This window comes from Balaenoptera ricei, chromosome 4 (assembly GCF_028023285.1).
Source record: "Balaenoptera ricei isolate mBalRic1 chromosome 4, mBalRic1.hap2, whole genome shotgun sequence".
Lineage (NCBI taxonomy): Eukaryota > Metazoa > Chordata > Mammalia > Artiodactyla > Balaenopteridae > Balaenoptera > Balaenoptera ricei.
Window position 1 is genome coordinate 11844701 of NC_082642.1, and position 62520 is coordinate 11907220.

At 37.4% G+C, this 62520-nt stretch overlaps 1 protein-coding gene across 2 annotated transcripts; it reads left to right on the top strand.

The window, feature by feature from the left end:
• The first annotated feature begins 365 nt into the window (after positions 1–365).
• On the top strand, positions 366–37869 carry PLSCR4 (phospholipid scramblase 4). Of its 2 annotated transcripts, XM_059920140.1 has the most exons (9): positions 366–465; positions 18981–19007; positions 20207–20311; positions 26913–27148; positions 30237–30279; positions 31207–31433; positions 33007–33168; positions 34868–35026; positions 35905–37869. In XM_059920140.1, the coding sequence occupies exons 2-9, from the start codon at positions 19001–19003 to the stop codon at positions 35956–35958; spliced, it is 993 nt and encodes a 330-aa protein (XP_059776123.1). In that variant the 5' UTR covers positions 366–465; positions 18981–19000; the 3' UTR covers positions 35959–37869. The 2 variants fall into 2 exon arrangements, with proteins under 2 accessions (XP_059776123.1, XP_059776125.1); XM_059920142.1 differs by lacking the exon at positions 18981–19007 and having other exon boundaries at positions 378–465.
• The last annotated feature ends 24651 nt before the right edge of the window (positions 37870–62520 follow it).

A 62520-nucleotide genomic window follows, 5' to 3' on the forward strand; every position in this document is an offset into this window, starting at 1 on the left:
CTTTATGGGCTCTTTAATCTCTGCCACGAAGCCCTGCCTCACAGCTCTAGAAAGTGCCTTTAGGATTAGAGGCAACCGTCGACTTGCTTTTATCTTTTTCTTCACCTCACATGTGAGCGGTGACAACTAGTTTTCCCTCTTTTCCTGTCTCCTGTGCATTTTTACTGGAAAGCGGGCTTCAGCGGCGGCCCGAGCCTCCAGGGGCAGCGGACCCTCGGCGGAGGAGCTCCCAGCGCGGGGGCGGGGCGGGGCGGGGCGGGGCGGGGAGACGGCGCCCCGGGGAGGGTCCCCGCCCGCGGGACCACGCCCCCGACCCCTCCCCCGCGGGGCTCTGTGTGGTTTTTCATTTCAAAATCCTCCTCTTCCTTCTCCATTTCCCCGCCCCGCCCCTTTCTCTGTCCTCCCTGGATAAACTCAGACCCCAGGCCTGGCGTCGCGGGTGCCGAGCGGACGGCGGGCCGGAAGGTGAGTGGGGCCGGGCGGGCGGAGAGCCGGGTCGCGGGCGCCTCGAGGAGAGGCCCGAGGCCGGCGGACGCGGGGGCACGCGGTGTCCTGGGCTGGCTGTCCCCCGGCCCGCCGCGCCCCGCGCCGCATCCCCAGGTGGTTTCCGACGTTTCGGGGCGCTCGGCGCATGTCTGCCAGGTGGACGCGTGGGCCTGGCTGGCAGCGAGCCGTCTCCGGCGCTGGGTGAGGGGTCGGGGCGCCCTGGATCAGAAGTCGGCGGTCGTGGCCCGGGGACGGAGGCTGTGTAGGGGAGAGCGTTCCGGCCGCGGAGAAGCGCGCCCCGGAGAGCGGGCTGCGCTGCCCGGCCGCGCTGCGCCCCTTTCCCGCGTCTCCTGCCCTGGACGCGGCTCCGCTGGCGTCTCTGGCGGGCGCTCGCTCCGCGCAGCTTTGCGGACCCGGGCCTGGCCGACTCGCAGGTAAAAGGATTTGCAGCCACTTCTTGACGTGCTTTGCTGGCAGAGAGACGGGGGTTACAGGAGAGAACCCAACTCTCGCTTTGGCAGTCAGGCAGACTTGGGGGGCGGGTGGTAATTTATTTCGGCGTACAGTTGCTTTGTTTCTATAAAATAAAACGTTTATGTTTCAAGACTTAGAATTTTCTTTCATTTGTTTTCCGGTCTTAGGACCTACAATTTAGTTGAGTTTTTACTTTGTTGCGTATCTAGTGTGTTATCTACCTAAACTAGTACGGAGATGAAGATATTATGCACTAAGGTCGATTCCCACCTACTTAAAAGGGTAAAGCTTTAATATTTTATATTGGGTGTTACTACGTTACGAGTAGGATACCCTCCATCTATCTCGCTATCACGGTAAATCTTGGAACGCTAGCATCACTTCCAGGAAATTTGGAAAAGCCAAGAATGCTCATTATCATACTTTATTACGTTGTTGAATTGTGTAGGCCAGTGAGGTAGGCAGGAGGACACGTTAACGGTTATCAATAGATGTTATATGTCTAAACTGGAAAATAGAACAAAATAAACAGTTCCGTTTGGCATGAAATAACTTGAAAAACGTACTTTAAGAAAGACATAAAGCTCTAGGGACATAGATGAAAATATACTATATATGAGAATGTATAGATAAAAATACAATGAAATACATAGCATTCTTCTAGACAAAGGTATCATTTCTCTAAAAGAACATATAAATTAAACAGAATCCTAACCGAATTTTTTTGGTTTGTTTTTAAAGCAACTGTTTAGCTCAAGTGGTAAAACAACTACTTGCCAGGAAGATTTCAATTCAAAGAAAAATGTACATATGTATACATATATACGGGGATTTTGCTATATAATAAAAGGTCTTATAAAGCTGTAGTGATTAAAAGGCCACTAGGGAATAGATCTACTACCAGACAAATCAAAGAAACTGAAGAGACATTTAAGAATAAAAGGAAAGCTGACATTTGATAAGCATACATTTAAAATAGGGAATGGAGAATAAATAACATTTAATCCATCATGTATGGACAATCAGGTGTTTATTTGGGAAACCTAATAATAAAACTTGAAATTTCCCTCACTCTTAACATACAAATGAAATCTAGATGATTTACTAATGTAAGTCGAAATATATGAAACCTAAAAAAGAAGAAAAGCTGAATGAATGTTTGTGAGTGTAGCATGTGGGAAAGCATTTTTGAGGTTGATAGAAAAACCTAAAGCCCATGTAGGGACATGATTCTTAACATTTGCATGCAAGAAAAACAAAACAAAACAGATACAAATGGAAATTGTTAACAGAAAAAGAGCTAATTTTCTAATATGCCTAGAACTCTCATTAAGGACTTTTAAGATCAACAATCCAATTTGAGAATAAAAAGTGTCAATTCAAAGTAAGAGAAACACAAATGATAAGGGGAATGAAGACTCTCAGCCACATTATCAGAAAAATGCAATTAAAGTAAGACCATTTTTGCCTGTTTTACTGATTTTGAAAATGTGATAATGCTCAGTTTTGTTGATAGTGTGGCGAGAGAAATATACTATTAACAAACTCTTAGTGGAAATGTATTGGTAAAACTTTTTTATGGTGATAACTTAAAAATTTTAATATTCATTCACTGATTGGAATTCATTGTGCTCCTAAGTGTGCAAATAAAAATCTGTGTCAAAGATGGTCACAGTAGGATTGTTTGTAATAGAAAACTTGGGAATAGTTTTGTAACCAATGATTGGAATTTGGTTACATAATTAATTGTACATCTACAGTGGAATAATAATAGTTTAAAACATTTGATAGTCCTAAATGTTCTGAAGTGGAAATATGTCCAAAGTGTATTATAAATTGAAATGAAAACAAACAAACGAAAAACAAGTTGAACCACAGTATGTATAAATGTTTATGTATGTGGGTGTGTATATATACATATATTTATATGTATATATGTGTATTTGCTTTATTGTGGTCTGGAACTGAACATGCAATAGCTCTGAGGTATGCATATATTATTATGTATATTCATGTTTTGTTCTATAAATATATACATGTTTGTAAGTAAAAAGTGATATTTTTATAATAGGAAAAATAAATAAATAGTAAAGATCTTGAGATTGTAATTAGTAATTTAGGTATATAATTCCTTTCTGGATATATTAGTTATCATTCGGTGTAGAAGAAATATATTTTCTTTCACAGAGCTTTTCATATTGTTCACTTCATTTACTTTCTCTTTGAATGTTCTCTTTCAGGTTCTTTCTCTGAAAATCCCTTCCTTTATCTACTTCCTTAATATTGATTACTATGATGTTTCCTGTAGGCACACAATTGAAAAGTTTTGCTTGAGGGATTTCACAGCCTGTTAACTTTTTTAAAAACGAAATACAGTAGTTTTTATACTCTATATATTTCAGTAACATTGTCCTAAAATCACTTTTATAGTACTCATTCTTCAGGATGAGAGAGATGCTGTCCTTCAAAAAGTTTGTAAGAGTATATTTCTCTCATCACATTATCAACAATACTGAGTATTATCACATTTTCAAAATCAGTAAAACAGGCAAAAATTAGACTACAAAAAAAAATCAAAAAGAATGTATGGCAAAAATGTAAACATTAATGACAAATTTGAGAAAAAATTCTTAGCATAAAATAAAGTTGTAATACTATTCATATAAACAACATGAAATTTTTTTTTTATACAGCAGGTTCTTATTAGTCATCCATTTTATACACATCAGTGTATACATGTCAATCCCAATCTCCCAATTCATCACACCACCATCCCCCTCCCCCACGCCGCTTTACCCCCTTGGTGTCCATACGTTTGTTCTCTACATCTGTGTCTCAACTTCTGCCCTGCAAACCGGTTCATCTGTACCATTTTTCTAGGTTCCACATATATGCATCAATATACGATTTTCTTTTTCTCTTTCTGACTTACTTCACTCTGTATGACAGTCTCTAGATCCAGCCATGTCTCTACAAATGACCCAGTTTTGTTCCTTTTTATGGCTGAGTAATATTCCATTGTATATATGTACCATATCTTCTTTATCCATTCGTCTGTCGATGGGCATTTCGGTTGCTTCCATGACCTGGCTATTGTAAATAGTGCTGCATTGAACATTGGGGTGCATGTGTCATTTTGAATTATGGTTTTCTCCGGGTATATGCCCAGTAGTGGGATTGCTGGATCATATGGTAATTCTATTTTTAGTTTTTTAAGGAACCTCCATACTGTTCTCCATAGTGGCTGTATCGATTTACATTCCCACCAACAGTGCAAGAGGGTTCCCTTTTCTCCACACCCTCTCCAGCATTTGTTGTTTGTAGATTTTCTGATGATGCCCATTCTAACTGGTGTGAGGTGATACCTCATTGTAGTTTTGATTTGCATTTCTCTAATAATTAGTGATGTTGAGCAGCTTGAAAAGAAACTTTTTAAAAAACCTAGCAAACAGAAAAATGGGCACATGACAAACAGGCAGTTCACAGAAATGGAGCTGACAATGACTTTTAAGCAAAGACTAAAAACTGCTCAAGATATGGAAAATAAAACTGAAATGTTTTCACCTTTCAGATTGACAATGACAAAATTTTGATAAAACATAGTGTTAGGAATGTAACACGTTTTTGTCTGGTATGTGAGTTGATTCATATTCTTGGCAAAGAGTTTGACAATACATGTCAAAATAAAAATGTTCAAAACTTTTATCCAGCAATTCTACTTCCGGGGATTCAATACACTGGTGCACAAAATATGTAAATTTGTTTCAGCATTGTTTGTAATGGCATACATTTGGGAACAATTTAAATTTTCATCAAGCAGCCAGTTTGAACTGTGGTGCAGCCTTTAAAAATAATAAGGTTATCTGAACTGAAATGTAATCAACATCAAAGAATTTCAATAAATGAAAAAACAAGATATGAAACAGTATATAGGAAACTGCCGTTTGTATTAAAAGGCATATATATTAGTTTGTGTTTGCTTAGAAAACCTCTTGGAGGACACAAAAAATCTAGTATCTGTGGCTGCCTTTTGAGAAGGGAAATGGGGTTCTAGGTAGGAAGGATCCTTTTTGTGATATAAATATATGTACTTTTGCAGATAACACATTTTAAAATGGCTGTTTTTATACATGTAAGGTTTATCAAAATGATTTAATTGTAGGTCACCTGACATCCTGTTTTGTTACAGTTTTTAATGCTAGAAGACTAGCCAGAAAATGACACAATAAGGCATTATCTGGCAATCTTTTAGATATCATGATTGTCATGGTAATGTTTCCTAAAATGTATTATATAAACATCATGATTATATTATTCTTCTGGAATTTTTTGTACTCCAGGTAACAAAAACATGCCTCCTCTGAAAGCTAAAATGGAGAGACCTGATTTTCTCTTTAAAAAAATTAAGCTAATACGTTTAATAAAAGTTATCTATCAACTGTGACTATCAGTTTGCTCCCATTTAATCTAATTCTTTTGTTTTTCAATAAAGCTGAATAACCAACCTCCTGCTAAAAAGAAGGAAATGTCCTACCATAGACCTTTTGTTTGGAAGGAACCATGGTGTGACTAAAATAAGAAAAATGTTTGTATAAATTATAAAAACAGAATATAAATTGATTAGATTTTGCCAACATTTTCATTTGTTCATAGTGAAAATTAGTCACCATTTCTCTCAAGTTTCTTGTAGGATTAATTTCATGCAAATATATATATATATAATATATAATTAAATATATAGTCCATGTATTGTTCTAATGAAAGATTCCATGTGTCTCTGGGTTACTTCTACTGCATGTTTTATTCCAAAGTAACAGAGCTAAATTTATCTTGTTAGTGCAGGCCTCTGTAATTGCTTTTTGAGTAGGATAGTTTCTTAATTCCAGCCCATGTAACAGCAACCTATTAAGTTGCCAAGGTGTGGAACAGGAATGACAGAGTCCTTCACAATCATCAGACTTTAATCCATTCATACTGAGCCCACTCAACTATCTAGTTCCCTGGTGACTAGGAAACCCATAAAACTAACACAATACACCACAGGAGCCAAGATTTTGGCTTCAAGTCTGTAAAGAGAATTGTGCTTGGAAGGGTGTGTAAAGTTTTCATCTTTTATGAACCTCAGGTCTTTTTAGTTAAATTCACTATAAGAGTCTAGATTGTCAGTTCTATTTCTATTATTTTTTTCATTTCAGATTATAAAATCTATTATACATTTCTTATAGAAAACTTGAAAAGGAAATATTATTTATACTTTAGCATATTCTCTAGATTTTAAATACTTTTAAAAACAAAACTTTCCATATTATAATTATGCAGATTATTGTAAGCATTTTAATTATTTTTACAAAATTATTGTGACCATATTTTTAAAGGAATATGATTTTATAACGTTTCACTATAATGTGTTTTCTTAACTACTGAGCTAGATATTTATGTAGTTTACAGTTACTACTGTTTCATTCTGTACTCCTACGAGAATGAGAATGTATCACTTAAAACAAAAATCTTACAACATATTTTGGATTTCTCTTGAACTTTAGAGGAGGTTTACCTTGGTTTACAAATAAGGTTTGAGGAAAAAATTTAGGTAGGTATTATATTAGTAAATTGAAGGTTTAATTGAATTTATTAAGATAAGTTTCTTTTATAAGTCAGAAGGAGAAAAACAAATACCGTATGCTAACGCATATATATGGAATCTATAAAAATGGTACCAATGGACCTAGTGGCAGGGCAGGAATAAAGACGCAGATGTAGAGAACAGACTTGAGGACACAGCAGAGGAGGGGAAGCTGGGACGAAGTGAGAGAGTAGCACTGACATATATACACTACCAAATGTAAAATACATAGCTAGCTAGTGGGAAGCTGCTGCATAGCACAGGAAGATCAGCTCAGTGCTTTGTGACGACCTAGAGGGGTGGGATAGGGAGGGTGGGAGGGAGGGGATATGGGGATATATGTATACATAGAGCTGATTCACTGTGTTATACAGCAGAAACTAACACAACACTGTAAAGCAATTATACTCCAATAAAGATGCAAAAAAAAAAAAAGATGTGATTCTTTTAGAAGATGGCTTTTTTTTGAGTGAGGAATGGATGTTATCCGAAGTTGGGCGTGTGTTGGGGGGTGAGGGGTATGTCAGCATTGCTTGGAAAATGGTTTCGAACCTCATAAACTTTGTGAAGGAAGTTCTCTAGCCTAGTGGTTCTCAGAGTGCACTAGCAGCGTGAGCCTCACCTGGTCTGCTGTGCACTAAGTCCTATTTGGAGTAGCTCTAGATTTCTTTTATACAGCTACCCGCCTCCTCCTTGAGAATCATCATATTTGCTTGCTGAGCTGTAGGATCTTTGTGCAGGAAGGAACTTTGGAAATCAATTTGTTCAAACTTTTATACAGGTATACTTAACCTATACGTGTCTGGGTGTGTTCTGTGTGTGACTGAAGGTCTCTGTGAAACATATGCGTAGTTTTTCTTCAGTGTCAACGTGATGAAAATTTCACAATTTTTACACTCATGAGAACAAACTGAGCCATATTATTTAGTAATATATGTAGCAAATTGACTTTCTTAAATATTCTTGGTAAGAGTGGAGTGTTGAAGACATAGCTGCACTCATTTTGGAGGTGGTAACATCAAATGATGAGCTAATATTTGGAAAATCCTTGTAGGAACGTTGCATATCCTATTACTCATCCTTTTGCAAATTTCTGCTATGCTAAGTACCCTTGAATAGTACTGTAACAGAAAATTTTTAAAAGACACCTGATTTAGTGTCATAATCTAAAAACTATTTATTTATTAAAAAAAAAATCTTTAGCAACTTGATCCAATTTAAAAATCTATATGAAATACCCCCTTTAGATTTGGCTACAGAAGGTGTTAATTTTTATTTTAAATTTATTGTCTCAGTTGTTTTTGAATTGTTTTAATGTTGGACATTTATGTACTTATAAAAGTTTTCAAAGAAGTTTTCTCAATAGAAAAGAAGTAAAACATCTGAAAATTTGATCATGTTCCTGATTTTTGGAATCATTTTCTTAGTTCTTTATAATAGGTACATAAATGTATGTTTCGGTACTTGAATAATTAAATATGCACAGTAGAAAAAATATTTAATTCCTTTACTTAAAAACTGTATTTTCTTCCCCAACATGAGGGAATGGAGAAAATGAGAAAATATTGGGGAATTCTGCAACTCTTTCTGAGCTGCAGGGATTCCCCTTTCCCTCTGCTTAAGCCAGGACCAGAGGGCTTCTCCTGATCTCTCTGCATCTGGCACTTGCTACTGTGTGTCAGGCTGCCTTGAAATAGTATCATGCTAGAGATACCAGAGAAAAATTAGGAAACTGATTCTGGTTTGATAGTGTTTCCCATTCTGGACTTCTTCTCCCGTGCTCTTGCTACTGTTTAATTTTCAGGACCTTCAAATGCCCAATCATTTTTTCTACATTAGTTGCATTCAGTTGTGTAGATTTACTGAATCTGACTCAGAACTGGAACATGTGACCTCTTATGAATTTTTTTCCTCCTGGTTCATGGATAATTTCTCTCCCAATTATACATATATTTCAAAAATCTTACAAAAGGGAAGTTGAAAGGGAGTTCAGTAGAAAAGCCTATTTTCATTTTAGAGGGTAGAGTACAGCAATAGTAGTGGGGAGAGCTGGAGAGGGCAGCAAGGTGCAGAAAGTAATTTTCAGTGGCATTTAGAATACTAACCTGGCCTCTGATGATGGTGTTTTGAACTACTCTTTCCCCAGTTTATAGAACTGTGACCTTGAACGGATTATTTAAACTCTGTGGGCTTCTGTTTCCTTACCTGTGTAATGAAAATTGTAATATCCACCTCAATCAACATATACAAAGTTCCTGGAACCTCACAGATAATTAATAATTGATATCTAAAACTGAAATCCAATGACACTGAGTGTTTTATGTATATTATATCAGTTCATTTGAAGAATTAATTCTTTTTTTTTTTTTTTTTTTTTTTTTCACACACACACACACTGTATTTTATTTTTACAAGAGATAAATCGACTGACACCAAGCATTGTACATGGATGACCACAACAAAAGCAACAATGATTGCAATTACCAAACATGAAACACACTCATACTATGTCATAGTATTGACATTCAGTCCAGTAATCCTCCACTGTAACAGCTCCTTTACTTTGCAGTGAAAATTGATTTGTATAGAAGAATTAATTCTTTAATTAATCAGTAGGTAACTCCTCAGCTCTTTATAGCTAACTGCTCCTTTAAAAAATACTTTAAATCTTTTCTAAAAAAATATTTAAAATTTTCACTTAAAAAAATCCCATTTTCGGGACTTGCCTGGTGACGCAGTGGTTAAGAATCTGCCTGCCAGTGCAGGGGACACAGGTTCGAGCCCTGGTCTGGGAAGATCCCACATTGCCGCGGAGCAACTAAGCCCGTGTGCCACAACTACTGAGCCTGTGCTCTAGAGCCTGCAAGCCACAGCTACTGAGCCTGCGTGCCACTACTACTGAAGCCTGTGCGCCACAACTACTGAAGCCCGTGAGCCTAGAGCCCGTGCTCCGCAACAAGAGAAGCCACCGCAATGTGAAGCCCGTGCACCACAACGAAGAGCAGCCCCTGCTCGCCACAACTAGAGAAAGCCTGTGTGCAGCAACAAAGACCCAACACAGCCAAAAACAAATTAAAAAATAAATTTATTTAAAAAAAAATCTTCTATTTGGCCTCATCCAAGGTAGTTTTAAATTGAAGTGTAACAACAGTTATCTGCTTGAGAAGTTAGAAATATGACCGGTTTACCTATGCTTTCCAGCCCTGTGGTTTAGTATTATGTATTATATAATTATATGTATAAATAAAAGTGTATAATATGTAAACAGTATTATATGTAATGTATGTGTGTGTGATATTTACATATTTAGTAAATATAAATAATTTTTAACATAGTAATCTCTACATATGAGGTTGTAGAGATAGTATGTGGTCAAGAGAATTACATCTGCAATTTATATTATGAGCACAATAATGTAATACTATAGACAATGCAAAAGGGACAAAAATATACAAATTCAGGGCAACTATCTCCATGTGAATCAACTAACAGTCAGAAAGCTTTTAAATAAAGGAAATTTACACAGAGAAACTGATGTGTAAAGTGCATAAATCCTGTAGTCCATCATGATCCAGAATCTGTAGGGAATTGTATTCAGAGAAAACAAAAATATACCCAGAGAGGTGGAAGAATAATTCAAGCTTTTAGTGTAGATTTTCTTAAAGGGTGTAGCATAGGATTTTACACAGCAAAAAACTTCATTTAAAAAATATTTTTCGGATACCTACCATGTGCAGGCACTCTTCTATGTACTAGGAGTACAGGAGTAAAAAAATAAAAATCTTTCCTTCGGAAACTTACCTTCTAGTTGGGGGTTCCATAAAACTTAATCCTTGTTAAGGCTCTTACTTCAAGACCGTTTACTTTTTATTGTACCTGCTGCTAATTCTCTCTCTCTTCCTACTCTTGAAGTTTCTTTATGAAGAGGCTCACTCTCCGCTGCCCTCCTTCCTCTTCTCCACTCTCTCTCCACCGTATGGCACCCCCTGCAAGCCAGAAAGGGGTTTTCTTTTTGCCCCAGTGGCTTTGTTGGGCCATAGTAGGATGGCAGAGACCCCAGCCCTCCCTTTCATAAACGTGGTCTCCTTTTGGGCCAGTTTCTCAGGGACAAGGGTTGGGGAAACCCATGAAAAACATCATCTTCCTGAGCACTGTTTGTATCATAAGAAATCTTGCTGCAGAATTTTTTGTGAAATGAATTTTTCACCTACCTCATTACGCTTGCTGAAATACATAAACTGATTCAGTTTAAAATTTACAGCTAACGTTTTTATTATCCATGGTAATGTCACATATGAATTAGTCTATAATCCACAAAACTTTTGTTGAGCCACAGTAGAGAGATTAATATAAATGTATCACCATTACTGTAAAACCATTTCAAAAACCAGACCCACCCAATTATAAAATGAATTTCATATTCAAAGAGTAGCATATTTGAACTAGTTGTTTTTGCTTTTTGATTTTACCAAGTCTATCACCAGAATTGCTGTGCCTTACAAAGACAAAAAGTAGCTCATTAAATTGTACATACAGTTGACCCTTGAACAACACAGGTTTGAACAGCGGATCCACTTATAATCAGATTTTTTTTTACTAAATAGGAACTGTAGTACCACATGATCTGAAGTTAGTTGAATCCGCGGATGTGAACCAGGGATGAGAGGACCAACTGAAAAGTTATAGATGGATCTTAGACTGCTGAGGGTCAGCACCCTTAACCCCCGTTGTTCAGGGTCAACTGTATTTTTCTATTTTCAACTCTCCCCTACCTCAAAGGCAACTATTGAAGAGTTCTGGTTTGGCCAAAAGGTAGGCAGCTGCACTGGGTAAAAGGAAGGCAGGGAAACTGGGTCACCAGTCAGTGCTGCCAGAACTTCTTGCTAACTGTACAGCCTTGGAGAAGAGCCTTTTAATAACTTCTCTGTGCCTCAGTTTCCACCTCTATTATAGTATCTCTTCTATAAAGCTTTCTATGAAGTTAATATTTGTAAACTGCCTGTGAAGATGTTTTAAAGTATTTTTGTTGAATACAAGTTAAAGATAGAAAGGGATCATCAATAATGGGAGATCTGATTTGATATATTGGCCACAAAAATAATAATCAGTTTTTGGACATCCAGTCTTTTTCATCCATCAATATAAAGCTAAGAAATGTAAAAAGAAAAGTGAGCAAAAGAACACGTAATACCTCTAGTGAATTTACTGCAAAAATCTAGTTAAACCCTAAACGCATAAGATTTGGGTGGGATCAGAGGCCATATTTCTGGATACCCCTGTCAAATCTGATTTGAACTAGTTTGTTCTTCAGCAGTGATTTCAAGGAGCCTACCCCTAAACGTGTGTTAATTTAGAATTTCTTTCTTTCAAAAAATTAGTTACCTAGCTATTGTAATATTCAATCCAGAATCCACAGGCAAGCTAAATTAGAAACACAATGTATCTGTTGCTTTTAAACCTCCAATTTGGGGGGCTGTTTCCCTAGGCAGCCATTAAATTTCCATTTGTCTTTATCTTGCTTCATTCGAAGAAATGAATAGAAGTTTTATATGTTTGAATTAGCAATAGGTATTTAAAGGGTCACTTATAAAAGGAAGAATCAACAATCCTTTTGAATATAAGTAAAAGTTCCTGAGTACCTACTATTCTGTAATACTTTTGCATTAGTGATTCTTTAAAATCTATTAAGCCATCGTATCAGTTAAACTTTCTCTTTCAAAAAACACATTATTATTCTTAATATTTAAGGAATTAAGAATTATATTTAATGGCATGGTAATACAAAAGGAAATTTTCCTTAGCATATGGGAAAAGTTTAAAGGAAGATAATATTTAATATTGAGATGGTCACTCAGATATGATTTAGGTTTAAACTGAAGAAGTCTTGCTATAAAGAAAATGGCAAAATGTTCCCTAAATTATAAGAAACATCCACCTATAGAACATGAATCCTTCTTAAATTGTTTTATCATAAGAGAATGGCAGAGGTATGTGCAAATATTTATGTAAATGGAAATTATATAGCATTGTTCATAATACCAAAAAGGTGTAAACAGTAAAAATGGAATAGTTTGAATAAGTTAGGGTATAGTCATTGGTACCTTACATTTAAACAAATATATTTATTAGTTTCACAGTATATTTGAAATAAGTGGCAAAGAGATGATATCTTTAAATTTTCTGCTCATTTTAAAGTCTATTACTAAATAAATCCATTCATCTTAAAAATATAAGTAGACACTTAAGCTATGCTTTACTCATTTGTCTTTCATTTAGCTACAAATACAGAAAGCCCTCCAGCAGTGTCTCCATTTTATTTTTCCTAGTTTTTCCAATTTGAAACTCCTTACAGACAATGCTCATAAAATCATATCTGCTAGAATTGTTACCAACCCAAGTCCTTGGACTCTTTAATCAGTAGAAATTGATAAGAGGCCAGACAAGAAATTCAGGCAAGGCTTTACTGGGGCTCGTGCTGCAGCAGGAGGGTGTGAGAACAAGAAGCAGGTGGCCTTGCTCACTCCCTGAGGCAGGGGGTGAGCTGGTTCCTTAAATGGGGTGAGGGTAGGGACAGATCAGTTGGGCAGGAGGCATAGCTTAGGTGGTCTTCCCACCCCCTTGGTGGTGCTGTGTGCAGGGACCATGCACAGACAGCACTCTGCTTTTACTCTCGGCACCTCAGAAATAGCAGTTGCTTTGTGGCCTTTTTGTATCTTATTGCTCATAATTGCCCCACTGTGCATGCGTGTAGTTATTTTCAGTCTCTTATAGTTTCTTTGTATTATGTTGCTTGAGGAGACGAGGGTCCCAGGTCCCAGCCCATCTCTTGGTGTCAGCTTGGAACCCAGCATAAAGTCTTACACATAGATGCTCAGTAATACATGTTAAATGACTGGCAGCATTTTTTCTAATACTACATTTGAATACCCAAATAGGGGACTGTGGTAGATGCACTGGGGCTTTGCAAGAACTAGCTGTGTTTCCCGCCCCTGCTCAGGAGCTGAAGGAATTATATGGACAGGGACCTCTTGCTTTCTTTTCTCTCCTCACAGCTGAAGGCACTGGAAACAGGCAGAGCCCAAGGTTTGAGATTTCATATGCAGGTTTGCAAGCCTTGTGCCTAAAGAACGGCAAGATTCTCATGTGCCCAGAGTCTCTCTTGCCAAGAGACCAGGACAGATTCTAGTAAATACTCAACTGCAAAGAGCTGATCGTCATTTTCAGTTTTGTGATCGAATATCCATGGTATGGTTCAAGGACTTGCGGTTTTATTGAACTTTGCTAGTGTGTCACTATTTACAAAGGTGAAATTGAAGCATGAGCATAGAACACAGCTGCAATGTTTGTTGCAGCAAGTGGTATCCGGGTAAATGCTCTCTTGCTGTGGGATGCCATTTAAGATACCAGGGCTGCCTTGCACAGCTGCAAACCACAGCTTCCCCAGCCTCGTGCCACCTCACCCATGTCTCCTTTCCCTCTTAATTACACTTCAGTTGGCTTAGATTCCCCTGTATGTAGCCTAAGCCTTGAAAATGCGAAGTCCTCTGCAATTGAGTTCTCTAGAGCATGTGACGCTAACCTATTATGGAGACACAGCTCAGTTTTCTATCTGATTTCCCTTTGATAGAAAGCCAAAGTCAGTCTTTCTTCAACGTATGGCACTTTCTGGCCTTGCTGAGTGAATGAGAAATCTGAAACAATCCACTGAATGTTAAGGGAAGATTAAGTTAGAACATTCTCGATTGTACCAACTGGACATTATCCTGCCTTATGTAACATTTGTTGATAAAAGTATATTGTAAAATTTTTAAGAACGGGGAGAGAATTTAGAGTGGTGAAAAAAAAAGAAACTAGTGGCTCAAAGGAGGGAGGACTAAACAAATTCCATGAGCACCTGCAGCTTGTTAGGCAATGTGTAGGTGTATTTTACTTTAAATTCATTGATATTAGTTACTTTAAAAAATTCTTAAAGATTTAAAATTTTTTCAAAATTGGTTTATTTTTTCAAGGTGTTTTTCAATCGCTTGAATCACATTTGAATGCTAATTTCTGCCTGGCATGGTTGAGAACTGTTATTTTTCTTTATACTATATCGGTCCAAACATGCCTGATCAAAAGGATCACCTGGGACTGTGTTAAAAGTACAGATTTCCAGGCCTGGACCCCAGAGGTATTATTTCACTTTTGGGGTCCAGAATTATGTATTTGTTTTCCTTCAAGTTTTTTTTTTTTGTAATAAAAATATTCAAATCTCTGTCTTCACTTAGCTTCAGCAATTGTTAACATTTGCCACTTTTGTACTATGCTATACCATTTGCCACTCTAGATAGTTGGATGGACATATGGATGGATGGATGAATAGATGGATGGATAGATGGATAATTTGGCCCGTTTTTACTAAGGAACTCAATAATCTGTTCTAATTACTTTCCATCACAGTTATTTGACAGTTTGCAATCCCCAGGCTTGATGTAGAAAGGAACAACAGATGTTTAGTTAGAAAGTTACACTAAACATATAACTGTCAGATGGTTCTTTTTTATTGTGAAACAATGTCATACATATAAATATGCAGATGTAAACATATATGTGCTCTTTAAAAACTAGTAACAACCCATCGCCCCTGTTTCACAACCCTATTAGAACTAGAACATTAACAGGAACTTCAAGCCCCTTGAGGGCCAGAGCTAAACACTTTACCCACATCACTTCTTTTCCACAGGTAACCATTTTCCTAAATTTTGTTATTAATTCCCTAATTTTATTCTTTAAAGTTTTCCCCATACATGTATCAGAAAAAAAAGTGTTTTGTCTCATTTCCTGCTTTTGAACATTCTTAAATGGACTCATAGGTGTTCTCCTATGACTGCTTTTTTTTTGTACAGTGTTGTGATTTCGAGATTCATCTCTGTTGATGGGTATGGCTGTACTTTGTTTTCACTACAGTATACTATTATATCATATAGATATACCAGAATATATTTATCCAGTGTACCATTGATGGGCACTGGAAATGTTTTTAGTTTCTTTTAGTATGAACAGTGTGTCAAGAACATTCTCGTATATAACCTGTGTGTACACATGCAGTCACTTGAGGGTACATTCCTAGGAATGTTCAGAATTTAAGGTTCTAGAAAGGTAGGGGCATTTTCCTAAACACCAGATATTACCATCATTAAAGGAATAGGACCAGTTCCTGGAACTCTTGGTTGGCCTGCAGTTGGGTCTGGATTTGTGGTGTGCTCCAGGGAACTGTTTTTACTTTTAAGACACGTAGGACGTTGTACAACTAACTCCAGCTCCAGAGAGGGAGAGGAAATGGTCCAAGACTGACGCAGGCTTGTCAGGAGGCTAGAATCTACATACTGCCTTATGCCATGTTGACATTCGCTGGGTCAACTCAGTCTGTATTGACTACTCACTCATATAGTGTTCTAGTGCTTCTTTGGCATACCTACCCTGTATCGGTGATTTCTACCCTACTGGAGCAACACAAATGACCACATTCTGTACTCTGATAAGCAGGACGACTCATTGGAAAGAACATGGACTGGGAATTTAGAAGTACTTGAGTTTAGCAGCGTTGGCCATTTACGTATTAGATGTTTTCGTTTGCTTTTTTCACTATTACATTGTTTTGTTTATTTACTTTTTTTCAGTTTATTTATTTATTTATGGCTGCGTTGGGTCTTTGTTGCTGTGCACGGGCTTTCTCTAGTTGCAGCGAGTGGGGGCTACTCTTCATTGCGGTGCGCAGGCTTCTCATTGCGGTGGCTTCTCTTGTTGTGGAGCACGGGCTCTAGGAGCGCAGGCTCAGTAGTTGTGGCACACGGGCCCAGTTGCCCCGCGGCATGTGGGATCTTCCCGGACCAGGGATCGAACCCGCGTCCCCCACCCTGGCAGGCGGATTCTTAACCACTGCACCACCAGGGAAGTCCCTGTTGATTTATTTATTTTTTTGGTTTGTTTTTAATTTTTATTTTATATTGGAGTATAGGTGATTAACAATGTTGTGTTAGTTTCAGGTGTACAGCAGAGTGATTCAGTTATACATATACATGTGTCTATTCTTTTTCAAATTCTTTTCTCATTTAGGTTATTACAGAGTATTAAGCAGAGGTCCCTGTGCTATACAGTAGGTCCTTGTTGGTTGTCTATTTTAAATATAGCACTGTGTGTACATGTCAGTCCCAAACTTGCAATCTATCCCTTCCCCCACCCTTCCCCCCCGGTAGCCATAAGTTTGTTCTCTATGTCTGTGAGTCTGTTTCTGTTTTGTAAATAAGTTCATTTGTGTCATTTTTTTTCAGATTCCACATATAAGCGATATCATATGATATTTGTCTTTCTCTGTCTGACCTACTTCACTTAGTATGATAATCTCCAGGTCCATCCATGTTGCTGCAAATGACATTATTTCATTTTTTTTAATAGTTGAATAATATTCCATTGTATATATGTACCACATCTTTATCCATTCATCTGTCGATGGACATTTAGACTGCTTCCATGTCTTGGCTATTGTAAACAGTGCTGCAGTGAACATTGGGGTGCATGTATCCTTTCAAACCATGTTTTTCTCCAGATATGTGCCCAGGAGTGGGATTGCTGGATCATATGGTAGTCATATGGTAGCTCTGTTTTTAGTTTTTTAAGGAACCTCCATACTGTTCTCCATAGTGGCTACACCAATTTACATTCCTACCAACAGTGTAGGAGGGTTCCCTTTTCTCCACACCCTTTTCAGCATTTATTGTTTGTAGACTTTTTGATGATGGCCATTCTGACGGGTGTGAGGTGATATCTCATTGTAGTTTTGATTTGCATTTCTCTAATAATTAGTGATGTTAAGCATCTTTTCATGTGCCACTTGGCCATCTGTATGTCTTCTTTGGATAAATGTCTATTTAGATCTTTTGCCCATTTTTTGACTGGGTTGTTTGTTTTTTTGATATTGAGCTGCATGAGCTGTTTGTAAATTTTAGAGGTTAATCCCTCATTGGTCGTATCATTTGCAAATATTTTCTCCCATTCTGTGGATCGTCTTTTCATTTTGTTATGGTTTCTTTGCTGTGCAAATTGGAGATAATATATGAAAAGTGCTCTGCCTTTGCCTGACATTTGATAAGCATTCAGTATATTATAGCTTTTGCTGATGTTTTCTCCTTGTTATTTGTCATCGCCCAGGACTCAGAAACCTGAAATACTGAAATTCCTTTCTCTAATAATCTTTTCCCCTTGATTGAATTAATGAAATCAATGAACTCTCTCCCCAACCTCCACCTCTTGTTTCAAATATCATCCCAACTTCTAGATTACTTCTCTAAGTTATTCTCATAATGTCCACATATACATGTTTTTTATTTAAATGTTTCACATGTCTTCTCTTGGACTCTTATTAAACATAACATGTCCCGATTTAAACTTTTGATTCCTGCTCTCCCCAGTCCCCAACATTTTCCCACCATCTTCCTCTCTAGTTCAGCTAATGGCATCACCATCAGCTCGGGTACCCTGGCTTAAAAAGTAAGACTCATCCTCGAGTCCTCTCTTTACTTAGTCCATCAGCAACTCCTGTGGGTTCTGCTTCCAAATCTTGTTAAGCATCTGACGGCATCTGACCCTCTCTCGTGTCACCTCCCCAGTCTAAGCCAGCATCAGCTCCCACTGGGATTACTGCTGCCATCCCTCCCCCACTGCTTCTACTCCCGCCCCCTCAAGACAAAGTTTAAATCAGATGTGATCACTCCACTGATTAAAGCCCCCCGAAGACTCTCCAGATGCAATTACAACAGATTCCAAACATTTTGCCATGAGTTTCAGGTATGATCAGACCTCTGTCTCCATCTCTGACCTCGGTTCTCTTCTCTCCTTGTGTCCCAGTCACACCTGACCTCTTTCTCTCCCTTGCTCATTGCCCAAACTCATTGCCATCTCGCGCTCTTTGCACTTACTTTCTTGTCTTTTGGGAACTCTCTTCCTACATTTTTAGTATAATGCTTTCTGTCATAGTTCAGATAGCTGAAAGGTCACCTCCTGAGAGAGGCTTTCCCTGACCCTCCTCGAGCTCCTCATCCATGTTTTTCTTAATCTTTAACCTTGTTTTCTTCATAACTGTACTATCTAAATTTAATCTTAAATATTTGTTGATATGTTTCACTCCACTAGAATATAATCTCCAGCAGAGTGTCCATCTCGTTTACTGCTGTATTTTCAACACCTGTAATAGTCCCTGGTACATAATAGATGCTCAGGAAATATTTGTTGAATTAGTGAAGGAATGAAAGAAAGGTAACTGGGGATTAAAAGAATCACAGGACTTGTTGCATGTATCACTAAATAATAATAGTAACTATATGAATATATTTTTAAAGGTATAAAATGTGTTTTTTTTCAGGATTAATTAGAATTCTTCAAATGTCAGGTAAGTTTTTGTGAATAAATTTTAATATGCTTTATTTTCAAATGTGAACTGTGTGATTCCTTTCCTTAAAAAATTGGAAATTTATTTCATTTTGAAGTCACTTGTTTAATATTTGAAGAATATATATATATATATATATATATATATACACTCATTTGTTCATTTATATATATGAACATTCCTCTTTATCTTTGACAGAAAAGGATTAAAAGGGTTTTATACTGGCATGTAGGTACTGCAAAAATCTCTAAAGTATGTGGGGGAAAGTTAGGTAAAGGAAAAATACAGGTAGGAGAGTAAATCTGCAAAGAGAGGTAATAGTAATAAAAAGCCTGTGGTGGCAGCTTGCCTTTACAGAAGAAGGCTCAAAAGTAGCCCTGCTTTTTCAAGCAATGTAGGAGATTATACAAGGAGAGAAACACCACATCTGTGGGATTTGTGTTTCTTATGAGATAAAAGTCAACCAGTTAAGAGATTCATGACTACCTTCTAGTGAGTAATTTCTCTAATTTCAACAAGAGGGCAAGCTATAACATAATGAAAAGCGACTTCAGTACCTCCCTTGCAGCAGTTACAATAATCTAGGTTGCTTTTAGGCAGAATATGGTAAAAATGTGACTCACTGGAGGTGAAGACTGAACCACCTCCAGCTGAGTTGTGTGTAGCACTACTGCTGTTTAAAGTATTAATTAAGTATTCATTGTGTTATGTTTTAAATTTATTAAGTATTCATCATGTTATGTCTTAAATTTATTAAGTATTTATCGTGTTGTGCTTTGAATTTATTTAAACACAGCCATTTTCCAAAAAGGATTCGGGAATAAATCAGATTCACTCTATAAATGACTGTACTCTCCCTATTATATAATAGGAGAAAGAAGTTTTGCTACGTGCAAGGAGTTTACGTAGGTAGGAATGAGCATCAGGTCAGCTGAACACTAGCATGAAAGCTTGTTGCTTTGATCATAACAATATAATTGCTTGGTTTTATTTTTAAGTCCATATTCAGGCTAAAAAATCATCAAATATATTAATAGGTTGATGTCTAATATACATAATGAATTTTTTTTTATAAAAAATGAGTGTATATCATGTTATATTCATTGATGCATACCAACATTTAAAAAATGAATGTCTTCTGTAATCATATTATCATTCCCATTGTAAATCAGGTCCCCTTTCTCTCCCCCCAAATATAGTCCCCACAGGCCCTGAACAACCTGCAGATGAAATGGAGAATCAAATAACATCACCTGATCCAAGGCCTGGTGCCCCTCCTGAGTACAATTCCCATTTTGTACCAGGTAGGTTAAATATTCAGAAAGAATCTTTCCCCACTCTGGAAAACCATACTCATAGTTAAGATTGCTTTTAAAATTAATTAATTAATGGAATGATTCAGTAAATAAATACTGGATGCCTACAGCGTGCCAAGTAGTTTACTAGATGTTAATTAGAATTATATTCCTGTCTTAGGAAGGAAGTTGTGCAAACATTGATGGCATTCTCTTTGCTTGAATGTGAAGAGAACGTTGTCCTGTGAAGAGCACAGAGGGCAGCAACTGCCTCTACTGGGGATTTGAGGGAAGCACAAAATGAGGAAATCAAGTTTTACTGGCACGTGAGGAATTTCTCAATCGAAGGAAAGGGGGAAAGGGCCATACCTTGCAGAAAGAACAATATGTCCAAAAGCTCAGGGTCATGAAGGTCTGGTTGGGACAAATGGCAGGAGAAGTGCAGAAAAATGGAAATGAATGGCTTTGAGTTCTGATTCAGGAGCTTGTAGTTTGGCAAATATTTTTATAAGTCTGAATACACAACTCATACTGTACTCAGGGACTCAGGGAAATAGATACTCCTAAGTATTTGGGCAATATGTAAATTCTTTAAAATTAAAAATACTCTTACTTGTTCACTTGGGCATGGCTAACAAAACTAAACAAACACAGTATTTTTCTCGAATGAACATGCTTATGATAGATTTTCTTCTTTTTCCAGAGAACAGCAAAACATCCACAGCTAAGCCAAGCTGTTGAAACTTAACCTTAATCCTGACTTGAAGTGGAAGCTTTTAAAAAATCTCTTGCTTTTCTACCAAATTCTAGCTACTGTTGTCTTTGCTGCTACTTTTTCTGCCTAGATCTCATATTCAAAGCTGCCTATGGGTTTAATTATATGCAAATTGCAGGTTATTATTTTTAGAGACACACAGACACACAGCATGGAGGGTGGGTGGGGACCTCTAGGTGCTGAATTTTGATCCTTTGCAAGATGACAGCAGCGGGGTCTTCTGGATTCTGCAGCTCTTAATTCAGGTCACCACCGACTGTGTTGTGATGTTCCAGACTAAAAGGCAAACTGGAGATCTTTCTTTATACTGTTATTCTCATAAAGGGATAAAAGTGACATACTATATGTTTATATAGCAAGGTCTGTTTTTAATACCAAATAGTTTATATCTCTATGCATTTATATCTCTGTGCCTTTATATTTCTAATAATACGGTTTGTGTTGGTATATGTTGAGACTTTGAGAATTTGTTAGGATCCTTGACCTTGTGCATTAGAGTGTTACGTTCTCAACAGTTGCATGCCTCCCCTTCGCCCTCCCCTCTCCCTTTTTAAGCTGCTTCACAGGATTTGGAAGCTCCCTGATTCACTTTTACTTTCCTTTCAGTGGGTAGAAGAACGGTTGGTTGGTTGCTTGCTTGCTTGCTTACTTGGTTGGTTCTTTGTTTTTCAGTTATGCTGTTAAACTAAAAATCTCTGTTAAACTCCCTTACTGTTCATGTGACTGTTCTCTTTATGGTGTTTGACCAGTGATGCCGTGAGTTCAGGAAGATCTTCGCTGAACGGTCTTTTCCCCTATTGTTCATCCATTGTCAGCGTTTTATGTTGGCTGTGTGAAGGACATTAAAGTCCTAAAGCATCTAAAAAAAAAAAAAAACAAACTCTTACTTTTGACTAAGGAAATAGTTTTAATCAGGATTATATTCAAATACATTTTAGTGATTTAGAAAATGATAAAGTCTAGTGATATTTCTTTAAATATATATTTAAGTGTTTGTTTAGAGGCAGAAACCAGTGAGTTAGGCTGTGAAAGAGCAAAAGAAACCCCAGTATCCACAGGATGATGGCAAGGATGTTGTCTTGGCTACAGACATATGATTCATGGAGCTCAGGTAGCCTTTGCCCCTGCAGTGTTTTCTGAAAACAGGGCTTCCTTTTCCCCTTTCCCTCATGTGTATGCATGTTGTGTGAATCTGATCCAGTATAACCCCTCATTATGGCTTAACCCCTGCTAAATCCAAGTTTTTGACAACCCTACATTATAATATCACTATATACACATTTCTCTATGTTTTACTTCAGTGGCTATCAACATTATCTACATAATCTGTCTTAGATTCACCAATCACTCTATATCCAAGAACCTAGGTTCCAGTAGAACAGAAACTCCACCGTTTCTAGGAAGTAAACATTGGTTATAAATCATGTTCTGCTCATCTGGGAAAGTGTCTGTCTCTTCCTTTCTGTATCAAAAAAATAGCACAACTAATGAATTTTCAGTTATGAAAATCAGCAACAAAAATTCACTGTGATCAACATCTAGTGGCTGAACTATATACTTATTTATACTGATGCAAATTGTGTCCCCTTGATTCGCATTAAGGAACTTGAAATACTATACTTGAAATTTTAGCTTTAATGAATTTCTTTAAATTCAATTGTATAATTCCATTTGCATTATATTACTGGATATTGGTTACCATTGAAAATAATTTTGGGCCAAATATGTTTAAAAGCATAGTTAATAAAGAAGCCTTTGTTATATGTAGTCTATTTAAAGAGGAAAATGACATACTTTTTTGAAATAAAAAAGGATGATAATATTCAAAATAACTAAGAAAACACAAATCCCATAAAGCAGTATTTCTCACACTAGCATTGTTAGGAAAATGCTCCATAACAGAGTTCTTTATTTAAATAAGTGTGGGATACTATAGTTACACAAAGTTAAACATGTTTTGTTGTGTTTTCCTGCAGAACAGTCAGAATCCTTAACAGCAATTTTAAAGCTTAAAAGAGAATATAAAACATACATCATTTCCCACACGTAATTAGATTGTTTTTTTCTTCACTTCTCTTAACATCTCTGAATAATACATACTTATAACAAAAATCATTTGATTACATACATTTGTATACAATTTTTTTTGAAGTATAGTCTCTAAACTGTAGAGCACCATAGTCTAAATTGTAATTTTCTTTCTAATTTATTGATCCTCAAACTTTGTTCCATGACGTACTTTTATCTTAAAATCACATGGTTAGTACCAGAAGAATTAATCATCAACTCATTGAAATGATATAACAATTAGTATTTTTGAGATAGTTTATGTGACTTTTTAGGTGCATTGTATGCTTTTTAATAAGAGTTCTAAAAAAAAGAAGAGGGGGATATCCGATTTCCAATCCAATTTGGGTACTCTTAAACACAACTCTTAAAGGAATTAAAGTCTATTCTTCACAACAAACTGAAACATGAAATTTCCTCCATTTTTTCTAAAGACATTAGCACTTTTTTTCTCACTTAGCTCTAATTTAACATTGTGTCTAGTTACCATTATTTTTCCGTTAGTCTCTCCTGACTCCTGGTCTCTTTCAAGAGCTCTGTGTCCCCTAACCTTAAAAACCGGTATTCCCCAGAGGTCCTTGGGCCACTCCCCTGTCCAGCCCTGCCCTGCCCTGTCCTCTCTCTCACCTCTTCCATTCACCTGTCCTTTTAGACTCTCCAAAGTTATACTGGGAATATCTCATATGGTTTCATTTGCCTTTAACCACTTATGAATCCCTTAGCCCCTACCCACATCAGTCTCCTCTGCTCTAAACTTGCATTTCCACCTGCCTGTAGACAACTTGCCCTGGGTGACGCAGGATCTCGAACTCAGTGATTCCTCAGTGCATCTTGGGCATCTTGCTCCTGAACACATGCCCTCTCTTCTTTCTCTACACTGGAGGCCTGCAGGGACCCACGTCAGAAACTTGAGAATCTTTCCTCATATCCAGTCTATTACCAACACAATATATCTCTTAAAAGTCAATGATTATTTCTCCACTTTCTACTCTTTTCATCACAATTAAACTTCCTTAGCTCACATCTAGACTCCTGCAGGCACCTCCTTCCTAATCTAACCTTCTCATTCATAAAGGTTCTAAATGTAAAACTGGTCACTCCACTTCACATTTTATTAGCATAAAGTTCAAGTTCTTTGCACAGAGCATAGGTCTTTCATAATCATCACTTCCTCCCCACCTTCCTTTCTGTTTTGTTTGCTAAATCTCTATATATGTATGGCCTTTACTCCTGTGGTACTGGGCTTCCCCTGTGCAGCTGCTCATTTTGTACCTGCTGTATCTGAAACCTTTGCGCATCGTAAAGGTGCTGGCTGGGTCTAATGTGTCAGCACTTACATCACAGGGTATCTGCTCTGCCTAGGTTACTTGCCCCTCCTCTCTAATCCCTTCACATACTATGTGTCTACCAGTGAATACGTTACAGACCCAGGTCGTTGGACAATTTAACCAACAGAAATTGTTAAGAGGCCAGATGAGAAATTCAAGCAGGGCTTTATTGGGATCCCTGCTACAGCAGAGGGAGCGAGAACAAGTAACAGGTGGCCTTGCTCACCCCCAAGGCAGGGGGTGAGCTGGTTCCTTAAATAGGGTGAGGGTAGGGATGAATCAGTGGGTTGGGCAGGAGGTGCAGCTTAGGTGGTCTTCCCACCCCCTTGGTGGTGCTGTGTGCAGGGATCATGCACAGGACCCTGCTTTTGCATACAACTGTTCATAGTACTTCCTTATGATGCATTTTAATTTCTGTAACAGTTTAGTAATGTCCCCATTTTCACCCCTGTGTTTAATAATTGAAGTACATTTTTTTTTTCTTGGTTAGTCTGGCTTAAGGTTTCTCAATTTTGTTGATCTTTTAAAAGAACCTACTTTTGGTTTTGCTGATTTTTGTCTATTGTTTTTCCTGTTTCATTTCACTCACTTCTACTTCAGTGTTTATTATTTCCTCCTGCTTGCTTTGGGTTTGGTTTATTTCTAAGGTGGAAAGTTGGGTTACTGATTTGAGATATTTCTTTTTTAGTGTAGGTGTTTACAGCTGTCAGTTTCCCTCTAAGCATTGTTTTAGCTGCATCCCATAAGCTTTGGTACATTGTGCTTTTGTTTCATTCATCTCAAAGTATTTTCTCATTTCTCTCATGATTTCTTTTTACCCCTTTGTTTATTTAAGAGTGTATTGTTTTATTTCCTCATATTTGTGATTTCCAAAATTTCTTCTATTATTATTGATTTCTGGTTTTATTCCATTGTAATAGAATATACTCTGTATGATTTCAGGTATCTTAAATTTGTTGAGACTTGTTTTATGGCCAGCCAGTAGGTCTCTCCTGGAGAAGGTTCTATGTGCATTTGAGAAGAAAGTTTAGCCTGTTGTTGTTGGGTAGAGTGTTCTATACATGCCTGTTATGTATTGTTTCATTTATAGTGTTGTTCATGCTTCTATTTCCTTTTTGACCTTCTGCTTAGGTGTTTTATCCCTTATTGTGAGTGGGGTATTGCAGCCTCCAACTGTTGTTCTTTGGATTGCCTATTTCACTTTTTAGTGTGTCAGTTTTTGCTTCATGTATTTTGAAGCTCTGCTTTTAGGTGTATATAATTATGTCTTCTTGACAGATTGACACTTCTGTTATTATAATAAAATGTCCTTTACCTCTAGTAACAGTTTTTGTCTTAAAGTATATTTTGTCTGACATGAGTATTGTTATTTCACTAGTTTTTATTAATGAAGTACTAATGCAAAGTTCAAGGATGAACCTTGAAAACCTGCCAAGTAAAAGAAACCAGATACAAAGGCTATGTCACATGATTTTATTTATATGAAATGTCCGGATTAGGCAAATCTATAGAGAGAGCGGTTTCCAGGGACTGGGGGAAAAGATGGGGAATGACTGCTAATGGGTATGGGATTTTGGGGGGGGCGGTGATGAAACTGTTCTGGAGTTAGATAGCAGTCATTAAAAGAACCCCTTTGAAGTTAAGTAGACCTTACTATCTTTATGACCTTAAACAATAATAACAGTAAACATAGTAACAAAAACTTAACCATGCTAATTATATGCTAGGCCTTGCGCTAATCCTACTATAACCTAATGAAGTAGGTGTATTATTATCTCCAAAGAAGGAAGCTAATGCCTAGAGGCTAACATGTTAACTTGATATTTCAACCTGACTTCTATACCTCTGAAATGGGAATAATTGTCTCATAAGGCTTAAGAGGATTAAATGAGTTAATGTGTAAATCCCCTTAGTACATTTTGGTACATCCTACACACTCGTAAAATGGAACACCTTGTTATTTTTTTTTTTTTTTAATAAATGTATTTATTTATTTATTTTTGGCTGCATTGGGTCTTCATTGCTGTGCGTGGGCTTTCTCTGGTTGCGGCGAGTGGGGGCTACTCTTCATTGCCGTGCGCGGGCTGGTGGCTTCTCTTGTTGTGGAGCACGGACTCTAGGCGCGCGGGCTTCAGTAGTTGTGTCTCGCAGGCTCCGTAATTGTGGCTCGCGGGATCTAGAGCGCAGGCTCAGTAGTTGTGGCGCACAGGCTTAGTTGCTCCATGGCATGTGGGATCTTCCCGGACCAGGGCTCGAACCCGTGTTCACTGCATTGGCAGGTGGATTCTTAACCACTGCGCCACCAGGGAAGCCCGAACACCTTGTTATTTTTAAGTGGAGGTTGTGTGATCCATATCATCTCCATGTAAAAAGTCATGCTAATTTCCAATATATTGTAGTGTTTATAATGTATAACACTTTCATTTGTTTTTGAACGCAGGGCCCCCTGGACCAGCTGTCCCTCCTCCTGCAGGCCACCCAGGAGGCTTGCCTGTGGGATACTACAGTCCACATCAGCCCACTACCTTCCCCTTGTACATGCACACTGGTGGTAGCCATCCTATCCAGTACCAGCCTGGAAAATATCCTGCACCACAACATTCTGCTCCAGTAGTATGGATGCCAGTGCCAACTGTTATGCCAAACTGTCCTCCAGGTCTGGAATATTTAGCCCAGGTACTCCACACAAATCCAAATTATTTTCTTACAAAGTATGACTGGGGATCCAACAAGAAGAGGCTGGATAGAGTGGATAAAGGTGATGGGTCAGTGATGACAGATGTTTGTGAGACTATAGGAGTGGTAGTGCTAATTTCAGAAATGTGAATGGGGAACAAAGAAGATAGGGATTTTTTTGGTGGGATGACTATGGTTTTTGTGAAGGTTGTATATTGAATTTTAAGACATTCAAGATATCCTATCGAAGGCAGTTTAAAAACTAGGAATTGGCATAGAAGAAAAATTATCAAAGATGTTAATGTTAATGTAATGTTAAGTTTTCATCAACCAGTCCTGTCACCTCCCAAAACATACAAGGTAAATAAAAATAGGGGACCTCCAAGGATACTGTTTCAGGTCAAGTTCCAGAGAACCCCTTTCCACAACACAGAGACTCCCTAATTTTTATCTATATGGACATTCTAGGACCGGGCCATCCATTTCAGAAACTGGGGCAACATGCCCACAGGTTTGTGTACCGCCAAATGGTATTGTTTAAAAACCCATGTCAGAAATAAAAATGTTGCTTAATGAAAATAAGATAAACCTAGTATTGCAAATCCCTTAGAAACTACTAAATCATGTTTCACTTTTAGAAAAAGCAAGTGTTGAAATATTGATACATTATAAGCAAGGGACTTGCCAATTCAATACATGTCTCCCCACCGTAGTCAACCAAATGTTCCTTGAAGTTGACATGTTTCTCTTTTCAGTTTTATATACTGACTGTTAATCCTGTGCATTGAAAACCATTGTTACAAAGTTATAGTGTTGATCTTTGAAAGTAATACAGTTGGATCAGGAAAATTTGGATTTTACATAAACCAAAAACTTTATTAACCTGTTGTTTGGCAAAATATTGACAAAGCCAGTCATTCAGGTACAGTGCTAGGGTAACCCCTACGTTATTTTGGAAGCTTATAAAACGCTTATAAGTTAACCAAGTTTAGAAAGTTTATTTTTTTACTTGATGATAAATATAGAAAATTTCCTTAGAAATCCAATATCTGGAGTCATTTCTTTTTAAAAATGTATAGCTTTAATATTGTTCATTTAAATATTAAAAACCCATTTTCTTGATTTCTTCTATTACTTTCAGTGAAGTTAAATGGGCATATTTTATGAATTCTATTTTCCCTTTCAGCAATGTTTTTAGTTAAAAAAAAAAAATTGAAAAAGAAACAAAGCAGATTTAGAGCCAGACACACCTGGCTTTTAATTCTAGCTCTACTCTCTCCTCACTCTACTACCTTGAGTAACTTTTCTAACCTCTTGGTGCTTGAATTTCATCATCTATAAAATAGTGCTAGTGATACCTACCCTATTGGGTTGTTAGGAGAATTTTTAATGAGATAAAGTTTGTAACGTGCCTAATATTTTTGGCACATGGGACCCACCCAGTGGATAATAGCTGTGTGGATGTTTTTAGTTGAACCACCTTGTGTGTAGGTGGAAGACACAGAGCCAGGCATCCAAGCATTTTCTTCATCCTAGCCTTTTATTTTTTATTTTTGGCTGTACCTTAGTTCCCTGACCAGGGATTGAACCCATGGCCCCTGCAGTGGAAGTGTGGAGTCTTAACCACTGGACCGCCAGGGAAGTCCCTATCATAGTCTTTTTGCCATCTCGTGTGCAAATGACATGAATCATTATCAGGACTATCCTGACACTTTAACATCCAGAGTAGCAGGTTTACATTATTTCTAGAGTATTGCCTTAGCCAGTGACTCCACACTTTGTTAGAACTGCTTCTTAACAACCGTAGTATCTTATTGGGTAAACTTCTTTCACAGTAACAGGCATCATTTCTTTAGAATATTTTGCTCAGCAGTGGAAGCTCTTACCAAGCAGTGAATATTTTTACTTTTTAATTATAGATGTTTAAGAGTCCCTAGAGTTTTTCAAAGGGACTGTAAACCACCCTAGTGGCCACTTTTGATAATTTTGTTAAGACATGTTTAGGCCCTCTCACCTGACTGTGTTTTCATAAAAGAAAAATTTTTTAATGAAAGAAAGATTGTATCCTCTCTATACCCTCCTGTAATGGATCACGCCACAAAACGTTTATGTCAGGTTACATTATTTTAAATTTTATTTATTAACACAGTAATGTAATGTTCATTAATTAATGTATTCAACAAACGTTTGGTAAAATATGGCATTTCAGGCAATATTCTGGGCTCAGGCATTAGGAATGATCTAATGATCTAAATTATCTAAAATTATATAGATATGAGTAGTCTGTCCTTAAGGGGGTTTCTTTTCTGCTAGGATGTTCTCAGGTATAACAGATGATGGGCCAAAGTGTTAATCTTTACAGTGACTCCTAAGTAAAGTTAAGGTAGAAGTTGGTCTAATGGTATTACCAACCTCCCTTTTCAAGGGATTCCATCCTTGGAGAATGTTTCCTCTCCTTTGCCCTAATCCTATTCACATGCTTCCAGCTCTCTTGGATCTTCCCCTATTAAAGTCTGCACTTAGGGAAGACCCTGGCATCAGCAGCCCAAGTGAATGGAAGTCAGTGTGTTAACCTCTTTCAGAGGTACTGTGAAGTAATATGAGATCGGACATTCCTGTGCAAGGTCCACCCTGCCTCATTCACTCTCCCTAAGCCACTGAGAAAATTGGCTTCTCTGTGGCTGGTCCATGTTAAACTGTCCCGAACTTCCTGACAACTCCAGTCTGTGGGTGACATGTCAGAGAAACCAATGAGTAGGAACTGAACTAGGCAACATAGCTTCTTCTAGGTGGTGTTACGGAAGCAGGAAGATGATTTTCTGATATTTTAGAGAATTGTTTCAATATTTTACGGTGGACCTGGAGGAAAGTGTTCTATCAGGACGGCTCTGCTAATAACCATCTGATCAGGTGCAGATGGGCTGATTTTGCTTGATAAAAATGTTTTTGATTCCATTCAGTTTCAGAAAGATATTTTTGTATCAATTGATACATTTAATTTCTGTCTCATCAGTTTTTTTTTCTAATACTGGTTTGATTTGATTCTGTTATTTCTCTCTCTCCTAATTGCTTTGTTCTATCCCAACAGTTGGACAACATACATGTTCTTCAGCATTTTGAACCCCTGGAAAGTATGTATAATTTTGTAGTGTCCAGCAATATTTGAATCAGGTGAAAATTTGCATTATCCAATATCTAGTTCCTTGTTTATATTGCTCATTTTTTAGTGGTTCAAAGAGAAAAGACTATCCTCTATTACCCTATCTTCAAGAAAGTAATAAAGGGACTTAACTTTGTATAATTTTATCTGTTTAAACATCATACATGAGCTCTTAGATTTCAAAAGGACTTAACATTTTTACTTGGTCGAACCCCCTATCCTTTACCTGTCTCAACTCCTCCATATTCACTTTTCATGGACAAGGAAAAGAAGGAACAAAAAGACTAGACGAGCTAGTCAAGGGCACCCTAGTCAGCTAATCAACGGCAGAGCTGGAAATAGAGTCTCAGTCTGCTGAGTTCTAAGTCCAATGCTGTGGAAGTAAGAAAAAATCCCGGTAAACACAATGCCTGTTCTCAGTTCCCCTCACTGTATCAGATCTACACCCTCATTTCATTCATTTTACCTCCACATAGAGCCTTTGACTTTTCTTGGTTGGTTTTCTTATTTGCAATTAATAATGACCCTAATCCTCTCAGCATATTTCATAAGCTGATTAATTCATGGTCTGGTATATAATTTCCTTTAAATGTTTTTATAATTAAAGTTTTCTTAATTCAAGTATTCCAGGAATATTGTTGCCAATCTTTGCTTCTATGTGGAAAAGTTTTAAAAATCATTTTACACTGAACTTCTTAAAAGAAATGTTTTAAAATTTCAAAATTACGTATATACTTATAGGGCATATGAATTGCAATGGCATTCTAATAATTGCATATTTTTCACCTGAAATATTTTAAAGAGCTCTTTTGCTTTAGACCCCTGTGAAATACTATGAAAGGACTTCTTGAGGCCCATTTTAACTGCTTCTAAAATAAGATGGCTCTCTCATTTTTAGTGATAACAGGTTTTGAAACTAATAATACATATGATATTAAAAACAACCTGGGCCAGATGGTTTACTTTGTGACCGAAGACACAGATGACTACACCAGGAATGCTTATCGGACACTGAGGCCCTTTGTGCTCCGGGTCACTGACTGTATGGGCCGAGAAGTCATGACAATGCAGAGACCTTTCAGATGCACCTGCTGCTGCTTCTGTTGCCCCTCCACCAGGCAAGAGGTCAGAGGACAGAAGTCTCATACATTGTTTCCTCCTGATCCAACTCTTCCCTGCACGGTTGTGCTCCTTCCAAAGCTACACAGGAGGGGACTTTCATGGCACGGGCAGAATGGAAGAAGATAGTGGGGGTGGGGGGAAGGAAGCCAAATGCCAACTTGTCTTACCTATGGAAAAACCACAAAGACATTTTGCATGTGGGTTCATGTCTTCAGGTGCTAGCTGGGGGGGTCAAGCACAAATGAGGGTTATTTAGTCAGTGATCGCAATTCTATCCATTGTGTCTACTGAATTAGAAATTAGCCCGTTACCTAGAACACACATTTGTCTAAATGTTCCTACATATCCCCAAATAAGGTCACACTAAATGTAGACATGCTTTTAAATAGAATCGGAAGAAACTTCAGATACTTTTACTCTGCCCATCATAATCTACACCTTGTTACAGACAAAGAAAGGGTGGCTAAAAAAGAATAAGTGTCTGAGGATGGTGTTACACTTGGTAGATGCTGGAACTAGAAAGCAGGTGTGCCAAGTTACAGTTTGGTTGCTCTTCTGTAATCTGTGCTGCCCTAGGAAAATTGTTTGTTACAGGGAAAAGAAAAGTTTTAGAGAGAGATCCAAGAGAATTTGAATTTCGAATATACCACCTACTTAAAAGTGGGCAATTTACTTAACCTGTTTTAGCCTCAGTGTTCTTAATACATTAACTGGGCAGAAAAAAATACCTCCTAGGATTACTGGGATTTTAATTATATGTTAAGTACCAGCATTTGCAATAGAATTTACTTATAGCCTCTGTGCCTTGATTTATTCACCTATAAAATGGAGATATTAATAGTACCTATCTCATAGGATGGTTATTTGGAGGATTATATAGTAAATAAATGTCAACTGTGTTAGCATAGTGCCTGGCAAATAGTTTAGTGCTCAGTGAATATTAGCAATTGTCAGATAGCTTACTCCTTTGTCATTATTGTCTTTGTGTAATAACAGTCTTATATTTGAGATGAATCTCCACTTCATCCTACACTTATACACACATTCTGTTGTCTTCACAACACACAATTTTCAGAATGCCTCTTTTCTCTTTTGTTTTCTATTACAATTGTCATGTCTGAGATATCAGTCTAAGAAGCTGGCATGTTACTTTTTCATGGATTGTGCCAGAAGACATGAGACCCCTAGGTCAGGGGCAAAGAACTTTATTACAGCACAGGAAGCAGCATGAGCTCCAGCACGTGTGCGTAGGTCCCCTCATCCCCAAGTTCTACAGGGATGACTCAGGGGATCCCAGGTAGATGCTACATATGCAGCTGAGGGACATGGAGCTTGGAGAACTGACCATTTTATAACAAGCAGTAATTTTGTCCCAAAGGGAACATGACTTCATCTCTCAAGGCTGTTCACTGAAATACAACCCTAAGAAATAGCCTGGGGATAATGGAAGACTCTTTCCCAGTGGCAGTTTCCCTAGTTCTTGAATGAATTAGGAACATACCTAGGTTGTGTGTATCTGTGTATGTGTATACCTATACATGTAGCACCTTCACCTCTGTCACTGCTTCATTTGCAGCTGGAGGTGCAGTGTCCTCCTGGCGTCACCATTGGCTTTGTTGCCGAACACTGGAACCTGTGCAGGGCAGTGTACAGCATCCAAAACGAGAAGAAAGAAGATATGATGGGAGTGCTTGGGCCATGCTCAACCTATGGCTGTGGTTCAGATTCTGTTTTTGAGGTAAACAAATATAAAAATAAATGTTTCTACCATTTTTTTCTACATCTACTAACAGACCTCAGAATGATGCGCTTTTAGATGATTTTTTTGTGTGTGAATGAATAAAGTAATGTGAGGAAAGAGTTAACTAACCAGTTGACATTGAAAAATTTTCAAATTATCATTAGGGGATTGCTTAATGTTTTCCACAATGTGAGCTTCTTTTGCATGATTTCAGTGTTTGATAACGATAAGAAGAAACCATTTAAAACGTTAAACCTAAGAGTAAATAGCCTAACCTAATCCATTTATTTTATTCTTGGCTGTATTTCACTAACCATTTTTACCAAAGATTTCCAGGAACAGAATATAGGTCCTGAGTAATGAAAAGGCCCCACATATCACAGAACCAATAGAGCACCCCTGAGGTTGTGCAAATTGCTTATTTGCAAGATAGAAGTCTGTCTGCATCCTCAAGAAACAAGACGACAGTGATAAACAAGGATAAATCTTATAGTGGATTATAACATTTTCTGGAAGAAAGAAAATCCTTCTGTTTTGCCTTCATCTCAATGGCCACAAAATGATAGCTTATTACTCTTAACAGTTGTGACAAAGGAGATTCCTGGGCTTCTTAAAGAGTTCTTTCTAAATGCCTCGAAATTCAACAAAATTGATAATCCAAAATTGCTCATTCAAATATTTTCTATGACACCCGATAAACTTTCCTTAGTTCTCATTTTACATAACCATCTCATCAACCATTACTTATTTATTAAAAGGCCGTTATAGATAGATAGAAAGTGTAGGCTTCCTTGGTGGCACAGTGGTTAAGAATCCGCCTGCCAATGCTGGGGACAGGGCTTCGAGCCCTGGTCTGGGAAGATCCCACATGCCGCGGAGCAACTAAGCCCGTGTGCCACAACTACTGAGCCTGTGCTCTAGAGCCTGTGAGCCACAACTACTGAAGCCTGCGCGCCTATAGCCTGTGCTCTGCAACAAGAGAAGCCACCGCAATGAGAAGCCCGCGCACCGCAACGAAGAGTAACCCCCGCTCGCCACAACTAGAGAAAGCCCGCGTGCAGCAACAAAGACCCAACACAGCAAAAAATAAAATAAATAAAATTAAAAAAAAAAAAAGAAAATGTAGATAAGCCAGATTTTGAGGGCAGGGGGTGTGGGTCATTTTAATCACCAAAATGTAGTGTTTGGGTATTATCCTTGGGGCAAGTGCCTTCTAGAAGCTGAAGCCCTTTGGGATTCTGACATACTTTAAGAAGACAGGGCCCACAAAAGCCTGAGTGATTATATGGATTTTGTGAAGTGAAAAGAACCATACCACCTTGCTTTTGCTAACGTGTTTCCCTCGACTGGGAAAGACACCCTCCCAATCCCCAATTCCCACCCTTTGCTATATGAAAAAGAATTTCAAAATCAGTTTAAATCATACCTCCTCTGACAGGCTTCCCTAATAACTCATTTGAGGGTGAAGAAAGAACACTGGCCTGAGAATTGTAAGATACTCCCCAGCTTGGCTGTCAACCAATTGCAAGGCACTTAACCCTTCTTGGCAATAATTCCCTATTTGAAATTATATTATTACTATATTCATTTCCTGCACCATATTTATACTACCTCAGTGTAAACTGCTTATAAACAGGAGAATAAAGCATGTAGTTTAACACCTTTCAATCATAAAGTCACATTCTTGTCTTTCTAGGTCATATCCCTTGATGGTGTATCCAGTATCGGCAGTATTACTCGGAAGTGGAATGGTGTGTTATCAGCAATGAGTGATGCTGACCACTTTGAAATTCACTTCCCATTAGACCTGGATGTGACAATGAAAGCCATGATTTTTGGAGCTTGCTTCCTCATTGTAAGCCTTTTGCTTCTGAGTTATCCTGAGAGAATTATTCTTTCTGATGAGAAGCAGTGTAGTGCAGTAGAAAGGCAATAAGATTTGAAGCTGTCTCCGCCACTTACTAGTTATATGTCTTGCAAAGTGTTTAACACTTGCAAGCCTCAGTTTCCGTATTTGTAAAATGGAAATGAAAATACTTATTTATATATATATATTTCAGGGTTATGAGTATTAGCTATCATATGAGTAAAGGGGCCAGGAAAGTGCTTGAAAGATACTAGGCATCCAATGGGTGTAATTGTCATCATTTCATGTTACTTATCGTTCTCACTACGTAAAGATGCCTATTCTTTGAGTTCTTAGTGAAATAAAATAACTCTAAAGCTGATGTTCTTTTCCTTCATCTATTACCTCTTTGTCAATATACTCCTTGGTGTTGTACCATCCTAGATTTATTAGGTACAATTTCCTTGCTGTATTCCTGTCTGATTAGTGGCTAATATTCATAAGTAAAGCATAGAAATAAAGTTGATAGCATTTACCTTAAAAACCTAATTAACATATTGCAATTGGTATATTTAACATTTTTAATATTGATTATCAAGTTTTTCCTCCTTTCAACAATGAAAATTTAGTTAATTGGTACCCCAAATGGAAAACTTATTGACTACCCAGTTTCAAATTTGTAATTGCTATTCTTCATATTAGGTTCTCTTCATGAAGATTTCCTTAGCTTGATTTATTCTTAACTGGAATGAGATCACCTGATAAATTATGAAGAATAACATTTTGTGCATTGCACCTAATTATCTATTTACATTCTTTATTTATATAATTATTTATCTATCTAATTTGATATTTATCTATACATATAATTCTTTTTCCAATTTCAGGACTTCATGTATTTTGAAAGCTCTCCACCACAACGTTCATCCACTCATAATTGATGGATACCGCAAATCGGCAATTCTGATTAATGAAAAAAATTCAGAAAAGTTGGTTGGGCTTACAGTCAGCCCTCAATTATTCACAAATATATGTATCTGCTCTTGCAGATTATTGTTATGGGGTATTAGCTTTGACAGGTAGACTGAGAGTGTAAGTGCAAGAGCACATCTAAACATGTGTTTCAATTGAGAATCTGTCTACCTGTCTACTTGGTAGACTAGGAGTTTACCTGAAAAAGTTATGACCCATTAACCAAGTAAACATATATATAGTGAACTTGAAATCACTTTAAACATGAGATGAGGGAAAATGAATCCCAAAGCTTTCACATTAATTGATAGTAATATGATGGGCTTTTTAGAGCAATCTTTGTTGAGATAGAGTAATATAGCTTCTATCTCTGACCCTCTCCTCTCCATCAACATGTCCAGTTACTGAAGACAAATTTGATTCCAGGTGAAAAGAATGATACTCTTCATTGTTAAAAACAAAAAGGAAGGCAGACAGAAATATTATGTTTTATTGCACAAGGAAAATTTTACCTGTGCAAATGTATCAGAACCTCATTTTGCAAACTTCATAAAAGTTTCAATGGAAATTTTAATTTTATTACAAAATAAAACATGTTTTTCATATCATAAGGTTATATTTTCCATGCCTCATTTACTAGCATACACAATCAGGAGCTGCCTCTGTATGAAGATGGGGTCAGACTACCAGGGCCATTAACCAATCTAGATCTCTGAGCAATTTAGAGACATCAGTGCCCTTATGAGAAGCTTGTATTTAATACATTTAACCTCTCTTGGTTATAGATGTCTTACATGTAAAATAGGTTTGGTCGAATCTCTAGGATTTCCTTTTGAACCTGTGTTTCATTTGATATGACACAGAGGAGATTTTTTTTTTTTTTTCTTACAAGAAGATCCCTGATTTGAACTGTGCTGTTCAAATTGCAAGAGTTGGAGTTTTGTTTTTAAATTTTGAAATGTGACATTCTGCGTAGCACTTGGTAAAAGCAAAAATTACAAATGCAGACACTGCTTAATATTGTTTTGCTGTTTTTTATTTAAATGATAGATAAATCTGTATCTATGCAAAGAAAATGATAAAACACAGCAAACATGCTGCTTCTCTGGGATCTATAGCTTATCAGTAAAGATTATTTGGATCAACATAGTAAAAGTATAAATTACACTTATTTGTATTAACTAGTTAAAATCACAGTGTATTAGTGACTACACTCTGATAAATCAACTTGCCTCTACTGCACTTTAGCTTCCTATCTGGACATGAACTGTGCTCTTTCAACACAGCCAGTACATAGAATGGAATGTATTCTTCCACTGCTCTTTGTTAAAAGAAGCAAGACTGAGTGTTCTTTGGTATGAGATGAAGGCCTTCACCCACAGTTCCTATTGAAGTGAAAGAAAGGTGCCTCATTTTTAAATTATATTCATCTTTTCCTGGTAAATGTTGTTTTACCCAGTTTCTTGTAATGTTCATTTTTATATGCTATTACTAGCTTTCTAAAAAAATGTAAAAACTGCTTGTTTCTAAAATAATAATTACCTTATATTTAAGGCAATTGTAGTCTTGAATGGACAGATATATTATTTCTTATAATGATGTCTGACATTTGATATAGCAGATCAGACAATAGTATTCAGAAAGTTTACTATATAAACTTTTCATTTTTACTTGCCTACATCCCTACATTCTAAGACCTGATGCATAATACTAAGAAAAAAATATTTCTAGCATGACATTTTAAATTTCTGTTTAAAGTTTTTGTGGTATTAACATGTCTCTTACAATTCCTTTCTTTAAAAATAATACTATGTTTCTTATATTTTTATACTACAGTTTATATTATAATTTTTATGTTTCTTAACGATATTTCATTGTGTAAAACTGATCAGATTGATTAACAAAACAAGCCATTCTCTGAAATGTGTGTTTTCATGTTTCATCATATTGTTTTTAGCTTCTAAATAAATATAATATAGTTTATAGTAAAATACTGTTTTATTTTTGACTTGTGATTGAGGCTTTGCAATAGACTGGATGTTTGTATTCCCATCACCACCACCCCCAAATTTATGAATTACCCGTGTGATGGTATTTGGAGTGGAGACTTTGGGAGGTGATAGGTCATGTAGGTGGAGCCCTCATGAATGGGATTAGTGCCCTTATAATCTACCAGCCTTGATCTTGGAATTCCCACCCTCCAGAGTTAAATGTTTGTTGTTTAAGCCACTCAGTCTGCAGTATTTTTGTTATAGCAGCCCAAACAGACTGACAAAAATTGGTACTGAGAAATGGGGATGCTGCATAACAAATATGTAAAAATGTGGCACTGGCTTTGGCACTGGGTGAGGAATAGAGGCTCTAAGTTTTAAGGTGCATACTGGTAAAAGCCTAGATTGCTATGAACAGAATTTTAAAGATAATTCTGATGAGAGCTTAGGAAGAAAAGAGGCAAACTGTAGAGAAAACCTCAATCTTCTTAGAGAATACCTAATTAAACATGAACAGGATGTTGGTATAAACATGGACAATAAAGACCAGGATGGAAATGAGGAACATGTTATTGAAAACTGTAGGAGAAGTGATCCTTATCGTAAAGTGGCCAAGAACTCTGGCAGAACTGTGTCCATGTTCTAGTGTTTTGTGGAAGGTAGAAATTGCAAGTGGTGAAATGGGATACCTAGCTGAAACAATTTCTAAGCAAAGTGTTGAAGTGCAGCTTGGCTCCTCCTGACTGCTTACAGTAAAATTCAACCTGAGAGAATGGACATAAAGATGGGATTGTTAAGCAACAAGGAGGCAGAATTTATTTATGTATTTAGAATTTTATTTTATTTATTTTTTTATACAACAGGTTCTTATTAGTCATCAATTTTATACACATCAGTGTATACATGTCAATCCCAGTCGCCCAATTCATCACACCCCCCCGCCCCACCACTTTCCCCCCTTGGTGTCCATACGTTTGTTCTCTACATCTGTGTCTCAACTTCTGCCCTGCAAACCGGTTCATCTGTACCATTTTTCTAGGTTCCACATATATGCATTAATACACAATTTTTGTTTTCCTCTTTCTGACTTATTTCACTCTGTATCACAGTCTCTAGATCCAGCCACGTCTCTACAAATGACCCAGTTTTGTTCCTTTTTATGGCTGAGTAATATTCTATTGTATATATGTACCACATCTTCTTTATCCATTCGTCTGTCGATAGGCATTTAGGTTGCTTCCATGACCTGGCTATTGTAAATAGTGCTGCAGTGAACATTGGGGTGCATGTGTCTTTTTGAATTATGGTTTTCTCCAGGTATATGCCCAGTAGTGTGATTGCTGGATCATATGGTAATTCTATTTTTAGTTTTTTAAGGAACCTCCATACTGTTCTCCATAGTAGCTGTATCAATTTACATTCCCACCAACAGTGCAAGAGGGTTCCCTTTTCTCCACACCCTCTCCAGCATTTGTTGTTTGTAGATTTTCTGATGATGCCCATTCTAACTGGTGTGAGGTGATACCTCATTGTAGTTTTGATTTGCATTTCTCTAATAATTAGTGATGTCAAGCAGCTTTTCATGTGCTTCTTGGCCACCTGTATGTCTTCTTTGGAGAAATGTCTATTTAGGTCTTCTGCCTATTTTTTGATTGGGTTGTTTGTTTTTTTAATATTGAACTGCATGAGCTGTTTATATATTTTGGAGATTAATCCTTTGTCCATTGATTTGTTGGCAAATATTTTCTCCCATTCTGAGGGTTGTCTTTTCATCTTGTTTGTAGTTTCTCCTTTGCTTTGCAAAAGGTTTTAAGTTTCATTAGGTTCCATTTGTTTATTTTTGTTTTTATTTCCATTACTCTAGGAGGTGGATCAAAAAAAGATCTTGCTGTGATTTATGTCAAAGAGTGTTCTTCCTATGTTTTCCTCTAAGAGTTTTATAGTGTCCGGTCTTACATTTAGGTCTCTAATCCATTTTGAGTTTATTTTTGTGTATGGTGTTAGGGAGTGTTCTAATTTCATTCTTTTACATGTAGCTGTCCAGTTTTCCCAGCACCACTTATTGAAGAGGCTGTCTTTTCTCCATTGTGTATCCTTGCCTCCTTTGTCATAGATTAGTTGACCATAGGTGTGTGGGTTTATCTCTGGGCTTTCTATCGTGTTCCATTGATCTATATTTCTGTTTTTGTGCCAGTACCATATTGTCTTGATTACTGTAGCTTTGTAGTATAGTCTGAAGCCAGGGAGTCTGATTCCTCCAGCTCCGTTTTTTTCCCTCAAGACTGGGAAGAAGAACTTAAGATTAGGAAAATTCTCAGCCTATCCGTATTGCAAAAAATGAGAACGCTAAGGGCATGGCCAAGTGACTGATAAGGAGATTAGTATGGATCAGCCATCTGATCAGAAGCCAGGCACTATTCTCCAAGACAATGAAGAACGACCCCCAAAGGGGATTCAGAGATCAACAGAGCTGCCACTCCCATCACAGGCCCTGAGTGCAAGGGCCTGGGGAGCAGAGTGGTTCAAAGAAGGGACCACCAGCACCTGTGGGACCTTTGTGCCAGCTGTATGGTGCCATCTCACATGTAGGGCTCTGATCTCTGTAGTCTGTGCCACACTCCTCCAACACCCCAGATGAAGCTCTGGTAGACCCCCAGTGTAGCATGGGCCTCAGTGGTTTCCCTTCCAAAGGGCACAGGCAGCAAACTTTGGTGATGACCATATGACCCTGTCTCCATTGGCACAGGTCTGGCGAGACATGGCTGCCTTTACCTAAATTGCAGGGGATGGGGCCACCTGGGACACTCATGGACCAAGGACCCCAGACCCAGAGAGCCATGGAGCCCAGGCAGAGAGTCGCTACAGGCCTTCCTGCTGAGCCCTGGGGTGATATTGCCATCTCAGTGGGTCTAGAAGGCAGATCATTGAATCAAAGAAGATTATTCTTGAGCCTTAAGGTTTAACATTGTTTGTCCTGTTCAGTCTTGGACATACCTGGGAACTGTCCTCCTTTATTCTTTCCTGTTTTACCCTTTTGGAATGGAGATGTCTATCCTATGCCTGCCCCACCATTGTATTTTGGAAGCACACAACTTGTTTGGTTTCACAGGTTCACAGCTGGAGAACAATTTGCCTCAGGATAAATCACACATTGCGTCTCACCCATAGCTAACTTGGACAATATTTAAATAAGACTTCGGACTTTGTAGGAGTAACTAGCTTTCTGATATAACCAAGTTATTTATAAGTGCTTATTTGTAATTCAGTTATTTAAGACAAATTTAAATTTTTAAATTTTAAGTATGATTTCAATGCCAGTATATCATGCAGAAAAGCTGCTAGAATTTGTAATTGTTGGTGAAGGGTACATTTCAAATATTTTTTTTTCTTAATGACAGATTTCCCAGAAATTTTATAAAAATCTGGTTACTAGACTAATTTACTAGCTGAATTTTCCAAACAACTAGATGTTAAATTAAGCTGAAGTCTAGAATAAGCAGTGATTCTGGGGAATGTCATCCTGACCCTGATGGGACTGCTGGCTACTTCTCAGTCCTTTTTCCCCCCAGTAGTCAAGGTTTAATGTAATTTGTACTGAAAGATGCAAGCTTGGGAAACCCATAGGTTTGGATTTAATCAACGAATACCAAATTCAGCTTTTTGGCTGGTGATAGCTAATATTTAAAATGGATCTATTCCCATAACTTGGTCGACCATTGCAGAATGCATTTCCCTTTTGCCTCTAGCTTCCTAAATTGTAAAACCCAGAAAAGAGAAAAACAGAATGATACATTCCAAGTGTAGTCAGAGTGAGGCAGCATAGTATGCTATATGATTATACGTAGCATGGTTAGTAATAGCACACGGTAGGCATTCACTCAGTAGACATTCACCTCTGCCTAATGAATAACAATAAAGTCAGTGGATATATTTTTGCAATATTTGTTATAGTAGCCTGTAAAAAGTTTTAACATCCTCTCTACTATTTCACTCTATCAATCATTACTTTATTGAGCATCTTCTAAATTCAGACACAGCTATTTCTGAAGCAGAGGGAAGCACAAATGTGAAAAGTACATAATTACTACTCTCAGGGGCTCACAGGCTAGTGGATGAGACAGATTTTTAAACAAAATACACATCTTTGAGGACCAGGGTGGACATGTGTTCAATGGGATGTTGGCATATTCAATAGAGGCCATGTCACTAGCACAATCTGAAGTGTCGGGTGATATATTTCTGTCCCATTTAATCAGACAGTCAGGCTGGCTGGTTGTGTCATAAGCTCAGGTAAACTTCCTGGCACTGCTGGAGATGAGTAGGATGCATTTTACAGCGTGTTGGCAAACTGAATACATGGTGAATGTAACTGAAATGGTCAATTTAGTAAATTTTCATCAAACAAAGCAGGGATTGATGGTTTATTACAGTAAACATAGAGCTCAAGACAGTTGTACATTTAAGATGCTCAATGAACATTTGTTATCTTTAAAAAATTTATTGATGTAAAATTGGCATATAACGTTATATTGGTTTCAGGTGTACAACACAATAATTTGATAATTGTATACTGTGAGATGATCACCACAATAAATCTACAGGCATACCTTGGGATATTGCGGGCTCGGTTCCAGACCACCACAGTAAAGCAAATATTGTTTCCCAGTGCATGTAAAAGTTATGTGAATACTACACTGTAGTCTGTTAAGTGTAAAATAGCATTATGTCTAAAAAACCTTAATTTAAAAATTAAATTAATTTTTAATTTTAATTTAAAAATAGTTTACTGCTAAAAAATGCTGTCATTTGAGCCTTTAGCAAGTTGTAATAACATCAAAGATCACTGATCACAGATCACCATAGAAAATATAATAATGTTGAAAAAGTGTGAAATATTGCAAGAATCACCAAAATGTGACACAGAGATATGAAGCGAGCAAATGCTTTTGGAAAAATGGCACTGATAGACTTGCTCTACACAAGGTTGCCATAAACCTTCAACGTGTAAAAAACGTAGTACCTGCAAGCACAATAAAGTGAAGTGAAATAAAATGAGATATGCCTCTAGCTCCCATCTGTCACCATACAAAATTAACTTTTTGGCACCTTTCAAGTATGCTCTGCAATGTTACTGACTATAGTCACGATGCTGCACTTTCCATCCCCATGACTTATTTATTCTGTAAGTGGAAGTGTGTACATCTTGACTCCCTTTCACCCATTTGACCCACTCCTCAACCCCCTTCCACTCTGGCATACACCATTCTGTTCTCTGTACCTATGATTCTTGTTTTGTTTTTTAGATTCCACGTATAAAGGAAATCATTCAGTATTTATCTATTTCCTGTAGCATAACTTCCTAAGGTCCATCCATATTTTCACAAATGGCAAGATTTCTTTCTATTTATGGCTGAGTATTATTCCATTGTGTGTGTGTGGATAGATAGATAGATAGAGATAGATACATGTATATACAGATATACCACAATTTCTTTATCCATTCACCTTTTAGTAGACACTTAGGTTGTTTCCATATCTTGGCTATTGTAAATAATGCTGTAGGGAACATGAGGGTACATGTATCTGTTTGAATTAGTGTTTTTGTTTTCATCGGGTAAATACCCAGAAGTAGAATTGCTGGATTGTATGGCAGTTCTATTTTTACTTTTCTGAGGAACTTCCATAACATTTTCCATAGTGGCTGTACCAATTTACATTCCCGCCAATAGTGCGCAAAGGACCCCTTTCCTCCACATCCTTGCCAACACTTGTTATTTCTTGTCTTTTTGATGATGGCCATTCTGACAAGTGTGAGGTGATATCTCATTGTGGTTTTGATTCACATTTTCCTGGTGATTAGTGATGTTGAACATGTTTTCATGTGCCTGTTGTCCATCTGCATGTCTTCTTTGGAAAATTATCTATTCATATTCTCTGCCCATTTTTAAATTATATTGTTGGTCTTTTGCTATTGAGTTTTATGAGTTCTTTGTATATTTTGGGTATTAACTCCTTATTGGATATATGATTTGCAAATATTTTCTCTCATGCAGTAGGTTGTCTTTTCATTTTGTTGATGGTTTCCTTTGCTGTGCAGAAGCTTTTTAGTTCGATGTAGTACCACTTATTTATTTTTGTTCTGTTGCCTTTACTTTTTTTTTTAATTTTTTATTTATTTTTATTTATTTATGGCTGTGTTGGGTCTTTGTTTCTGTGCGAGGGCTTTCTCTAGTTGTGGCAAGTGGGGGCCACTCTTCATCGCAGTGCGCGGGCCTCTCACTATCGCGGCCTCTCCTGTTGCAGAGCACAGGCTCCAGACGCGCAGGCTCAGCAATTGTGGCTCACGGGCCCAGCCGCTCCGCGGCATGTGGGATCTTCCCAGACCAGGGCTCAAACCCGCGTCCCCTGCATTGGCAGGCAGATTCTCAACCACTGCGCCACCAGGGAAGCCCCTGTTGCCTTTACTTTTGGAGTCAGATCACACTGCCAGAGAGGCAGTGGGGAAATGCCTTGACCCTGCCTGCCAGACAGCTTCAGTGATGCAGCAGGAGAGTGCCTTTGTGCGCATGACTGCAGGCTTTAGCAAGAGAGTGGGAGAATGATGCCACAACTCATGCTCACTGGTCCGAGCCAGGTTGCTGCAACCTTTCACCCCTGCCAGCCTCAGCAAGGCAGTGTGAGGGTGTCACATCCACATATGCCCTCCTGTGCTGTCAGGGTAGAGAGAGAGTGCAAAAATGACATCAACCATTGCCTTTTTCTCTGGAGAGAGTCCCAACTGCCACCCTGCCCCTCCAGCAGCACTAAACATGTTTAATGTTTCTAATGCTGTTGTTAAGTAAAAAGTGATTCATTTAAAATGGTGCCAGCTCTAATAGAAAACAATCTAAAACACACACACACATTTATATAAATATATGTAACTGAATCACTTTACTGTATACCTGAAACTAACACATTGTAAACAAACTATATTTCAATGAAAAAAAATTTTTAACTAGGTATAATAAAAATATTATACTTGAAAATAAAAATAAATAAAATGGTGCCAGCCCTTCTGTAAATCAGACTCATAAATTTATTTGGCGAAATTACAGGAACATTCTTTTCCTTAAACAGTTTTAAAAAAAAATGTTTGCTCAAATTGTCTTAGCTAACGGGTCATTAAATATAATTTATTTAAGTTTTAATTCTCTCATTATAACACATAAAAACAGTTAGCAATTAGCCAGTTTTAAAAACTCTTGATTTTGCAGCAATAGGCACATAGAGGGTGCCAGAGAGACACAATTAGAATGACAAAATATTTGTCTAGTTTTACAGCACGCCCTACACCTTGTCAGTCTACTATAGGGGGCAGCACCAGCTCGTGGATTTCTTTAGTACGCTCTGCTCATTTTTTTTCAGTCAGGAATATATTGGTACTAATCTACAACTTTTAATGAATAGAATCAAAGGGCTTTAGAGTTAGAAGGGCATTAAGGTATATCTGCTCTACATTCTAATATATAAAGGAAGAAATTGAGAGAGGCCCTGGTCATGTGTCCAAAGTTATAGCAGGAATTAGTAGTAGAACCAGAAGTAAAAATGGATGTCCATTCTTTTTTTTGCTGCGCCACGAGGCTTGCTGGATTTAGTTCCCCAACCAGGGATTGAACCAGTGCCGCCAGAGTAAAAGCGCCGAGTCCTAACCACTGGACCGCCAGGGAATTCCCAGGCTTCCATTCTTTATTCCAATTTCCTTCCACCAGCCCAAGAATTTAGCAGCGATTTAAAACATTTTAATGCAACATCTTTCATAACACCAGAATTTTAACCAATAAAAAAATTAAAACCCAGTTTAAAACTTTTCTAATCTTCTAACTCATTTTTAAGCACATGCTTATAGAGTCTACAGTACTTCAATACACCGTATTAATTTCACAGAGGTCTTCTAACTACAAAGGAGAAACTAAATTACAATGTTACAAAAACAACAACAAAAACATTTAAAATGTTTATGTCATGGGTAACATAGAGGGTTACTTTATTTATTTATCCATTCATCCACTGATACAATTGATACCTTTTATAGTCACCACTCACATCTGAGTTCAATTTCCTTATTAAAATATGTATTTAGATTTTTTGGTAAAAGTCTATTCATTGTTTGATAGATTTTCCTGCTTTGAAGAAATATAATTGCTGGTTCAAAATGGAGTATCAGTTGTGCAAAGACAATCATAACACTACCCTGAGTAGGGAAATGGAAATACAGACAAATGGACAGTTGAACACAACTCTTGCCTGGATGTGTCCTGTCTGCCTGCTGGCCCATCAGATGACGTGGAACAGATGACGTGGCTCAGGATGTGGGAATATTTCATTCCGGGATCTGGTGGATGGGGTGAGAGTCAGCAACGAGGATTATTCCTGGCAATGCTAAGTGTCTATTTTATCCCCTTACGTGGCTTTGCTATCATTTTTTCTACTAGTTAGGCCATTTCTGTTTTTCTCTCTGTTTTCTGTGTTTGTATATCTCTCCCCATTCTATAGGGCTTTGTGTATGTCTGTTTACAACATGTTCATGGCACATGTTTGAGATAAGGCCACAGGACTTGCCTGGACGTGGAAATCAGGAAGAGTTTATGCCATTTCCTTCACTGATAGCTCTGTAACTTTTAAAGGGAAACTGTATTTATATTGCTGGTGTTTTGAAAGATTTATCTTGTGAATGAAATTAATTGCGAGGTAGACAAGGGAGGGAAGCACAAATTATTTTTATCCTCGTAAGGCTGTTCTAAGGATATTGGGGGTTCTCTGGCAACAGTAGGTTTACAGAGTGGTATAGAATCAGTTACCTTCCCTGTCTCAGGCAGAGCTGGAAGACAGGAGGGGTCCCTGGTGGAAACTTGCACCTATAAAACTTACCCCGTAGAAGAGCTGGGAATGTCAGGCTGCCTCCCCAAAGAGAGGCAAAAACAAGGAACTGCTCATGTCCCGTTCCCTCTTTTAAACTCACTAACTGGATAAGTCATCCTTGCTCCCTGAGGCGAGTAAATGAGGGGAAGGAGAATGGCCAGGAGTGTTCTCCAGTGACACTGCCACTGCATGGAACGTCAGGAGTGGAGAATTATTGCGGTAGAGATGGTTTTGTCCCCTCAAGTCTCCTCTCACCTTCTTCCCTTATATTTTAGCTTCTGATTTCACTGATTCACAGTGAAGCCTTGAATACACATAATATTTCCTTGACATGGTGACATGGCAAAATTCTGGCCCATTTTAATGTGAAGTCTGGCAACTTCTTTAAAAGATAAATGACACTTATCATTTGCCTCTCATGGATTCCTGCTTCCTGCAGGCTGGCAAAACAGATCAAGCTTTTAATAGTGGATACCTCTGGGAAGTAGAATTGGGTAAGTTCATCTTTATTTTAGATGCTATTTTATTTCTTGGATTTATTATAATAAATTTTTATTATAATTTTTTCATAATTTAGAAAATTAAAAATAAACTTTTAAGTTTTCTATAGCTGGCTGTCTCTAGGATGTCATATTTTAGGCTATAATTTAGGGCTTCCTAATGCTGAAGGAACACTGAAATTTACTTTTCCTTAATTGCAATGTAGGGGGCCTGCCCGCCCCCCACCAGACACTGATTTAATTGCTCTGGGGTAGGATCCAGGCACAAGTGCTTTCAAAAATTCCCTTAGATCTCTGTTTTGTATAGTACAGGATGAGACTCACTGGACATCAGTCACCAGCTTCTTGCTATTCCAGTGTCACCTGGGATGCTTTGAAAAATTCCGTACCCTGGCTGAATCTGAGAGCAACAGCCCCAGAATCTGAAGTTCCTTGGGTGATTCTAATGTGTGCAGCCAAGCTTGCAAACAGTTGTTACAGCCTGAAAGCCTCCAGGAAACTTCCTTCCAATTTGTATATAAGCCCATAAAATAAACTTTCTTATTTGTATCCATGGTTTAGCCAAACTAATAGGGTTGCTAGATAAAATACGGGATGTTCAGTTAAATTTGAATTGCAAATATCAGTTTTTAGTAAAAGATTATCCCATGCAATATTTGAGACTTGCACACACACAAATTATTCAGTGCTTACGTGAAACTCACATTTAACTGGGCTTTCTGTATTTTTACTTGTGAAATCTGGCACTCCTACCAACAAAACAAATGCTACTCCAAAAATCACAAAAGAGCAATGTAGACCTTCTCTGTATGTAAAGGATCTTAAAGGAGGTTGAATCCTTGAGGAGAAAGCAAAGAGAGATCACATTGCTAATGCCCAGTAAACAGCCAAAAAGTCTTTTTTATTCATTCCTCTTACCCAGTAGTCCTAAGTTTTATAACAACTGGCTCAGTTTCTTTGCTGGATTCCCCACCGAACTTAATATAAAGCGAGTTACTCCAAAACTCTGCTCCTGTCACTCCCACACCACCCTCAATCTTTCCTCCTTCCAACCAACCAACTAAATCAACCTACTTTCAGATATTGCTAATTTTTTATCTGAGCCACGCAGAAAAGGTACTAAACCGAGAAAATGTTCCGATGGGTTGACCAGTGTGTGTGTGCGTGTGCGCGTGTGCAGAGCTATTAGAAACCTTTCTTTAGGTGTCATCCCGCTTTTAAAATTCATGTGGAAATGTAAGCTTCAGGGTATATAGCCTGTCAGTGTTGAACTAGGAATTTGGGTAAATTTATCGGCTAACTGCTGCTTTAAGTGTCAGTTTCAACATAAACCACAGAGTCACCTTCAGTCAATGGTCTGTTGAAGAGAAAGAAAGGCTATTGTCTCTGCCAACTTGAAAATTTCATTGTCTAGAATTCTCCCTTAACCACACAAATCGCAGCTATAGATAACAAATATACGATAAGAAAACAAGAAAGTTTAAATTGTATACAATGTCTAATTTTCAGTTAGGGGTGGGGAAGCTTGTATCAGGTAAGTATTGGGTGTTTTCTGCAGAGACATGTGTGGTATCGGAAAGAATGTACTAGACTGCGGGGCCCAGATTTTGCTCCCAGTTCAGCAGCCGCCCTTGCTAACTAAGCGACACTAGGCTTGAAATGAAGCTCTTGTGCTCCACCACTTCTGTATCTGTAAAATTAAAACCATCATGCCTGACTTGTTTTGATAAGTGTTACTGTGAGAATTTCAGTGAGACAATTTATGTGTGTAAAATTGGACTTTTTCACACATCAGCAGTTTTACTAAGTACAAGAAAAGAAGGAAGAGTAAGAACAGGGCTTGTTTTGCTGTCTGTATACAAGGAAACTTAGCCAGGCTCTTGTGTAGTCTGTTATGAGATATCAAAGCAAACTGGTCTAGAAATACCCACAAGGGATGAAAGAAATGCCAGTTAGTAGGCCAACTGTAAGCACTGATTTTTTTAAAAGAAAAAGAAAAGATGAAAAGTGCCAAAGCCACAAGGTTAGTTTCTTCAGAGGCTCCTGGCATCCTAACTGGGGATCGTGGATTGTTAAATGATCATGTTCCCTTCCCTTGGTTAGATGGAAGCATTAAGTCATCTGAACCAAGGATGAGTCACAGACAGACTTACGGGAAGATCCCCAAAGTCTGACTGGTAAAGTCAGTGAGATGGAAAAAATGTGTGCGGATGCCATGTCTCTATATACTTAAGTAGATTAGCTAGGTTAAGTTTCCCTTATGAACCAGAATCATTTCTGTTTTTAGAGTTCAAGGAAACTGCATTACATCTGGCTCCTCTAAGTTTGAAAATGTGAATCATTTGGACAAGCTCTGGAGTCAAGTCTACTATTACAGTTTTCATGAAGAATCTAAAAAAATAATAGTAAATCAGTATATTTAAATCCTCCCAAAGAGAAAAAAATTTAACAAGTAATATAAGTAACCGTATTATCTAGCTACATATAATTTACATGTTCAGTCCTTTACACTAAATTCTTTATAAACTTATCTGCCCTCATTATATATTAGATATTTGTATATCTCATTAACAATGGTATATACTTCCACTGTATATACACAATGTATGTAACAACGAATATATACGTCCATTGTTAATGATATATTTACTCTTTGTAAGGACTCAGTGAGGGCGAGGCTGGTGTGGGGAGCCTTCTATGGTCTCTGTTGCTAACACAGTTTTGAAAATCATCCTCTAGAAATGACTTCCCAAACTACAAAACTCAGTTTGTACCATAAACTCTATGACTCCAAAGACTCACTGACGACATTCACCTACTTATCTCAAATCTACTCTCAAAGATTATCCAAATTAAGTTACTGCCTTCTGAAAATGCTGCAGTAGCTTTCCATTTATCCACATGTCAAAAAGCAAACTGTGTTTCCTCTCCGGCCCTGGATCATTCTTACCAGATCTTAAGTTTGCTTTTTCCTTGTCTTCACAATTCGCCTCCTCAGAAAGGCATGCCCTAGTCCCCTATCTAAAATATTTCTAAGTCCCCCAAATTCACTCTCTCCTTGTCGGCACCCAACACCATCAGAAATATTATTTTTTGTTTATAATAATTACTGAGAAGGCAGGAATTTTGTATGTCATGTTTATCACTATATCCTCACTGCCTACAAGAGTGATGAACAAGAAGCAGAGACTAATGAATGTTGAATAAATGCCATTGAATATAGGTAAAATAATATGATAGTTTCTGTGAAGATAGTTTTAAAAGAGGAATTTAAAAGGGTATGAATGAGAACAGCATCATTAGAATAATTCCTCTCTAGCCATGATGGCTACTTTGAATGAGACACTACTTTTTTGGACGTATTCATTAGCCATAAGAAAAAAAAGTTTTTTTTTTTTAAAAATACAACACATTATACGTACACACACGTGTATGCACACACAAACTCACACAACTCATAAACATTCTCACTCACATACATGCAGACATAACACTGAAAGAAACACATCAGAATGTAAACTCTGGTCACTTCTAGGTGATGATTGGATTATGAGTGATGTTATTTTATTTCTACGTTATTTTCCCATTTACCTCACCAAGCTTTCTCATTCAAACTCTTCATACCCAGCTCTGCATCCAAAGAACCCTTGATTCTTCTCAAGCCCAATCCAGCCAATTTCCAAGCTGTCCAAGTCTACCTCTCACTCACTGGGCTCTGAAGCCGCTCCTGTTCATTTTTCATCCCTGGGTCCAAGCTCACAGGGTTAGACATTCTTTACCTTAAGCTCCAAAGAATAGCTTCCTTGCCTGGAACTCAAGCAGTTTTAAAACATTGTCACAAAATTCTTTGACACTAGTCCTATTGAGTGGTGGGGTCTATGTCCTCTCCCCTTGAATACAGGCAGTCTTGTGATAGACTGTTTCAACCAATCCAGGATGGTGAGAATGATACTATGTGACTTATGAAGCTGTGTCATAAAAGGCATTGCAGTTTCTAACTTGTTTTCTGGAATACTCATATTGAGTCCCTGTGTCAAGTCTGACTACCTTGAGGCTGCCATGTTGTGAGTTAACCTCAGACCCGTGGAAACACCATGTGTAGGTGCTGAGACCAACAATGAGAGTGAATGAGCCCTCAGCTGATCCCAGCTCTGTAGGGTTTCTCCCCACCTTCAAATATTTCCAGCTGAGGTCCAGACATGGAGAAGCAGAGTCAAGCTGTTTATACTGTGCCCTGTCTGAATTCTCTACAGGAGAATCTTTGAGCTTAATAAAATGGCTGTTTTAAAGTGCACTGCCAAATTTGGGGGTAATTTGTTACACAGCAATAGCAACCAAAACAGGAAACTTGAACCCAATTTGAGTCAGACTTCTGACAAAGAGCTGGTCAGCCTTTTTTTTTTTTTTAACGGCCCAGGAGCCAAATGCAACCATTCTCCTCAGGTTGATATAATGCTTTTCCCAGGTGTTTCATCAGTCCAAGGAACCTGAAAGAGAAACTCTGCTTCCTATTACAGAGATGCCCAAGGAGGCCCTAGGAATTGTTAGAGACTCCTCTTAATATGTTATATCCTTTCCTTAATAAGGAAATATCCTTAATAAGTTGTTTCCTTCCTCTGTGAAACTTTTGGATCCTTGGAATTTAAGGACTCATTTTCTTTGCCTCCCAAGTTCTAGAAATCTTATCATTTCCTAAAAAGCATGCATTATCCTGCCTCCTGGCCCTCCAATTTGGATTTAGCTGAAGATTTTAATTTCTGAGAATTTTCTTCAGGCTTGACCTAAGGTCACATATACCACGAATGTCAGAGATCTGAAGAGGAGATGAGGTAAAAGTACAGAACAAGAATAGAAATTGAAAGTACAGGAGAAAATTAGGAACTAAAAGAAATGTGAAAAGAATTATCATTCTTGGTTATTTACAGTGTGCCAGTATGTTACATGTATTATATTATTTCAATATAACATCAGTCCTAGTGATGAAGGTATTTTTATTATCCCCATAATAAATGGATGCACAGATTTTTCCCAGGGTGGCAGAGCTGATAGTCAGATCCAGGAGTCTGACGTGAGATCCTGCCCTCTTAACCACTAGACCGTACAGTCTAGAAATAGTCAAAACTATTTTCATAATAATATTAAAGTTTGACTTTTTTCACCCTTATTTTCTAATGAGTGTGCAGTGAATTTTCCACTGTGTATTGGGAACAGCTGCAAAACTCAAAGACCCAATGTATTCCAAATTCCCAGTGCACAATGTTATAACATCATATGTGGGTCAAAGATCCTTTCAAAGTGCAAAATAGACCAACGGATTTTAATGTAATCTCAGCAGTTTTGATTTGAGATTTCACTTTGCAACTAATCTTTCAGAAACTGCTACTTTTCAAATGTTCATGTGACATCAAGGAAGAATATGAAAAGTCAGTTACAATAATCCTGTCTTTTTAGACTACATATTTGTGTGAGACTAGATATTCTCCATATACTTCAACCAAAAAGCAAAAACATAACAACAGATTGAATGTAGAAGAAGTTATGAGACTCTAGCTGTTTTCTATTAAGCCACATATTAAAGAAATTTACCGCTCTTCCTACTAAACTTTTTGTTATGGAAAATATAGTTTTTTTCATAAAAATATGTTATTTATGTTACATATAGTAGCTTTTTCACTTGTACTTTAAAATGAATAAATAAATATTGTTAAAAAGTTTGTTTTAATTTTGAATTGGTAAATATCAATGACTATAACCTATATAACCAAAAGGTCTTTGGGAGTTGTCTTAGGCAATTTGGGCCGCTATAACAAAATATCTTGGACTGGGTGACTTAAATAGCAAGTATTTATTTCTCTTAGTTTTGAAGGCTGAGAAGTCCAAGATCAAGGTGTCAAGAGAATCCATGTTTGGTAAGCACCCTCTGCCTGGTTTGCAGATGGATATCTTTTTGCTGTATCCTCACATGGCAGAGGATAAGATAGGTCATTTTAAAAAGGCACTAATACTATCATGGAGGTTCCATCCACATGACTTCATGTAAACCTAATTACCTACCAAAGGCTCCACCTCCAATTGCTATCACGTTAGGGATTAAGCTTCGGGCATATGGACAAATAAATTTTGGGGGGACAAACAAACATCCAGTCCTTCAAGACCTTTAATAATTTTTAAGGGTGTAAGGTGCTCCTAAAATCAAAAAGTTTGAGAGTCTCTGGTCCAGAAATTGGGTGGATGGTTCTGTGGAGCCAAAAAAGTGGGTCTTTTGATTTTATTATAATGGAATCTGTAGTGTATACAAGTGCTTTAGGAAAGTGCAAAGAGAGGTGTTGCAGGTGTAGGAGAGAAGGCCATTGATAAGGTCCAGTATGTGAGTGAGTTGAAGTGATTCATCCCAGAGCACAGGTGGAGCGACCTGCCTGGGAGGGTCAGTGATGGTAATGAATGAATGTACATCTTTCATCGGAGCAATGGGAATAGGGAGAGAAGGTAGTTCAGAAACCTTCACATTGATGGCTTCTACTTTTTCTATTAAGTAGAAGACAAAGGATTCTTTTGAGATTGCAATTGTGAGTTGAATCTTGAGGAAAGAAGTAAAGAACTCTACAAACTGTTATGGGAATGGGAGAGAAAACTCCCTGGGAGCATGTAGTCTTATGTTGGCAAATGATTAAAAATAAATTTTTGAATTCCTGAAACTTCCGATGGAAAAACAATTTTTTTGTTGTTATTGAATTTTGTTCTCTCATATGTGCTTAACTCATGTGAAGAATGAAAAATGAGGAAAAGGTTGTTATAAAAAAGATAATAACAACATCTTGGAGTTAGACATCTTACTTAGGTAAATCTTATTAAACTGCACGGCAAATCAATGTTTTTTTTTTCTTTTAGAAAGGTCACTATCCATCTTCTTTTTGCATGTCCTACTGTAGATTAAAAGCAATGTGATTATTTCAAATTTAGTTTGTAGTTTACAAGGGTAGGGCAAGAGTTACACTATTTGTAAGGTTGAAAATTCACACTTGATCAAAAATCTTTTCCTGGAACTAACACGCAAAGTTCCCTAAAACAGAATTGCACTGACATAACTTTAAAAATACGTGGTGGGCTCTACCTTGTTTTTGTTACACCCCAAGATGACATATCTATTTCTCAAGCAATTCTATGAAAGTATATTTAAAATGCTATATCAACTTAATTCATATTTCAGAATGCTGAAAAATGTTTTCATGGGGGAAGCTGGTTTGCAGTTAGAGGCTGCAAGGCAGATGGAAGGCCTTGGTATAACTCTGGGCCTGTCATGCGAAGGGGACTGGAAGGTGAGAGAAGGCAATTTCCAGTGAGAACTCAGTGGAGAAGCAGAAGACCTTGAGGCACAAAAGGTGACCTTATTCATTATTATGTCAATAGAATCATCCTACTTTTTACAGTCAGCTACATCCCTCTAGGAGAGGCTACATGTTTTATTGCTGAACTGCACAAGAGATTAGTGACACCAACGATGATGTCAAATTGTATCAGCAGAGCCTTGTGATGATTCAGGGAAATGTAAAACCTAAGTCTCATGTCAATGACAACCTCTTCACGCTGTCGTGGGACCAAAAACCCTTCTTCAAATGATGCATCAAAAAGCCACATAGATGGACATATGAAAGTCTCAGTAACAATTGACGAGAAAAGCACAATATCAACTTGGATTTTCTTGATGGTGACCAAGGGCCAAAGCCCAAATCTTCACTGTAGCCTTTAATACTCTATGTTGTCTCCTCTGCCAGTATGAACCCTCCGCCCCACCCACACCGACTCCGTTCTCCTTCTCTAGTCCATTTCTTCTCCCACACCCCTTGCTCATTACTGGTCAGCAATTTATATTTGCTCTCCTGCCTGTGATCCTCAGATTCCCAGAACACTCTCTCCCCAGCTCCTCCTTCATCTAGTGAAATCCGCTCACCCTTCAGGTCCTTGTTCAAACATTTTCTCATCAAAGTCTTCCCTGGCTGCGTTAGCCTCCCACACTCACCCAATTCCAAGCACTTTGTGCTTCCCCCTTTCGTGACACTTATCACGCTTGTAATTCCTCTTTCCACCTTTGTCCTCTCTGAGAGCTTGGAGGTTCCAGGAGGACTGGGAATACTTCTGTTGAGTTCAACACACTCTAGCCCCATCACTCAGGATGTCCACAATGCTCAAAACTTCACAAATGAATTCATATATTTGGCATTTAAGAAAGCATCAAAATGGTTTTCATAAAAGATGTTTTCATCCAGACCTTTTGAACTACCTCTGTTGATTTAAAATACTGTTAGCACATTTTATTTCTTCAAGGGAAAGCAATAATAAAGCAGGGCAGTTTAGTTGGAACCACAAATACGTTTCTACTGACAGATAAAACAAGCACAGACTATCTATAAAAACCTCTTTAAAACATTTCTCTCCAGATCACCTCATTCCTTTAGATCAACTTTAAGTTGTATTGAAGTATAATTACATAGATATATCAAATGCACAAATCTTAACACGGTGTCAAATATATAACCTATGTAAACAGTACACTAGTTAAGATATAGAACATTTCCATCGCCATAGAATATTCTCTCATCTTGCTTTCCAGTCAATCCCCCTCCTACCCCAGCAAAAACTACTGTTCTGATTTCTATGCCCAGCAACACAAAAGAAGGAGCAATTGATTCAGGCAGCCATATGAATGAATCTCGAAAATATTACGTTGAGTGAAAGAAGCCAGACACAGAGAACCCACACTATGATTCCATTTCTGTGAATAACCAGATTTTAAAATGTTTTCTTCAACATAACTCTGGCTGCCGTCATGTACTGATAAGGATCTGCTCTGCACTAAGACACATAGCAAGTCCTGGTCCTCAGGCTTTGGAGGCAGGCACATGGGAAACATTTTAAAAATACAAGAAAGATTGCTAATTCAAAAATTCTTTCTTCAAATACTTCTATTCTTTCAAATTTCATCCAATACACTGTACTCATTTTTTGAAATTTCTAGCCCCATGATTGCAATGAATTATATTATTATATGTGTAATGATTGCTAGGGGCACACCAAGACCTACTTATCTATACAATAAGAAAACAAGCATATGTTTAAATAAATTCCCATGGTCCCAAATTAAACTTTACATATTTAGCCCCTCAAAACACATGCAACTTTTGTCCTTAAAAAATTCCATAATTCTATACACTGGAGAAACAACAAATATTTTATAGTAAACAGTTGATATGAAAATGAATGTCTTCTGAGGAAATCATCATGACATCGTGTTATTAATAAAGCCCAGTCAAGATTAGTAGACTTTATAAAGTACTGGCATATATATTATTAAAATCAGAAAAAGTTTTTATCAACCAGGTATAGTTTTATAAACTTGCCTATAAGCTGCCTCTTGTTTTTCCATTGACTTGGATTCCAATGAGAGAGGTACTCCTATAGAAAACATTTTTGGTTCTTATCGGCATATTATTTCAAACCTGATAAATTATCACACTTGTTTTAAAATATTTCTTAAATGCCGGTTTTGTGATAAATTCTGATGTTTCACAATAAGTTAAAATGTAAGACTGCAAACTAACACTGTTTTTCATTTATAATAAAAGTTTAGAGTATGGCAGGAAAAAAAAAGTATGGTTCAACCAAACACCCCTCACAGGACTGAAAAAGTACATGTATCACTCTTCCCAAAATGATACACGTTGACAGGCTTAATACCAGCTTCCTAGCATCTGACCAAAAAGATGTGGAGAGGTGGAGATTCATATATAATGATGCAAAAGAAAAGAGCAATTAAAAACAGGGAAGTGCAATTATGATAGTCTTTGGATCTGGGGTGGTTAAAATTATGTATGAAAAGTCAATGTCCTGTTTTACTATTCCGAGTATAGTAAGTAAAATAAAAATATATCAATTAGTGAAACCTGGGTTAGAAAAGGGGGCCAATGAATTAGATTTTTGCATGTGACAGAAAGGGAGAGAATAATAAATGTACTCATTCATTCATCAGATATTTATGGCAAGCCAGCAGTTTTCAAGGCTTTATGCCAGGACTGTGAGAAATACAAACATGAATCAGGCCCGGCTCTGCCCCAAAGGAGAATACAACCCATGTGTGAGGAAGTATGTGAACTCTGAGATAACAAGGGTGATGAAGGGATGCAGATGAAATACCAGGCAGGGCAGAGAGGGAGGGAGGACTTGCAGCTGCTGGGATCAGGGAAACCCTTTAGTGATAAGATGATTAACTGCTTCCCATTTTCAATGGAATGTCCAGGCACCACTAAATTCATTCTTTAGTGACTGCATTCATCTTGATGATACAGTTTTATAAGAATATACCTTTAATAATATGTTGATCACTTGGACTTTATATATCCTTTAGTGATGATACTTTCTATTGGGCAAGATTAGGGTAGTCCCTCAGTTTTTGATAAATGAAAGTTTCAGAATTAGAAATATTAGAAATATTTATAGATCCATTTTCAAGTCTCACTACCTGCCCCCTCTCACAAATTATTTTATTAAAATCAATAATTTTCCTTTAGGAAATGATTACAGAAATATAATTATTTATAACCAACACAAAGAGATAATTATTTGCCGGGTGAGGCAGAGGGAAATATATTTTCCTATGCATTATTTATTGTATGTAAATGTATGTATATTTCTTATATAACCTTAATAATCATAAATATTAAGTTGCTGCTTTCTATACTAAAATTTTTCATGCTTTGCCCCTTTAATCCATCAACCACACCATGAGGTAGGTACTATTAATATTCTCATTTTACTGATGGGGAAGTTGAGACTTACTATAGTTAAGAAACAGAAACCTGGTTAAACATAGCAGATTAAACACATGCCTTTAGGTCTACTTTCTCCAGAAATCCCACTAAAATGTAAGTGAAGGAATAAAATCCAAATGGGTAAACCCAAAAGGTGATATAAATAGAATGGGAGTGGATGATGTTAGTAAATTATGGGCAGATGTAAAGCAGATAAATCCATATTAACTCTTAGCAGGGAGGAGGAAGCTGAAACCTGATTGCCTGCAGAGCAGGGATTTCAACAAGAAACAAAACAGTTCTTGCTAGTGAAAGGCTCATAATTGGGAACTATCAAACTCCTTGGAATGTAAGTTTAAGTGGTAGAGCTACAAGCAAAAGGATTGGTTTAAGGTATGTATAGGAAGGTCTATGTAGATCCCCTATGCTAACTGGCATGGCCAGAAACCCATCCCTCCCGTGAATTCCCCCTTCCCTACCCTCCAGGAGCATGGAGATTTATTCTCTGCAGAATATGGAACAGAGAGGCATGGACACATGGACCCAGATCCGCTGAAAATGATATAAAATACCACACTGAAAACAAGATAGTTGAATTTTTAAAAAATGTAATTATTAATTCCAGGAAAAGCAGAGAGTGTATAAAAAAGGAAACAAAACCAAAGTAAATTATCTAGCTTAACAGTGAATATTATTTACACGGTCATAATCATGCAAACCTTAGATATTAATCTAACTAAAATCATGACATACTTTGGAAGGTTTGGAGAAGTGTGTGTGTGTGTGTGTGTGTGTGTGTGTGTGTGTGTGATGAGTACTGAATCCTCAACTTCCTTGGTAGCCAGTCAACAAATAGATAATGAGATATGTTGGCTGCCAACATTTACACATTCTTCCTAATGGAACCTAATTTTGTTTGTTTCCAAAACAAACTCTCTTCATGTGACTCACAGAAAGCCAACCCTATCCACAGCTCTAGGGAAATATCCCCACTAGCTAAACAATCTTTTTCCCCCACCGTGATTGGTTTAAAGATGACCATGTGACTTAATTCTCACCAATGACATCAGGGGAAGTCTTCTGATATGTTTTGGGGGGGGGGCAGCTTCTGGACATGAAAAAAGCAGCTTCTTTCCTTTTTCTGGATTTCTTCCTGTAAATGTAATGCCCAGAACCCCTGCATGCATGTTACTACCAGCCCAAGAAACAGAGTAGGGCATGTCAAGAACATCAGAAAAAAATAGGGCCAGAGACTTAACACACTGTGCCTGGGGACCTCCCTACTTCTGGACACCTTTGGATAAGCAATAGTAAATTTTCTTTAATTTCAGCCAGTTCAAGAGAATAAGAAACCCAGTCAAAGTTTCACAGGTACTAAGTGGTAGAACTAGGATTGGAACTCATGTTGTCCTGAGTCAAAGATTTGAGATAAACATAATACCGTATCACCACTGCTGAATTATCTTTAGGGTATACCTTAAAAATTAAAATTAATTTTGTGACAGAGAAAGAAATTAAGGTATATGAAATTTAAGTGGCATGCCCTATTGATCAAAAGTAAAGACTACATTAAAACCCTAATAACTTTCATTGCTTTATTTTTTGCAATAAAAATGGCATTTTTGGTAACTGAAGTATCAAAATTAATTATTTCCTTGGTCTACATTATATCAATACTTCCCAAAAAGACTGATACTGAGAATTGACATGGCCAAAAAAAAAAAAGACCTGAGAGCACATAATATTTCATATTATTTCATATTATTTCATAATATTTCATATTTCAATATATATTCTATTATATTAATAGAATATTCTATTATTCAACTATATACCAAAATCAATATACCTTATCCTTACAAACAACAAATGACAAAAATATATTATTTTTAGAGGATAATTCAAGTTATTGTTTTATCTGGGACATTAAGATATACAAAATAATGTAATATCCAAAAAAACAGATGGTTAATATTTTTTCTTTAATAAATTTTAATTTAGGTATATTATAGACTACAGAAATGCATAATATGATTTAGTTTACTATTTAGCACAATGATTTACACATGCATGCATAGCTGAAAAACTGTGAACCTACTTTAAGGAAATCATCAGTGGAATAAGGAGAAAAAGAGATTTTTGCCTTTGTGATGGATTTGGGGCAATTTTTCTGTGTGGATGCTAGTTGTAACAATTTGTTTTGATTCATACAATAAATTTTAATTACTGAAAAACTGTAGAATTCAAAAGGAAATATTAGAGTAATCGAATGCTAATATTTCTCAGTTTGAGAGATTTTTAAATTTTTAAGAAAAGAAACCAATTCTTGTTTAAAAAAATATTCTTGTTTAAAAATCAATTGATTCGATAATATTTCTCATTTTGAGAGATTTTTAAATTTTTAAGGAAAAAAACCCAATTCTTGTTTAAAAACTTGTTCTTTAACTGATTATTTGCCTTTTATAGCCTATACCTAAAACAAAAAAATACCCACAATCCTTTGCACCTAAATAGTGTTTTCACTTTGGGCTAAAATTGGCGTTAGTTATCTTTAAATTGTGATTTTTAAGAATCATATTAACCGTTGGGAAAAAAAGTAACACTAGAGCAACAATTAAGAAAAACACTGTGATTGAAGTAAAATATAAATTAGAAGGCAGTCACCAAATGGCTACCTGCAGGGAGTTCACTGAGCATTTCACATACAATATGAAGAGGCTCAGACGCAGTCAGCAGATGGGCTACGTGATCATTATGGCTAGCTTCAAAAAGTATGAAGGGGCTCTGTGAATTACGATCTGTGTCTATAGTACAGAAAATTATATCTGAAGCAAACCATCCCTTTTGGAAACCTGTAATGGAAAATTCTCTAAAGAAGACAATAGTTATAATCCTGGGTGTTGCATTCAGACCGGGCATGGCATGCTCTTCCCTATTGCTACACCCTTTACAGTAAATTCCCCTTCAGTTCCATTGCCAAAATATTTCCTTAGTGTATGTCACAACATTCATTTTCCAGATTTGAGGAATGATGGATTAAAAATAGTACTAGCACTTTTATGGCATATTTCTAAATAATATCCATTTATAATAACCTTTATGATTTTCAATTATTTTATCCTCTCTGTTCTTTTTATGACATCTAATATTAGAGTTACTTACATCTGTTTTATTGTGTGATGGATCTGTATATTTTCTTAGTTAGGCTCTGCTTCATTTCAAATAAGCATTCTTGGAGGAATCACCAAGTGACATTATAATTCAGTTATTTAACTCATAGTATTCTGTTAAATCAGACACTTGTAATCAACATATGTTAAGTTCAATTCTATCAAAATCAGCTCTGCCAGGACAGAGATGACCAGAACAAGAGGACCAGCCAGTAATGGGGCAGGGGACATAAGGAAGCATCCAACAGCAGGTGGTAAGATAGTACCAGCAGGAGGCCTGGAGGAGGTTCAGAGGTGGGAGGAAGTTACAGAACTCTGTTCTCTGGAGATTTACGAGATGACAAGTAAAGATCTCGGTCTGAGATGAAGTAGGCTATCAGATAGTGATCCAAGATAAGGACTAAGATGCTTGAGCTAAGGTGTGTAAGGGGGATTTCCCTGGTGGCGCAGTGGTTAAGAATCCGCTTGCCAATGCAGGGGAAACTGGTTTGAGCCCTGGTCGGGCAGGATCCCACATCCCGTGGAGCAACTGAGCCTGTGCGCCACAACTACTGAGCCCACGAACCACAACTACTGAGGCTGTGTGCCACAACTACTGAAACCCGTGCACCTAGAGCTCGTGCTCTGCAACAAGAGAAGCCACCGCAATGAGAAGCCTGAGCACTGCAATGAAAACCAAACGCAGCCAAAAATAAATAAATTAAAAAAAAAAATGTGTGTAAGGAAGAGCTCAGTCATAGAGGAATAAGGTAACAATTTCATTATAGGAAAGTGGGCAGAGTGTAGGATCCTAGTTGACTAAGGAAGACCCATCTCGGTGCTGAGCCCAGAAATTGTTGATTGTAGACTCCTTATATTCGCAATACTTATGGAAAGGATTGGATCTAGATTCTAGGGATAGGACAAGGAGCGAATCAAAGTTTAATGAGGCCTGAGGTTTATATCATTTTAGGGATTGTTAAGAAAAAAAAAGACAATAGAGTTACAAATATAAAATAAGGTAAAGAAGTGAGTACTTATTTAGGATAAGAAAAGAAAATCTAACAACTTAAAAATTTACAGGATCCTTGGGCTCGAGTCTTTTTTTCCTAAGAAATTCCTTGGATAGTTTCTGAGAAATGCTTTCTTAGTAATTGTTCCTGGTAACAAACTGGCTTCCTTCCCAAC

Bases quoted from the DNA above. Each gene is read 5' to 3' on its own strand.
- PLSCR4 (XM_059920140.1), top strand. The intron at 20,312-26,912 runs GTAGGTTAAATA...TTTTGAACGCAG, and splicing joins CAATTCCCATTTTGTACCAG to GGCCCCCTGGACCAGCTGTC. The intron at 27,149-30,236 runs GTACTCCACACA...CTATCCCAACAG, and splicing joins GTCTGGAATATTTAGCCCAG to TTGGACAACATACATGTTCT.